General features: G+C 48.8%; 1 protein-coding gene and 1 pseudogene across 1 annotated transcript; both read right to left on the minus strand.

The window, feature by feature from the left end:
* Window positions 1-11,520: 11,520 nt before the first annotated feature.
* On the minus strand, window positions 11,521-57,127 carry RBP5 (retinol binding protein 5). The gene is made up of 4 exons (XM_088456025.1): window positions 56,932-57,127; window positions 50,837-51,015; window positions 18,087-18,188; window positions 11,521-11,651 (listed from the first exon to the last, which is right to left on the minus strand). Exons 1-4 carry the CDS (start codon window positions 57,002-57,004, stop codon window positions 11,598-11,600), a joined length of 408 nt encoding a protein of 135 aa, XP_088312151.1. The 5' UTR covers window positions 57,005-57,127; the 3' UTR covers window positions 11,521-11,597.
* On the minus strand, window positions 51,385-52,065 carry LOC148477878 (uncharacterized; annotated as a pseudogene).
* Window positions 57,128-72,089: the final 14,962 nt, after the last annotated feature.

Raw genomic sequence — 72,089 nt, forward strand, 5'->3', positions numbered from 1 at the left:
TAGGGTCCCCCTCCTATACCCCGCCCATGAGCCAAGGCATCTCAGTTAGTTACCAAGCCATAGGCCAGAGGAGGAGAAGGAAGAGAGAGAAAAAAAGATCTGGACACACACAAGAATCACTTTCTCACCAGAGGGAGACGGAAAAACCGGTGACCAGAGTAAAGCCCATCTGCAGCACAGGTGCGACAGGGCGGGAGTCCTGTGGAACCCTATGGACTTCGTAGAAATAGAGATAACAAAGGTAAGTTCTTACCATATCTCATATTTTCTACTTCAGGGTCCATAGGGTATCCACAGGATACCTTGGGGATGTCCCAAAGCAGTATCCTTTAAGGGTGGGGACGCTCCTGTGCTGAAAGGAGAATCCGACGCCCGAAGGAAGCATCCTGAGAGGCGAAGGTGTCAAACCTGTAATACCTCACGAAGGTATGGACAGAGGACCACGTAGCACCCTTGCAGATCTGGACTGCAGAGGCACCACGTCGAGCTGCCCACGAAGGACCCACAGACCTAGTGGAATGAGCCTTCACAGAAGGAGGAACCGGCAGGCCTTCATGAAGATAAGCTTCAGAAATTGCCATACGGATCCAGGCTGCCAAAGTTTGCTTTGAAGCAGGCCAACCCTTTTTACGGAAGCCATAGAGGACAAACAAGGCGTCCGACTTCCTAAACGAAGAAGTGCGGTCAACATAAGTCCTTAAGGCCCGCACAACATCCAAAGTGGCCTCACCCACTGAAAGACCAGGTGAGTTAAAAGCCGGAACAACTATTTCCTCATTAACATGAAACTGGGAAACAACTTTGGGAAGAAATTCAGGACGAGTGCGTAGCACTGCCCTGTTCCCATGAAAAATCAAGAAAGGGGGTCTACAAGAGAGAGCCCCTAAATCAGAAACACGTCTGGCCGAAGCTATGGCCAGAAGGAAAACAGTCTTAGCTGTTAGCCATTTAAGATCCACTGAGCCCAGAGGTTCAAACGGCGGTCCTTGGAGAGCCCTCAGGACCACAGTCAAGTCCCAAGGCGCAACAGGTGGAACAAAAGGCGGCTGAATACGCAGAACACCCTGCATAAAGGTGCGCACATCAGGAAATGTAGCAATCCTACGGTGAAACCAGACAGACAGGGCCGAAACCTGCACCTTCAAAGAAGCAAGGCGAAGCCCATGGTCTAGTCCCGCTTGTAGGAAGGCGAGTACCCGAGACAGACGAAACTCTCGCGGTGCATAACCTCTCGGTCGACACCACTGGAAGAACGTATGCCACACGCGATGGTATATTCTCGCGGAAGACGGTTTCCGAGCTCTTAGCATGGTACGTACTACAGAGCTTGAAAACCACCTGGACCTTAACATGGTCGTCTCAACAGCCATGCCGTCAAAGACAGCCGAGTCAAGTCCGGGTGAAGACAAGGACCCTGTGACAGAAGGTCCGGTCGGAGCGGTAACCGCAGAGGACTGTCCACGGACAGACCCTGAAGGTCTGAGAACCAGTGCTGTCTGGGCCATGCGGGAGCTATCAACAGGAGTGTTCCTCTTTCCTGTTTGAATTTCCGGATTACCCGTGGAAGAAGGGAAACCGGAGGAAAGAGATAAGCAAACCGGAACGTCCAACGGACGGACAGAGCATCCACCAGAGACGCCTCTTCGTCTCTTGTGCGAGACCCATACACCGGCAACTTGTTGTTGTGCCGGGACACCATGAGGTCGATCTCTGGAAGACCCCACCTGTCCACCAGCAGTTGAAAAACATCCGGGTGCAGGGACCATTCCCCCGGATGAACGTCCTGGCGACTTAGAAAGTCCGCCTCCCAGTTTAGCACTCCCGGAATGAAGACAGCTGATATGGCCGGAAGATTGCGATCCGCCCATACCAGGATCCGAGACACCTCTACGAGAGCTGCCCGACTTCGGGTTCCTCCTTGCCGGTTTATGTAGGCCACGGTGGTAGCGTTGTCCGACTGGACCTGACTGGGTGACCTTGGAGAACCTGACGTGCCTGCTGGAGAGCATTGAAAACCGCTCGGAGTTCCAAGATGTTTATTGGAAGCTCTGCTTCTGCTGGAGTCCACCTGCCCTGGAACAAGTGTGGACCCGAAACTGCTCCCCAGCCCTGAAGACTGGCGTCCGTTGTCAACAGGACCCAATTCACCACCCAGAACGGACGACCCCTGTTGAGATGGGTCGTCTGCAACCACCAGGCAAGGGTCAGGCGAACCTCCGGAGTGAGCACTATCGTCTGGGATTTTAGAGACTGAGGCAGTCCATTCCACTTGGACAGAATCAGGTGCTGCAGAGGTCTGGAGTGAAACTGGGCATATTCCACTATGTCGAATACCGACACCATGGAGCCCAGTAACCTCATCGCCGAGTGTAGAGACACCCGATGGCTCTGCAGACAACTGCGCACCCTCGACTGTAAGGCAGAGATCTTTTCTCCCGTCACAAAGATCCTTTGCTGTCCCGAGTCCAATAAGGCTCCAAGGTGCAGAATCCGCTGAGATGAGATCAGGGTGGACTTCTGCCAGTTTATCAACCAGCCGTGCCGTTGCAGTAGTGCAATGGTCAGGTCCAAGTGGCGCAGAAGGAGCTCCGGAGATCCTGCCACTAAGAGAAGGTCGTCCAAGTACGGCAACATGCGGACTCCCTGCAGCCGCAGGGAAGCCGCCATGACCGCCATCACCTTGGTGAAAACACGTGGTGCTGTCGCCAGGCCAAAAGGTAATGCCCGGAACTGAAAGTGGTCGCTGTGGATTGCAAACCTGAGGAACTGCTGATGGCGCAAAAGAATAGGGACATGCAGGTAAGCGTCCTGTATGTCCAATGACACTATGTAGTCCCCAGGTTCCAGCGCCAGAATGATGGACCGCAGGGTCTCCATCCGAAACTTCGGTACCCGCAAAGACTTGTTGAGAGCTTTGAGGCTGAGAATCGGACGAAACGACCCATTGGGTTATAGAAACCCTGGCCCCTCTGGGAGAATGGAACAGGCACTATAACTCCAGCCTGGAGCATAGTGTGCAAGACCTTCCGCAGCTCCGTGGCTTTGTTCCGGTCTGATGATAGACCCGTGGTGAAGAATCGAGCCGGGGGTCTGTGCCGGAAGGAGAGGGCATACCCGTGTGAGACCACCTCGAGGACCCAAGTGTCTGTCGTGGTGACCGACCAACACTGGGCGAACTGCAGCAGGCGGCCTCCCACTTTGGGATCCCCCAAAGGGAGGCCCGGACCGTCAGGCTGCAGGCTTGTCATCTGGCTTAGGGGCCGGACGTCTGGTACTCCAGGCCTGCTTCCGAGGCTTGGCCGATTTCTTGGGGCCAGCCTGACGGGGAAAAGACTGTGCTTTAGGCCTACCCTGGGCCCTGTAAGACCGAAAGGACGATGTACCTGAACCAGAAGGAACAGCAGCCGACGGGAGACATGCTGATTTAGCTGCCGCCAGCGTGGCTATAATCTTGTCCAGGTCCGAACCGAAGAGAACCTCTCCGTTAAAAGGCAATGCCTCCAAACCCTTTTAGGAATCAGCGTCCGCCTTCCAGGATCGCAACCACAAGGTGCGACGAGCAGCCACCCCTGCCCGAAGAAATTCGAGACGCCAGGGTACTAATATCTAAGGCCGCTTCGTTGATATAAGTGGCCGAATCCCGGAGATTGCCGATCAACTCCGTCTGCTCAGCCGAACAGTCGGGATCGAAGGACGCTTCCAATGTATCAGCCCAGCGCTCCATAGCTCTGGCAACCCAGCAAATGGCCATAGCTGGCCGTGCTGCCCCCCCCCTGCAAGGGAATAGACGGACTTCAGGCAGATCTCTACCTTACGGTCCGTAGGATCCTTAAGGGAGGACATGGATGGCATGGGCAATGTGGCACTACGGACAAGGTGTGTCACATGAGAATCCACCTGTGGAGGGGATTCCCACTTGGCACAATAATTGTCCGCAAACGGATACGCCACTGCTATACGCCTTTGAGGCTGATATCGTTTGCCTGGCTGTTTCCACACTTCCTCTAGGTGGTCAAGAGGAAACACTGTGGCATCTCCTTTAACATTCTTGAAAAAGACGTATTTGGACTTTGATACCGGAGGTTCCTCATCCTCAATAACTAAAGCAGTGCGGACTGCACGAATAAGGCCAGGTATATACACCTTAGACTTAGCGTCCGACTCTTTAGGGCGGGGAGGTTCCTGGTCAGAAAAATCCAGAATCTCCCCATCATCGGATGTCCCGTCGTCATCCTCATAAGGAGCGGACTGAGACGCCACCGGCTGCTTGTGACACCGCATCACAGACTCCCCCTGCAACACGTCTGACAACTGCTGTACAGAGCTTGTTAACGAATTAACCCACGCAGGCTCATGAGAGACCTGAGGAGGGGAAATAGGGAGACCGTGGGGTACCATTAGTTGTCTCGGGAAACCCTGCATGGGTGACGACACCACTGACTGCTGGGACAATCCCATCTGTGAGAACGGAGGCTGCGGAGCTAACTGGCCCACGAGGGTTGTAAGCGCCTTGGCGAAACAAGCCCAGGGCGGCTCCTGTACCGGTGCTGTGACTGTAATAGGCCGCGCCAATAATTAACACGGTTGGCATAGCCCTTCCGCGCTACCCTCCCCCTCCGCTATAGGTGCCTTGCACGTAGTACACCGAAGCTGTAGAGGGAAGTCACTCTCAGACATGATGGTAAATATGTGACCCCTCTCAACAATACTTGTCCGTATAGTGAGAGACCACCCTGCAGCACCGCACCACAAGGGCTTTAGCAGAAAGACAGGGACAGTAATAAGGCTGACAGTTAAGAAGTAAAGTACAGGCAGCAGCGCTAGCACAGTCACATACAATGCAAAGAAAAATCAATTCCTGCACTATCAGCGCTGATTCTCAACTACCCAGACACAGAGTCTGGGAGGACACAGCGCTGCATACACAGACCTGACCCAAATCGGAGGAGAGGTATGCGGGGGGACCCAGACCACGATGCCTCTGATTCCAGGCTTCCAGCAGCGTTCACCATGCGGTTGTAAGATGGCCGCCGAGGAGCTTAGAGGAGGCTGGCCTGGGGGAGGAGCGCTGTTACAGAGCCAGTCAGCGTTGCAGAGAGGACTGTGCAGCGGGGGAGGCGCCAGATGTGACAGGGAAGGCGCGCTCCCCTGGCATGCATTTAACCCCCGGGATGCCGCAGCGCTACCGCTCTGCTGCGGTCCGCTGTCCCAGGGGGGTAGTGGAAGCGCAGGTTAGATACCTGGCTCCACGTTGCAGCCAGTCCCCAGGGAGCCCCCTGCCTGGGGACTCTGGACCATGTGTTCAGCGGGGACCCACCGCAGGACCCTGCTGCTTACCTTGCTGTCCCCCTTGAATCCGGCCATGGTCCCAAACATCTGGGGTCACCGCTAGCTGTGACCCCAGATGCTCACCAGCATCCCCGGATCGGTACCGGCGTTCTGGTACCAGCGGGGGTGTAGGGAAGACAGCATGGACGTCAGTACTGACTGTCCATGCTGTACTTCCAGATGTGCAGCCACAGCTGCTTGAAGAAAACTTCAGGGGCTCTTCTTAGCCCCCACTCCAACAGGTGCATCCGACTCCGGCCCGGGCACCAAACTAAACTGAGATGCCTCGGCTCGGGGGCGGGGTATAGGAGGGGGACCCTAGTGCATCCTGGGAGGACTGAAAACTTAACTCTATGGTGCCCGATGCCTGACGTCACACCTATACCCCAAGGTATCCTGTGGATACCCTATGGACCTTGAAGTAGAAATATATATATATATCAGACCCACATAAAAATACACTAAAGAGGCCGGATCCACATACAAAGCCAGAAGGAAAGGTAAGTGTAGAAGTGTACGGCACAGGGCAGGGAAGGGCTGGCTGGACAAGGGAAAGGAACAAGGCATGGAATGCCGGTGGGACAAGAAAGGCTGGCTGAACTAGGGGGGAGGCACAGGGTAGAGAAGGCTGACTGGACTGGGGGGGACTGGGCAGGGAAGGCTGGCTTTACTGGGGGGGTGGACAGGGAAGGCTGGCTGTATTGGGGAGGTGGACAGGGAAGGCTGGATGAACTACGGGGGGAGGTACAGGGCAGAGAAGGCTGTAACAGGAAAGGGGCAGTGCAGAGAAGGCTGACTGGACAAGGGGGGAGGCATAGGGCACAGGAACAGGTGGGTGGACAGGGAAGGGTGGCTGAACTAGGGAGGGTAGCAAGTCAAGGTCAAGGTGTACCTGCTCAGCGGTGCGTTCAGCTGGCTGCGCTGGTGCTGCCAGCCAGGTAGAATCCACCCTGTTGCATAAGTATGGAGAGAGAGGGGGGCCCGGCGGGTGGCATCGGTGCTGCAGCGGCAGCCAGGACGGCAGAGAGAGAATAGGAAGCCGACATTTGCGGAACCAATCACAGCTCGTGGACCGGGCAATCTGATTGGCTGCCGTTCCGCGATCTCAGGCTGGCTTGCGGCCACCCTGCTTGTATATTCCTCCATGCTGTCACTTGCTGCAGCGGCGCTGCTACCCGCCAGGCCCCCCTCTCTGTCCCCTTCCTGCGGGCCCGGGACTCGAGGCCCGGCGGGCCCCCCCTGATGGCGGCCCTGCTGCCCAGCAGAGCACATGACAGATTAGAAAAAAAAACCTTTTTTTTTGTCTAAACTTTCTTGTGCTCTGCTGGGGAGCACACATGTCCGACCAGCCTCCGGAGCCTGAGGACGGAGCAGAGCGCCGGAGGGACTCGTCGGGGGACCTGCACATGCGGATACAGGTAAGTTTCACCTGCTATTCGCCACCTCACAGTGGCGAATAGTAACTGCATCAAATTCCGAAAATTTATAATTTTCGGAATTTGATGAATACCACAATTTCCACATCCCCATACTATTGTATGGGGAGTGTGGAAATTAACGCAGGGGAACTTAGCAAGGAGATATCTGTGATATCTCCTGTGCTAAGTGGCTACATGAATACCAAAATAACGTTATTTAAGGAAAATGTCCTTAAAAACGTTATTTTAGTGTTGATGAATAGGCCCCTTATTCCAAAATGGAAAAATTCTACACACAATACCCCATAATGACAACGTATCAAAAGTTGTTTTTTTTTTGTTTTTTTTAGATATTTGCAAATGACATTTAAAAAAAACCCTAAGAAGTCACATGTACATAAGTATTCACAGCCTTTGCTCAATACTTTGTTGATGCACCTTTGGCAGCAATTACAGCCTCAAGTCTGTTTGAATATGATGCAACAAGCTTGGCACACCTATCTTTGGGCAGTTTGGCCTAGTCCTCTTTGTAGCACCTCTCAAGCGCCATCAGGTTGGATGGGAAGCGTCGGTGCACAGCCATTTTCAGATCTCTCCAGAGATGTTCAATCGAATTCAAGTCTGGGCTCGGGCTGGGCCACTCAAGGACATTCACAGAGTTGTCCTGAAGCCACCTGATATCTTGGCTGTGTGCTTAGGGTCGTTGTCCTGCTGAAAGATGAACCGTCGCCCCAGTCTGCGGTCAAGAGCGCTCTGGAGCAGGTCACAGTCATTTGCACCAATTCCCGTCCTGTCTGACTGTTTTCATCCATATTAATAGCATATTACATCAACAGCCAGGTCTGTGACCTGCATACCAGGTACAATGAAGTCCAAACCTCCTAATTAATATTACTGAATCCAGAAATCACTGGAGTAATACAGGGCTATATTTTCGATGCCTCAGTGACATGCCTCCATCCTCTGTCTACTGTATATTGTTATTCCCCCTTCTTAGGAGAATTGAGCCTATTCATTTGACATGAATGTTTGTTACAATTTCTCCAAATACTGCAGTGTTCCCAAAGCTAGTTTGGAGCTTATATTACCCATGTGACATCCTGTGTTTGAAACTCATCGCTGGTTGGTAGCACCAGGAATCGCGTCATCAGCCACCTGGATAGCAGGTGGCGCAGGGCAGGCACTGCAGCCTCAGGGAGACTTGAATGGTCTTCTGGGCGGCTGGGAGCAACACCCCAGATTCGGGAGCATTCGGCCGTTCTGGGAGAACATTCAAGTCTAGAAAAAGAAGGAGGATTTAACCCCCTATTGTACCTCAGCACACTGAATAATACCTGCAACAATATATGAAGACTATATGGTCATAGAAATTCAGAGATATTAGTTGCATGCATTTGCAAATACATGGGAGGCTGCTGGGCCACGTCACGGCTTCTCTGTTACCAGCAGTCCCTAACACCAAGGGGTTCACGTCGGGGCGCAGTGCACCCCAAAAAACGTCCAGCCCAGAACCCCCCCAGGGCATCACACGAAAATGGAAAAAGAGTGACAGTGCAGTGTAAAGTATAGCTGTGTGTGAGTAATCATTAAGTGTGGAATGAGAGGTTAAAATATATGTGAAAAAATACATGAATAATAAACAAACATAAAAGGTGATGTGAAAAGCAACTATGTGTATTAAGTGGTGATGCCCTGAGGAGGCCCAGCCAGACCAGTCCCGGGGGCCCTACGCCCAAACACTCACCCCAAATGTAAAATATACCAATTATAAGGCCTCATGATAAAGGCACATATATAATTTTGGCAAATGTAAGGCCTCATGATAAAGGCACATACATAAATGCATCCAAATTGAGAGCCAGCTTACCTGGGAGTCACCCCTGGGAACTCCAACTAGCACTACTAGAACCAGCATGCCCTACTAATGCTGGCTCCTTCATGCAACTCATAACAAACAAACAAAAATGGCAGCTGCTCAATCAATCTAGCAGTACTAATCAGGTGCATGAAAGGGAGGGGTCACACTAAGTAGAAAAAGAAGGAGGATTTAACCCCCTATTGTACCTCAGCACACTGAATAATACCTGCAACAATATATGAAGACTATATGGTCATAGAAATTCAGAGATATTAGTTGCATGCATTTGCAAATACATGGGAGGCTGCTGGGCCACGTCACGGCTTCTCTGTTACCAGCAGTCCCTAACACCAAGGGGTTCACGTCGGGGCGCAGTGCACCCCAAAAAACGTCCAGCCCAGAACCCCCCCAGGGCATCACACGAAAATGGAAAAAGAGTGACAGTGCAGTGTAAAGTATAGCTGTGTGTGAGTAATCATTAAGTGTGGAATGAGAGGTTAAAATATATGTGAAAAAATACATGAATAATAAACAAACATAAAAGGTGATGTGAAAAGCAACTATGTGTATTAAGTGGTGATGCCCTGAGGAGGCCCAGCCAGACCAGTCCCGGGGGCCCTACGCCCAAACACTCACCCCAAATGTAAAATATACCAATTATAAGGCCTCATGATAAAGGCACATATATAATTTTGGCAAATGTAAGGCCTCATGATAAAGGCACATACATAAATGCATCCAAATTGAGAGCCAGCTTACCTGGGAGTCACCCCTGGGAACTCCAACTAGCACTACTAGAACCAGCATGCCCTACTAATGCTGGCTCCTTCATGCAACTCATAACAAACAAACAAAAATGGCAGCTGCTCAATCAATCTAGCAGTACTAATCAGGTGCATGAAAGGGAGGGGTCACACTAAGTAGAAAAAGAAGGAGGATTTAACCCCCTATTGTACCTCAGCACACTGAATAATACCTGCAACAATATATGAAGACTATATGGTCATAGAAATTCAGAGATATTAGTTGCATGCATTTGCAAATACATGGGAGGCTGCTGGGCCACGTCACGGCTTCTCTGTTACCAGCAGTCCCTAACACCAAGGGGTTCACGTCGGGGCGCAGTGCACCCCAAAAAACGTCCAGCCCAGAACCCCCCCAGGGCATCACACGAAAATGGAAAAAGAGTGACAGTGCAGTGTAAAGTATAGCTGTGTGTGAGTAATCATTAAGTGTGGAATGAGAGGTTAAAATATATGTGAAAAAATACATGAATAATAAACAAACATAAAAGGTGATGTGAAAAGCAACTATGTGTATTAAGTGGTGATGCCCTGAGGAGGCCCAGCCAGACCAGTCCCGGGGGCCCTACGCCCAAACACTCACCCCAAATGTAAAATATACCAATTATAAGGCCTCATGATAAAGGCACATATATAATTTTGGCAAATGTAAGGCCTCATGATAAAGGCACATACATAAATGCATCCAAATTAATTTGGATGCATTTATGTATGTGCCTTTATCATGAGGCCTTACATTTGCCAAAATTATATATGTGCCTTTATCATGAGGCCTTATAATTGGTATATTTTACATTTGGGGTGAGTGTTTGGGCGTAGGGCCCCCGGGACTGGTCTGGCTGGGCCTCCTCAGGGCATCACCACTTAATACACATAGTTGCTTTTCACATCACCTTTTATGTTTGTTTATTATTCATGTATTTTTTCACATATATTTTAACCTCTCATTCCACACTTAATGATTACTCACACACAGCTATACTTTACACTGCACTGTCACTCTTTTTCCATTTTCGTGTGATGCCCTGGGGGGGTTCTGGGCTGGACGTTTTTTGGGGTGCACTGCGCCCCGACGTGAACCCCTTGGTGTTAGGGACTGCTGGTAACAGAGAAGCCGTGACGTGGCCCAGCAGCCTCCCATGTATTTGCAAATGCATGCAACTAATATCTCTGAATTTCTATGACCATATAGTCTTCATATATTGTTGCAGGTATTATTCAGTGTGCTGAGGTACAATAGGGGGTTAAATCCTCCTTCTTTTTCTACTTAGTGTGACCCCTCCCTTTCATGCACCTGATTAGTACTGCTAGATTGATTGAGCAGCTGCCATTTTTGTTTGTTTGTTAGAACATTCAAGTCTGCCTAGTATGCCTAAATTCTTGCTCAGAATTGTTCCACAGCATTCAGCATACCTGCATACTTCAACCAGTGCTATCCTGAACTCTTGCTCAGAATTGTTCCACAGTATACATACCTGCATATTTTAAGGGTATTTACCAAGTGTTTTCTGCTACTATTTCAAGTCTCCTGTAGACCTGCATTTTCCAGGTGACTTTGAACTCCCAATGAGTATCCTATGTTATGTTCCTGGGTAGTTTCCTGTCTGATGTGCCTGTGTCTACTGTTGCTCTCTACCTTAGCTCCGGAATCCATTTGTCTGTATCCTGTTCATGAAGTATGCTGCATGCTGGGATTTTTGCTTATCTGCCTGCCCACTGCTGAGTCACGTCAGTATATAGTTTCTGAATTTCTCTGCCCTCATGCCATTGAATATGCTTTGTATTTATTTGTGTACCCTTCGGCCTTCAAGGGCTCCGCATACCTTGCCTTCATGTGTGCTCTGTATCATAAACATTTTCTTCACCTGCAACCATTTCTAGAATATGTCATTTGATTTTATTTTTAAACGCTGAATAATATAACCCTGTTCGCCCTTCTCAATAAAGGGGCCCTGTTCTTTACATATCCTCTCTAATGGCTAATTCCCTATGTGGTGGCTGGCCAAACCCTTTAAGCTTGGACCCTTACCATTGCATTCCCCGGGGGGTTCTTCATGCCCCTGTCTGACACTGGATATTGTGAGGAAGAGTAAAATGAACACTGACATCAATGTAGATAGTTTAAAATATTTTTATATTGGACATTTGGACTAATAGAGCTACGAAAACAGAGATTTGCATTTGTTGTCCTCACGAGACCCTGCGGAAGGTTTGCTTGCTGATTGCATTCCTGGCCGTAAGCTCCTGGGGAGAGAAGGGAAAGTGAGAATAAATTGTAGTGATAGAGGAATAAAGGTTTTTGGATAGTGGATGTAGGGATAAAGGTGAATGAAGGTGATAATACAGAATGGAGTTAATGCCAAATTATCATGTTTAAAATTACAATTAAACCCATGTAATTTAGTAAGTTAGGGCCCGTATTAGGTAAGAATCATAAGTACTGTATCTACATTAGGGTTGGACAGAATTTGCACCTAAGCCGCCTGCTTTCCCCTTTAAAATGGAAATATTCTTAATTGCTGCCAAACTATTGCTAGAAATTATTGTCATCATCAGTTTACATTTTGCACCAGGTTTGGAGTGCCCGTCTGTGGCTGCGCCACTGACATAAAACGCAATTGCGTGAAAAAGTCAAAATCATTTTCCGAGCCCCTATGCATGTATCTTTTTTGTTCATTATACATGCTCAGCTTTAGAATATTTAAAGATATATAGGGCCCCATTTACAAACGAAGGGAAATACCAGCGGGAATTTTCGTTTAGTATCACTGTGATACAAATGAAAATTCCACTGGTATTTAGTAATACTTACCCCTCCGGCGAGGTCCCGCGAAGTCGAAGTCCTCAGCGAGATTCTCAGCTGGGTTGCTGGTAGCCTAACGCTGCCTGCGACGGGCTCCAGTGTCATGCGCATGCGCGACGGTCCGTCTGCGCATGTGCATGACAGGGAGACCCGGCAGTGCCTGGAAGGCTTCGTTGAAGCCGGAAAGGCACCGCCGGGTCTCCATTGCCGGCAATGGGGCCCGCATCGCTCTCGCCATCTTTTAGATGGCGAGAGCGATGCTGTACAAACAGTGGTAATCTAAGATTACCGCTGTTTACTAAATACAGGAAGATGGTATAACCCCTTTAGCGAGCGCTAAAGGGGTTATATTTCGTTTGTAAATGGGGCCCATATTCTTTCTACAGCTGCCCCTTGTCCAAAAAAAATCTGAAAAAATAAAAATAGGCCTGCATTAAAAATAAAATATTTATTCAACCCATAATTATTACTTTTTTATTTAATTTATTTTATCCTCTTTCTGTGAACACTATACCGAGATGGTGTTAATAGAGCAGGGATAGTAGAGGTCCTTGTACTCCCCAATACTTTATGCAAGGGTGCATATTTATTAAATTAATTTTGCGGGAAATCCCCCGAAAACAGACATAAAATGTAAGCATCCCCTGGATGTATGACGGGGGGTTCTGTAGCAGACATTAGCTACCTAATGCTAACACTTACCCCTACCACTAAATCTCCCTCCCCGATGCCTAAACCTAACCTCTCCCCATAGAGCCTAAACCTAACTTCACCCTCCCCTCCCCTCCCCACGCCCTAACCCTAACCCTGCCCCTTTAGTGCCTAACCCTAACCCAGCCCCTTTAGTGCCTAACCCTAACCCTCCCCCTAGTGCCTGACCCTAAACCTAACCCCCAGCACTTACCTTCGGGATGCCAGTGGTAGGGATACTGGAGCCGGGTTCCCGGCACTGTCAGGATTCTGGCGCCGGTATTTTGACCGTCGGCATCCTGTAGGTTTCTATAGTGTGAAGTTCACCATCATGGAGTTTGGCCCTGGTAGATAACGCCCTCTTAGGTAGGCAACAGATAAAATTGACTCCATACGTCAGGACATCATATCCCACCAGTCCCCCTGCCATCCACCTCCTCTCTTCCCAAATCACCCCTCTCCTTCAATTTTACCAACTCTAACTTTTTTCTCCCCTGTATCTGGAGAGGAAGTCATGTCCCTCATCCAGTCCTCCCCCCCTTCCACCTCCCCCTTGACCCTATCCCTTCACGTCTCCTCCGCTACCTCTCTCCTTCTACCTGCTCCCATCTTGCCCACCTCCTTAATCTCTCTCTATCATCAGGCACTGTCCCGTCTGCATTTAAACATGCCCTTGTCTCCCCCATACTAAAAAAAACAACCCTTGATTCCAACACTCTCTCCAACTACCGTCCCATCTCTCTCCTCCCTTTTACTTCCAAGCTCCTTGAGCGTGCTGTTTTCATGCGCCTTACCACCTTTCTTTCCTCTCATTCCCTCCTTGACCCTTTTCAGTCTGGCTTCCGTTCTCTCCACTCCACTGAATCTGCCCTCACAAAAGCCAGCAATGACCTCCTTGCTGCTAAATCCAAGAGCCACTACTCTCTGCTTGTTCTCCTTGACCTTTCTGATGCTTTTGACACTGTGGACCACCCTCTCCTTCTGCAAATCCTTCACTCCCTTGGTCTGCGTGACACTGCCCTCTCCTGGCTATCCTCCTACCACTCTGACCGATCCTTCTCTGTCTCCTCTCATGACTCCTTTTCTCCCCCACTGCCTCTTACAGTGGGTGTTCCCCAAGGTTCTGTTCTTGGACCTCTCCTTTTCTCACTCTATACATCCTCACTAGGTGAACTCATCAGCTCTTTTGACCTCCAATATCATCTCTGTGCTGATGATACTCAGATCTACCTTTCCTCCCCTGACCTCTCTCCCTCTCTCCTCACTCGTGTCTCCAACTGTCTCTCTGCCATTTCTTCCTGGATGTCCCAGCGATTTCTTAAACTTAATATGTCTAAGACTGAGCTAATCATCTTCCCTCCCCCCTACATAACCACACTTACCACCAGTTCTTTATCAATTGATGGCACAACTATCTCCTCTAGCCCCAAAGTGCGCTGTCTTGGAGTTATCCTGGACTCCACCCTCTCCTTCAAACCACATATCCAGAATCTCTCACAGTCCTGTTGCTTTCATCTTAAAAATATTTCCAAGATTAGACCCTTTCTCACCCAGGATGCCACTAAAACCCTCATACACTCATTGGTCATCTCCAGATTGGACTACTGTAACCTTCTCCTATCTGGCCTCCCCAAATCCCATCTCTCTCCTCTCCAGTCTATCCTTAATGCTGCTGCTCGGCTCATCTTCCTCTCAAAATGCTCTGCATCTGCCTCCCTTCTCCTACAAGCCCTCCACTGGCTCCCCTTCCCCTTTAGAACCCAATTTAAGGTTCTCACGCTCACTTACAAAGCCCTCAGCCATTCCTCTCCCATTTACATCTCTGATCTCATCTCCCTTCACTCTCCTGTCCGCCCTCTTCGTTCAGCAAATGCACGCCTCCTTTCATGCCAGCTGATTACTTCCTCCCACTCCCGCCTCCAAGATTTTGCCCGTGCTGCTCCCCACCTTTGGAACTCTCTACCGCTTCCCATCAGACTCTCCACCTCTCTACAATCCTTCAAACGGGCTCTCAAGACCCACTATTTCATCAAAGCCTTCCAGCTCTCATCTTAACTTGCTGCTACATACTCCTCTCTCCCTGCCTACCCCATTTGTTTCACCCCTGTTTGTCTGTCCCTCCCCCTTAGAATGTAAGCTCCTATGAGCAGGGCCCTCTACCCTCTTGTGCATCTCCTTACTATACCTTCATCTACTTCTTACTCTCTACCAGGGCACCGAACACTTGATTGCTTTGCATTGTTGCTTATCTGGGTGTTATGGTCGTGAATGTAGCAATGTACATTATCCATGTCCTGTAATGTATTGTATTGTACTGTACTGTAAGTCACTGTATATCAATCTATTTGTTTATGTACTTTGTAAGGCACTGCGGAAAACTTGTGGCGCCATATAAATAAATGATAATAATAATAATACATTTTACCAGGAGAGGATAGGATCAGCAATCACTTCACTTTACACATGTTTCCCTGGATGTAATTCCTCATACATCCGGGAGGAACATCATTTCTTATTGCTGCGAATAACGGCAGTAAGACATATGGGGCCAAATGTAATAGGGTGAGAGTCTAGGAAATGTGAGAGTTTTCTCACACTTTTTAAACTCGGCCAAAGTCATAGAGTCCGAGAACAAAGAGCAAGTTCCCATGGTTTTCAGACTAAAAAAACTCTCACGATTTAACCTCTCATCCAGATGGTTTCCCATTTTGGAAATACAACACGACCAATGTAATAGCGTGAGAGGTTACTGCTAATCTCTCACATTTTCTAAACTCTCCCCCTATTACATTATAAGGGGTGTAAAACCTCATAAAATATGCCCCATAGGTTTCCCTCCCTACTCAGTAGCTATAAATTACAGAAGTTGAAGGGGGAAGCTGCAATTTCATTACTTAAAAAAATAATCAGTGTTGGCTCAAGTCACCAATTAAATCCAAGGACAGGGTTTGAAGACAGGAAGGAGCTGTACAGCGAAGCGAAGAGAGGCCAATTGGGAGACTTCATTTAATTTCCACCCAGTGTATGTTCTTGTATCGCCGCGCCAGGCTGTAGGTGCTGCAAAGATTTAGGGGCCTATTCATCAACACTAAAATAAAGTTTTTAAGGGCATTTTCCTTAATTACCATTATTTTAGTATTTATGAAGACATTTAACACAGGAGATATCACTGATATCTCCTGGTTAAGTCCGCCTGCGTTAATTTCCACACTCCCCATACATTAGTACATTAGTATGGGGGGATATGGAAATTATGCTATTTAGCAAATTCCGAAAATTATGTATGAGTTACTATCCGCCACTGTGAGGTGGCGTATAGCAGGTGACGCTTACCTGTGTCGGCATGGGCAGGTCCTCCTCCGCTCCCTCCGGTGCTCCCTGGTCACTCCTCCGGCTTCGGTGGCTGCTCTGACACTGTGTTTTGTTTTTTTTCTGAACTTTACTGTGTTCTGCCTGGAGAACACAGTGTCAGCACAGCAGAAGGAGTCGGAGGCGGCTGCAGCGGGCAGGTAAGTGGGGGACAGGCGGGAGGTGAGCGCAGGGGGGAGGGGGGACAGAATTACTGCAGCTGTAGGCAGTGCTGCGCATGCGCTGCTTTTACGGATGTAACGGCGCATCCGCAGCACTGATTACAGCTGCGGTAAGGTAGAGTAAATAGGGAAAAGTATTTTCCGGAAAAGCTGTCATCGCCATAATGACAGCTATTTGAAATAGATAGTTATGGAGAGGAGGAATGATGAATTCCTCCGGTAATTAGGTAGAACTCCATGCCAGTTCTACCTAATTACCTCCAGAGAAATTTTAGCTATAATGAATAGGCCCCATAGACATGAAATGAAACTCCTGATGTTTAGGGATGGTATTGGAGCTGCAGTTTCACTGAAACAAAGGGTTTTATAGATTGCATAACTATATCATCTAGTCCCAAAGTGCGCTGTCTTGGAGTCATCCTGGACTCTTCCTTCTCCTTCAACCCACACATTCAGAACCTCTCACAGTCCTGTCGTTTCCATCTCAAGAATATTTCCAGGATCAGACCCTTTCTCACCCAGGATGCTACCAAAACCCTCCAACATTCACTGGTCATGTCCAGATTGGACTACTGTAACCTCTTCCTATCTGACCTCCCCAACTCCCATCTCTCTCTTCTCCAGTCTGTGCTCAATGCTGCTGCTCGGCTCATCTTCCTCTCCAAAACGCTCTACATCCCTTTTGCAAGCCCTCTACTGGCTCCCCTTCCCTTTCAGAACCCAATTCAAGGTTCTCACACTCACTTACAAAGCCCTCACCCATTCCTCTCCCATTTACATCTCTGATCTCATCTCCCTTCACTCATCTGTCCGCTCTCTTCATTCACTTAATACACAACGCCGTTCATGCCAACTGATTACTTCCTCCCACTGCCGCCTCCAAGATTTTGCCCGTGCTGCTCCTCACCTTTACAATTCCCTCCCTCTCCCCGTCAGACTCTGCACCTCTCTACAATCTTTCAAACGAGCTCTTAAGACAGGCTACTTCATTAAAGCCTTCCAGCTCTCATCCTAACTTGCTCCTACATCTTCCTTTCTCCCCGCCTACCCCATCTGTGTCACTCCTGTTCATCTGCCCCTCCCTTAAAGAATGTAAGCTTTTTCGAGCAGGGCCCTCTACCCTCTTGTGCTTCTCCCTACTGTAATTTAATTTATCTTACTCCCCACTAGGGCAACTAACACTCGGCTGCTCATGTGGGCGTAAAGGTCGCTAATATAGCTATGTATATCATCCATATCCTGTATTGTATTGTATTATATTGTATTGTATTGTAAGTCACTGGTTACTTATTTATCTATGTACTTTGTAAGGCACTGCGGAACACTTGTGGCGCCATATAAATAAATGATAATAATAATATTCTAATATCAGCACTGGATTTGAAAATATACCCCTACTTATTCATGATCAAGTTTTACTATGATTAGAATATTATTACATCATGGCGGGTATGCCGCACCATACAGGTAGGGAACCACTGACCTAATGGGAAAGTTACAAGGCCACATTTTCTTAGAAGAAATAAGGGGAAAGACACAATACGTGTATATGGACATGGCGAGGTTGGAGGAGATGGTGTCTGTAATGTAAGGGTAATGGAGCAGCGTGAAGAGGTGATTTATATACTGGAGGTGTTAGTAAAGTTACTATCTCACCACTTGTAGCAGGTCTCCCTCCAGCCATTGTTTCCAGCCTCGGTTTGGCACCTCGCCTCTCTGCACGCAGACCAGCTTGTTACCCTCCCATGTCACAGTTGTCTGTTAGACAGAAACATTGTAATAAACAGGGTTAGGAGACAGAAATGAGCCATGGTGACTTTCATTTGTTGGAGGGATAATAGATGTTCAGTGGGATGGGGGCGGTCAGAATCCCAACCAGGTTACAGTGCCGATGCCCCAGGTAAGTAAACCTAACCTAACCCCTAACTCTACCCCTAAGCCTCCTTCCCTCCTTCCCTGCAGTCTAAACCTAACCTCCCCCTGTAGTATCTAAACCTAACCCGCCCTTCCCGCAGCCTAAACCTAACCCTCGCCCTAGTGCCTAACCCCTTACCCTAACGCCAGAACTTACCTTCAGGATTCCAGTGGTCGGCATCCCGACACTGGCATTCTGACAAGTGTCGGGATTCCGGGGCCGGTATTGTTGGGATTCCGTCATCGGCATTCTGACCCCTGGAATTTCCGCAGTTGGAATTCTAACCGCATCCCGTGTTCAGCAACTTTCTAGTTGACTAATCTATGTATAAATACATCTCAGACCCACAAGTATGTCATACTTTTCAGAGTTAAGGTATAAAGGGGGAAGGGGCATCTAGATGGAGCAAATGCCCAAATTTATCCTATAAAGCTTAAACATTTAAGTTCAGACTAGCTACATTTTCTCATTTATTTTAACAGTTATGTTTGAGATTTGAGCCCCCAATCGAGCCATGACAGCAAGCCCAAATCAAGCTGGTCTACAACTCACAACAGTTAGAGACCCCAGACTGGTCAAATTCAATCCAATTTATGACCGGCTTCAGTCATTTGAGCATTTCAAGAGTCAGGTGTGTCAGGTTTGGTTGGTGCAATTGAGGAAACAGGAATGGGGGGCTGGGGAAGGCGAAATGTGGTCAACAGTGATAAGGCTTAGTTTTGGACATGTTCAGATGTAAGGACCACTGAGAACATACATGTGAGTGCAGATATCAGAGGTGCAGTTGGTCACACGAGATAAAAGGAGAAGGAGAGATGAAAGGGGTGGAGAGGAAAGTTTGATGCATTCAGTGCTGAAGGTAAGCTGAGCCAGAAGGAAAGGCTTTTGTGGTCTGGGAGGAGGAAAGAGGAGAAGAAGCTACTGACGAAACAGAGACTGGAGAGCATGAGGTCCAGGGAGTGTCCATTGTAACCAGTGGAAGACAAAGTCCATCGGCAGAGTCCAAAGCATGAAGTAGGTGAGAAGTTTAGTGCTGTCGGTTTCGGTAAAGTTGGTGACAGAGATGTTGTGTTCCCTGAGAATTTAAGTTTAAGCGAATAGGTACCAGCTAAATGTAAGAAATTACACATGCAGGGAAAGGGGCTCTGAAAGGAATCCGTCCCTGCTATGTTTTCGGAATGAAGTGACCATTGCCTGGGAGGGCTCCTCCGTAACGCTCTCCTGGTTAGTTTTGCGATGTGTAGCCTGTGGGCTACATCTTCACAACACCATCTTTAGATGGCGCTAGCTGTGGTGGACCAGCTCCGGAATGCTTCGTTTTATGGAGCTTGGTTAATCTAACAGAATAGCAGCCCCCATAGAAACCTATGGGTTTTGCAGTTGCAGTCGGAGATGGAGGGTCTCTCCATAATACATCTGGGGGATACTAAATATTTGTGTACTATACCACAAATAGTAAATGGACCCCTATATGAGAGAGTTGCAGAGGAAGCAGTGTTGGGAGGGGGGGACCAAGTTTCGGTAACAGTACAGAAGCAGAAGGACACGGGAAGATGTAGCAAGCCATCGAGAGAGACAAAGTGGAGAATTTGCCCAAAGCAACCAGTCAACTTTTTAACTGTCATTTATCTAGCACAGTCTTTGAAATTACAGTTAGAAGCTGTGTGGTTGCTTTAGGCAACTACTCTACTTTAACTCTTTCTGAGGCTTGATACATCCCGCCCTTAGAGAGGAATAGGTCATGTATTCTGTAGTTTGTTGCAGACAGACATAGCATTCCAGAGGATGTGAAGATATTTCAGGGTGGAATGGAGGAGGGTGATTGCATAATGGTGATTGCATGGGATTGGGGAAGATGTCACCAGCATTTGGAGGAGAAAGGTAATAAAGAGAACCAGAGAAGGTGATATGTGCTTGAGGGATGTTTCAGGTGGTGTAGACTGTAGAGGGAGGAGGGAGCAGGCCGACAAGAAGGGGGTGGTATGAGTAAACAATGCAGAAACGTGTTTTACTGAGATGTTGGAGAGGAAACATTAGGGTGGTGGATTAAATATTAATGGAGTTGAGGTGAGTACTGTAGAGACAGATTGGGAATGTAAGCTGTCCTTGAAAAACCTATGACAGTGGCCTATAGACAGAGCCAGCACAAAAATAAGAAGGGTTAATATAAATTGCCTCTAGCAGTGTAAAATAAAAAAAAATGATCACATTGCTTCTACCTACCTATACCCAAAATGTAATGCAACCTAGTGATAAACAGTATAGTGCATCCTAGTGATCAAAACAGAGAGCATCCTAGTGACAGCCATATAACACAAGGAGCATATTTGTGACTGGCATACATTACAGAGAGCATCCTAGTGATCAATATATAATACAGAGAACATCAGAGTGATTATCATACAATACAAAGACCATCCTTGTGACAGAAATACAATATAGAGAGCATCCTAGTAACTGTAATACAATACAGAGAGCAAAATAACTTCAGCCATACAGACAGAGAGCATTCTAGTGACTGATATACTATACAAAAAGCATTCTTGTGACCACAATACAAAGAACATCCTAGTGACAGTCATGCAATACAGAGAGCACCCTATTAACAGCCATACATTACAGAAAACATTCTAATGACCAATATACAATACAAAGAGTATTCCAGTAACCACCATAACAATATAGAAAGCATACAAGTGAACACTCTACATAATACAGAATATCTTAATAACTGCACATTTTATACACCAAGCATCTTGATGACCAATATACAATACAGAGAGCAACCCAGTGACCGCCATAAAATACAAAAGACATTTTTGTGACAATTATATAATATCATCCCCTTCATCATTAATTACCCCAACCTCAAAATCATTAACTCATTCGGCCTCACTATAACAACTGCATCAACATTACAAACCCTATCATAATAATCATTATTAGTGCCTCCTTATCAACTATTTTCATTCAGATTCATCACGCCTCCTTGTCATCTCCCTCGGTCTCAATAAAATGACTGTAATCTGTGCCCGAAATGCCTGTCCCTGTACATGTGTGACCAGTGTTCTTATCCCTGCACATGTATGTGCAGCTTCCTGTACACTCAAATGCCAGCGGCAGCACTTGCGGCCAGCAGATGGGGATATAGAGCTAATTGATTCTTCCAATGCTGATTGATGAGACCCTGGCAGGTATTTAAACATAAATTAAAATGTGTTTAAGGTAGTGCTATATGTTTACATTACATAAATTCAGAGTGTAGATTTACCCACTTGAAAATGCAACGCATTTCCTGGATGAACTGTCCACTTCCTCAACCGAGTCAAAACATTTGCAAAAAACTACAAGTCTCAGCATGCCCTGCCTGCCTGAGTATGCTGTGTATACACCACTGCATGTGGCATTTACTTCCATACGCTGTGGAAAAAAAGTTGTTTTACATAGGACTATTCATAAATTGCTTGTTTGTGGTGCTGTAAAGAGAAGCTTCTGGTGATATTTCTTCAAATTCAGGATATTTTTCTTACACTGTGTGTCACCACTAGGTGTCAGTCTAGTTCACATCAGACTGTGATGTTATCTTCAGTAAACATCTGATTTACTATTACAGCAGAGTACATATCTTGAATGCTTAGACAATGGAGAGGCTGAATATGGTTAGATTGCGATAGCATAAAGCTCTGCAGTAGCAAATAGAGGCAGGCCAGGGCCCAGGGCTGCTATCACAGTAGGAACCGCACAGGATAGACACCCAGGACGGTAGGCTCAAGGCCACTGGACGCCAACTAAATCCTTGAAGGGACGTTATGTTACTCTGCACGGGAATGGAAGGTTTATTAATAAGAAAAGTAAACCAATGATATGAATTGAATAATTGTCAAAGATATTATGTTATGTACTAATATTCAGGTGTTGGTGGTGCTCCCCAGGATTAATTTGTATATGAAATACTGGAAATTGTTCCATTGTGCAAGGGAAGGGAAAGGAAAAAACCCTTTGTGGGGGCAATTTCTTAATGGAGTAAATAATTTTATTAAAACAATAACTTTTAAATGTTTAATTAAAAGGATATCTGTTGAGCAATCCAAACGACATACACATAAATCATACTTGCCGACTCTCCCGCAATAACCGGGAGGCTGCCAAAAAATTGAGTGGCGCTCCCGGCCGCCCACAAGAGAGGACAAGTCTCCCAGACTGGCCACCGCACACACCCTCCACCCCTCCCCTTACTTGGTGACAGCGGCCGGCGGTCTGGAGGGGGGCCGATGGCGCAATTCACGCTGAATCGCATTATCGTAGCTCCGTCCCCTGCTTTACAATGCCGGAAATCTCTGCATTGTATAGCAGGGGGCAGGGCAGCTATAACGCTCCTGCTCCGCCCACCATTGCCGCCACTATGCCCCTTGCAGCGCAGACCTGGCTGCCCCCACCCGCTGAAGCTGGAAAGGCACCGCCGGGTCTCCATTGCCGGCAATGGGGACTGCATCGAAAGCGAAGCTGTGAAAACAGCGGTAATCTTAAATTACCGCTGTTTATTAAATGCAGAGAGGTGGCATAACCCCTGTAGCCAGTACTAAAGGGGTTCTGCTTCGTTAGTAAATGGAGCCCTTAATAACAGACAATTTTTTTTTTTAATTAGTAAGTGTGAAACACAACATCGATCTTGATATTTTTTGCTCGATTTTGATCGATTTTAAATTGATCGATAAAAAGCGTCCTTTAGTAAATATATCCCCCTCTCCGCCAGGGGCTTTGGAGAACTGCCACCAGAGATACCACATAAATAGCCAACAAAATATTTGACTGCCTAGAGATAAGTAATAGTAAATGTAATAATATCAATGTTAAGCACAGTCCCACACACTCCTGTTATTCATTAGGTGATTTCTGAATAGGTTATCTTATTGTAGGCTGTAAGCTTGGCACTTTTGCTGCCCAAAAGATAGATTATTATTATTATTATTACATTTTATTTATAGGGCGCTACAAGTGGTCTGCAGTGCAGTACATACAGTAAAGGGTACACAGAACATTACATTACATTACAGTAACCAACTTATAAATAGAGCACAAGTAACAATTAGCAACACAATTCTCCATACACAATACAGCTGGGAAGGTGAAGGCTGTCATAGAAGTGCTAGAGAAGAAGGCTGTGAGACAGTGGGGAGGAGGACCCTGCTCCTAGGAGCTTACAATCTAGGGGAGAGGGGAGACTGACAGATGACATGAGGCAAGAGTGTGTAGAGGGGGACCTGAGTGTAGGAAGTAGGCGAGGTAGAGATGGCTGAGGCAGGAGGGACAGAGACCTGGTAACATGGTTATGTGGTGGAAGGGTATGCTTTGATGAACAGGTGGGTTTTCAGTGCACGTTTGAAGCTCTGCAAGGTCGGGGAGAGCCTAATCGAGCAAGGGAGCTCATTCCAGTGAAGGGGGGCCGCACGAGCAAAATCTTGGATACGTGCATGAGATGAAGTAACCAGTGTGGAGGAGAGGTAACAGTCATTGGCAGACCGAAGTGAGCGGGAGGGAGTATGTAAGGAGATGAGGTTGGAGATGTAGGGAGCAGTAGAGTTAGAGAGGGTCTTGTATGTGAAGGTGAGGAGTTTGAAGAGGATTCTGTAGGGGAATGGGAGCCAGTGCAGGTTTTGGCAGAGGGGAGCAGCAGAAGTGGAACAGCGGGAGAGGAATATAAGTCTAGCTGCAGCATTGAGAACAGACTGGAGGGGAGCAAGATGGCAACGTGGGAGGCCAGTAAGGAGAAGGTTTCAGTAGTCAAGCCGAGAAATGATTAGTGAATGAATAATCAGTTTGGTAGCATTCTGGGAGAGGAAAGGCCTAATACGAGCGATGTTGCGTAGCTGGAGCCGACAGGATTGAGCCAGAGATTGAATGTGGGGTGTGAAGGAGAGGGTGGAGTCAAGGGTGACACCCAAGCAGCGAAGTTGGGGGACAAGGGAGATGATTGTGTTGTCAACAGTGATAGCGAGATTGGTTGGAGTGGAGACTCTATTAGGGGGAAAGATGATGAGTTCGGTTTTGTCCATGTTGAGCTTCAGAGAGTGCTTGGACATCCAGGAAGAGATGGTGGAGAGGCAACTGGTTACCTGAGAGAGGATAGAAGGGGAGAGTTCAGGAGAGGAGAGGTATAGTTGTGTGTCATCGGCATAGAGGTGGTATTGGAGGCCAAAGGAGCTGATGAGTTCTCCTAGTTTAGAAGTGTACAGGGAGAAGAGCAGTGGGCCCAGGACAGAACCCTGTGGGACACCAACGGGAAGGGGGGGAGGTGGAGCCGGAGGAAGACACAGAGAAGGAGCGGTTGGTGAGGTAAGAAGTGAACCAGGCATGGACGGTGTTAGAGATCCCAAAGGTCTGAAGGGTGCGAAGGAGGAGAGTATGATCCACGGTGTCAAAGGCTGCTGAGAGGTCCAGGAGGATGAGCAGAGAGAAGTGGCCCCTGGATTTGGCTGCAAGCAGGTCATTGGTGACTTTGGCCAGGGCAGTTTCAGTGGAGTGACGTTGGCAAAAGCCAGATTGGAGAGGATCAAGGATGGAGTTGTCAGAGAGATAGCTGGTGATGCGCTATAGACAAGCCTCTCAAGTAGTTTGGAGGCACAAGGGAGAAGAGAAATAGGGCGGTAATTGGCAGGTGAGGATGGGTCGAGGTTGGGTTTTTTAAGAATAGGTGTGACAAGAGCATGTTTGAACGATGAGGGAAAGATGCCGGTGGAGAGAGATAAGTTGAAAAGGTGAGCAAGGTGGGAGCAGGCAGTGGAGGAGAGGGAGCGTAGAAGGCAAGAAGGGATGGGGTCAAGGGGGCAAGTGGAAGGGGAGAGGACAAGATGAGGGAGTGGACCTCATCACCCGTGGTGGGGATGAAGGAGTACAAGATGGGGTGGCCGGGAGGTGCAGATGGTGGGGGAGGTGGGTTTGCAGCAGGGAGATTGGAGGATATACTGTGACGAATTGCCTCAATTTTGGAAGAGAAGAAGGAGGCAAAGTCAAATGCAGTGAAGGAGGATGGAAGTGGTGGAGGTGGGGGGCGGAGGAGGGTGTTGAAAGTACCAAAGAGGCGGCGGGGATTGGAGGACTGAGAGGAGATGAGCGACTGGAAGAAGGATTGCTTGGCGAGGGAGAGGGCCGAGCTGTAGGAAGAGAGGACAAACTTGAAGTGAAGGAAGTCCGCCAAAGAGCGAGATTTCCTCCAGAGGCGCTCGGATTGTAAATGATTGTAAAAGATATGAGAAAAATTGACGTTTCATAAATAGAGACAATTTTGCAGTGATAGTAAAGGAGTAGAGCCAACCAGACCTTACAACTGACTTTGTTTTACAGCTATGATGGGGGAAAAGAGAAAGAAAACTCTCTTTTTGGGGGGCACTCTAATATAAATTGTGTGTATCAAAAAAGGACGAACTCAAGCAGATCCAATAGAAACTCTTTGAAGTCATCCATCCCCTCCATTCGTGGAAAATATCTGATAGCTGCAATCCCAATATCATGTGGATACTAGTATATAGAGATTCTACGTCTAGTGATCTTCATCAAGTTGTATGTCTGAGGACATCTCTTGTGTCCTGGACATACGATGTTAACGTATCAACATGATGTCGTAATTGTTGGTCCAGGAAGATACTAGCTTGCTCAGACAGTCCCCCAATTCCCGAGACAATTGGTCGTCCAGGACGGTTATTGATATTCTTGTGGACTTTGGGTAACATATAAAACGTGGGTGGTTTGGGTTTGTCCACAAGTAGAAAGGCATGTTCCTGTTTGGTGATGACACCTTTTTTAAAAGCTCCATTGACGAGTTTATGATATAATAATTTGAAGAGTTCCATAGGGTTGAAAATCATTTGTTTATAACAAGTTTTTTCATACAATTGCCTATAGGCTTCTTTCAAATACATATCCTTAGGCCAAAGGACTATGTTTCCCCCTTTGTCTGACGGTTTAATAAGCACACCATCCCATTTGTTCATTTCATTGAGTGCCCGTCTTTCATCCTGACTCAGGTTATCGCCTAAAAAGTGAGTGCCTTTGGGGGAGATGTATCATCTGCGAAAATGCGGTAAAACCCCCGAAAATGCAGTTTTCGGGGGTGTTACCGCATTCCCCATCTGTATTATGTATCGGCGATATTGCTGATGTATCGGCGATATTGCTGTTAATACATCTCCCCCTTTGTCTTTCTGTGCTTTGTCCATGTCACGGGAAATAAGGTCTAGGAAAATCTTAACCTCTGGACATATAATCTCAGATGGTGTTTTTCAGGCGACTTATGGATGATCTATGCCTTTGGGTATTTATACATACTAATATATTTGAGGGATGTTTAAATTGATTGTGTACATTTCCTTTGTTATGCATAATCCTTGCTTGTGTGAATACTGAGATAAAGGTGGTACCGCATACTTTTTATACTTATATCTATAATTAACACACAGGCCCTCATTCAGAGCCATACGCTCTGAGCAGAGCGCACGCTCTGAATGAGGGCCGGCCTCCATGAAAATGGAGCGTCCTTCTGGACGCTCGTATAGCTGTGGGTCACCACCCACAGGCTATACGAGCGTGCATTTTGATGGCCGCGATGGTCGAGACCATCGCGACCATCGAAATTGCGAGCCGGAGCCTGCGGTTGAGGTTTTCAACCGCACGCTCCGGAGTGATTTTGGCTCTATCAGAGCCAAAATCACTCCCACTGACATCACTAGTGATGTCAGTGGGCCGGCTTTTGACGGGAGGCGTTCCTGTGGGAACGCCCCCATCAGGGAGGCATGCCCCCGGCACGCCTACCAAAGGGGGCGTGCTGTCAATCAACATTGACAGCACGCCCCCTTTGATCGGACACAACGAGCGAAGGACTTTCCTTCGCTCGTCGCGTCTGGCGCATGCGCACGACGGAGCTCCCTCCGTCGTGCGCATGCTCAGTCCAGAACATCGACCCACTTGCTAGCGGACAGCCGCTCGCGAGTGGGTCTGAATCAGGCCCACAGTCAACATAGCTGACCCAAATGTTCTTTTTGTGCCTGTTACATTTTTTCTTAACTATTATGCCACACGGTAATAATATTTAAGGATGTTATTATTTATTTTTTACAGATCTTCTTTATGCTATGTGCAATCTCTGTTTATGTGAATACTGCAATTATTCTCTATTGGTACTCCATACCCTTTTATAAAACAACATGCAAAACAATAGAGCTGATTAATGTTTCTGTGCTTGCTGCATTCTGATTAGCCATTGTGTTGCTACAATATATACTTTTTGAATAAGATAATTAGATATCTAGGTGGACATATTTACCACCACAGCTATATGATCTTGTAATACTACTTATTAATATTTCACTTAGCATCTTCAGATTTGAGATATTGCTTTTTACTATATGTTTATGTTCTTGTGTTCTCTGTTCATATACGTTGGCAGGTTTGGACCTGCTAATGTATTTTAATGTATACTTAATAAAGGTTAATTATTAATATTATTTTTTTTTTTTATACATACAATTTATATTAGAGTGCCCCCCAAAAAGAGAGTTTTCTTTCTCTCTTCACCCATCATGTCTATATATTTATAATCTCAGGGGGAGCACCTCCACACTTGATATACTTTTTGTAATCCATTTCAGGGAATTACCTACATTATTGTGGATTGATTATTGCAGTACGAATTGTTTACTATTTGTAATATCAAGATCCTGTGCTCAAATTACATTTCCCCATTCCCCTTTCCTTCTGTTTTTTGTGATTTGTTTTACAGCTGTCTGCATATGCATTAAACACATAGCCGTGCGCAGAAGCTGGCACAGGGGTTGATGCTTCAGCACTTCCCCCTCCACCAGGTCATGGACTACCCATGAACCCCATTTGGAGAGCAAGGTGCTGGAGCTGTCACTCTGAATGTAGTGCTGGAGCTGTCACTCTGAATGTAGTGCTGGAGCTGTCACTCTGAATGTAGTGCTGGAGCTGTCAGCCTGAATGTAGTGCTGGAGCTATCAGCCTGAATGTAGTGCTGGAGCTGTCAGCCTGAATGTAGTGCCGGACCTGTCACTCTGAATGTAGTGCCGGAGCTGTCTGCCTGAATGTAGTGCCGAAGCTGTCTGCCTGAATGTAGTGCCGGAGCTGTCAGCCTGAATGTAGTGCCGGAGCTGTCTGCCTGAATGTAGTGCCGGAGCTGTCTGCCTGAAAGTAGTCCCGGAGCTGTCTGCCTGAATGTAGTGCTGGAGCTCTCTGCCTGAATGTAGTGCCGGAGTTGTCTGCCTGAATGTAGTGCCGGAGCTGTCATCCTGAATGTAGTGCTGGAGCTGTCAGCCTGAATGTAGTGCTGGAGCTGTCATCCTGAATGTAGTGCTGGAGCTGCCAGCCTGAATGCAGTGCTGGAGCTGCCAGCCTGAATGTAATGCTGGAGCTGTCAGCCTGAATGTAATGCTGGAGCTGTTATCCTGAATGCAGTGCTGGAGCTGTAATCCTGAATGTAGTGCTGGAGCTGTTATCCTGAATGTAGTGCCGGGGCTGTCAGGCTGAATGTAGTGCTGGAGCTGTCAGCCTGAATGTAGTGCCGGGGCTGTCAGGCTGAATGTAGTGCTGGAGCTGTCAGGCTGAATGAAGTGCCGGAGCTGGTATCCTGAATGCAGTGCCGGAGCTGTCAGCCTGAATGCAGTGCCGGAGCTGTCAGCCTGAATGCAGTGCCGGAGCTGTCAGCCTGAATGCAGTGCCGGAGCTGTCAGCCTGAATGCAGTGCCGGAGCTGTCAGCCTGAATGCAGTGCCGGAGCTGTCAGCCTGAATGCAGTGCCGGAGCTGTCAGCCTGAATGCAGTGCCGGAGCTGTCAGCCTGAATGCAGTGCCGGAGCTGTCAGCCTGAATGCAGTGCCGGAGCTGTCAGCCTGAATGCAGTGCCGGAGCTGTCAGCCTGAATGTAGTGCCGGAGCTGTCTGCCTGAATGTAGTGCCGGAGCTGTCTGCCTGAATGTAGTGCCGGAGCTGTCTGCCTGAATGTAGTGCCGGAGCTGTCTGCCTGAATGTAGTGCCGGAGCTGTCTGCCTGAATGTAGTGCCGAAGCTGTCAGCCTGAATGTAGTGCCGAAGCTGTCAGCCTGAATGTAGTGCCGGAGCTGTCAGCCTGAATGTACTGCCGGAGCTGTCATCCTGAATGTAGTGCCGGAGCTGTTATCCTGAATGTAGTGCTGGAGCTGTCATCCTGAATGTAGTGCTGGAGCTGTCATCCTGAATGTAGTGCTGGAGCTGTCAGCCTGAATGCAGTGCTGGAGCTGTCAGCCTGAATGTAATGCTGGAGCTGTCATCCTGAATGTAGTGCTGGAGCTGTCATCCTGAATGTAGTGCTGGAGCTGTCATCCTGAATGTAGTGCTGGAGCTGTCACTCTGAATGTAGTGCTGGAGCTGTCAGCCTGAATGTAGTGCTGGAGCTGTCAGCCTGAATGCAGTGCTGGAGCTGTCAGCCTGAATGTAATGCTGGAGCTGTCAGCCTGAATGTAGTGCTGGAGCTGTCAGCCTGAATGTAGTGCTGGAGCTTTCGGGCTGAATGGAGTGCTGGAGCTGGTATCCTGAATGTAGTGCTGGAGCTGTCAGCCTGAAAGTAGTGCCGGAGCTGTCAGCCTGAATGTACTGCTGGAGCTTTCAGGCTGAATGTAGTGCTGGAGCTGGTATCCTGAATGTAGTGCCGGAGCTGTCAGCCTGAATGTAGTGCCGGAGCTGTGAGACTGAATGTAGTGCCGGAGCTGTCAGCCTGAATGTAGTGCCGGAGCTGTCAGCCTGAATGTAGTGCCGGAGCTGTCAGCCTGAATGTAGTGCCGGAGTTGTCATCCTGAATGTAGTGCCGGAGCTGTCATCCTGAATGTAGTGCCGGAGCTGTCATCCTGAATGTAGTGCCGGAGCTGTCATCCTGAATGTAGTGCCGGAGCTGTCATCCTGAATGTAGTGCTGGAGCTGTCTTCCTGAATGTAGTGCTGGAGCTGTCATCCTGAATGTAGTGCTGGAGCTGTTATCCGGAATGTAGTGCTGGGGCGGTCAGCCTGAATGCAGTGCTGGAGCTGTAAGCCTGAATGTAGTGCTGGAGCTGTAAGCCTGAATGTAGTGCTGGAGCTGTCAGGCTGAATGTAGTGCTGGAGCTGTCAGGCTGCATGTAGTGCTGGAGCTGGTATCCTGAATGCAGTTCCGGAGCTGTCAGCCTGAATGCAGTGTCGGAGCTGTCAGCCTGAATGCAGTGCCAGAGTTGTCAGCCTGAATGCAGTGCCGGAGCTGTCTGCCTGAATGTAGTGCCGAAGCTGTCTGCCTGAATGTAGTGCTGAAGCTGTCTGCCTGAATGTAGTGCTGAAGCTGTCTGCCTGAATGTAGTGCTGGAGCTGTCAGCCTGAATGTGGTGCTGGAGCTGTCTGCCTGAATGTAGTGCTGGAGCTGTCTGCCTGAATGTAGTGCTGGAGCTGGAGCTGTCATCCTGAATGTAGTGCTGTACCTGTCATCCTGAATGTAGTGCTGGAGCTGTTATCCTGAATGTAGTGCTGGAGCTGTTATCCTGAATGTAGTGCTGGAGCTGTTATCCTGAATGTAGTGCTGGAGCTGTCTTCCTGAATGTAGTGCTGGAGCTGTCATCCTGAATGTAGTGCTGGAGCTGTCATCCTGAATGTAGTGCTGGAGCTGTCAGCCTGAATGTAGTGCTGGAGCTGTCTGCCTGAATGTAGTGCTGGAGCTGTCAGCCTGAATGTAGTGTTGGAGCTGTCAGCCTGAATGTAGTGTTGGAGCTGTCTGCCTGAATGTAGTGCTGGAGCTGTCTGCCTGAATGTAGTGCTGGAGCTGGAGCTGTCTGCCTGAATGTAGTGCTGGAGCTGGAGCTGTCTGCCTGAATGTAGTGCTGGAGCTGTCATCCTGAATGTAGTGCTGGAGCTGTCATCCTGAATGCAGTGCCGGAGCAGTCAGCCTGAATGCAGTGCCGGAGCTGTCTGCCTGAATGTAGTGCAGGAGCTGTCTGCCTGAATGTAGTGCCGGAGCTGTCAGCCTGAATGCAGTGCCGAAGCTGTCATCCTGAATGTAGTGCCGGAGCTGTCATCCTGAATGTAGTGCCGGAGCTGTCATCCTGAATGTACTGCCGGAGCTGTCATCCAGAATGTAGTGCCGGAGCTGTCATCCAGAATGTAGTGCCGGAGCTGTCACTCTGAATGTAGTGCTGGAGCTGTCAGCCTGAATGTAGTGCTGGAGCTGTCAGCCTGAATGTAATGCTGGAGCTGTCAGCCTGAATGCAGTGCTGGAGCTGTCAGACTGAATGTAATGCTGGAGCTGTCAGCCTGAATGTAGTGCTGGAGCTGTCAGCCTGAATGTAGTGCTGGAGCTTTCGGGCTGAATGGAGTGCTGGAGCTGGTATCCTGAATGTAGTGCTGGAGCTGTCAGCCTGAAAGTAGTGCCGGAGCTGTCAGCCTGAATGTACTGCTGGAGCTTTCAGGCTGAATGTAGTGCTGGAGCTGGTATCCTGAATGTAGTGCCGGAGCTGTCAGCCTGAATGTAGTGCCGGAGCTGTCATCCTGAATGTAGTGCCGGAGCTGTCATCCTGAATGTAGTGCTGGAGCTGTCTTCCTGAATGTAGTGCTGGAGCTGTCATCCTGAATGTAGTGCTGGAGCTGTTATCCGGAATGTAGTGCTGGGGCGGTCAGCCTGAATGCAGTGCTGGAGCTGTAAGCCTGAATGTAGTGCTGGAGCTGTAAGCCTGAATGTAGTGCTGGAGCTGTCAGGCTGAATGTAGTGCTGGAGCTGTCAGGCTGCATGTAGTGCTGGAGCTGGTATCCTGAATGCAGTTCCGGAGCTGTCAGCCTGAATGCAGTGTCGGAGCTGTCAGCCTGAATGCAGTGCCAGAGTTGTCAGCCTGAATGCAGTGCCGGAGCTGTCTGCCTGAATGTAGTGCCGAAGCTGTCTGCCTGAATGTAGTGCTGAAGCTGTCTGCCTGAATGTAGTGCTGAAGCTGTCTGCCTGAATGTAGTGCTGGAGCTGTCAGCCTGAATGTGGTGCTGGAGCTGTCTGCCTGAATGTAGTGCTGGAGCTGTCTGCCTGAATGTAGTGCTGGAGCTGGAGCTGTCATCCTGAATGTAGTGCTGTACCTGTCATCCTGAATGTAGTGCTGGAGCTGTTATCCTGAATGTAGTGCTGGAGCTGTTATCCTGAATGTAGTGCTGGAGCTGTTATCCTGAATGTAGTGCTGGAGCTGTCTTCCTGAATGTAGTGCTGGAGCTGTCATCCTGAATGTAGTGCTGGAGCTGTCATCCTGAATGTAGTGCTGGAGCTGTCAGCCTGAATGTAGTGCTGGAGCTGTCTGCCTGAATGTAGTGCTGGAGCTGTCAGCCTGAATGTAGTGTTGGAGCTGTCAGCCTGAATGTAGTGTTGGAGCTGTCTGCCTGAATGTAGTGCTGGAGCTGTCTGCCTGAATGTAGTGCTGGAGCTGGAGCTGTCTGCCTGAATGTAGTGCTGGAGCTGGAGCTGTCTGCCTGAATGTAGTGCTGGAGCTGTCATCCTGAATGTAGTGCTGGAGCTGTCATCCTGAATGCAGTGCCGGAGCAGTCAGCCTGAATGCAGTGCCGGAGCTGTCTGCCTGAATGTAGTGCAGGAGCTGTCTGCCTGAATGTAGTGCCGGAGCTGTCAGCCTGAATGTAGTGCTGGAGCTGTCAGCCTGAATGTAGTGCTGGAGCTGTCTGCCTGAATGTAGTGCTGGAGCTGTCAGCCTGAATGTAGTGTTGGAGCTGTCAGCCTGAATGTAGTGTTGGAGCTGTCTGCCTGAATGTAGTGCTGGAGCTGTCTGCCTGAATGTAGTGCTGGAGCTGGAGCTGTCTGCCTGAATGTAGTGCTGGAGCTGGAGCTGTCTGCCTGAATGTAGTGCTGGAGCTGTCATCCTGAATGTAGTGCTGGAGCTGTCATCCTGAATGCAGTGCCGGAGCAGTCAGCCTGAATGCAGTGCCGGAGCTGTCTGCCTGAATGTAGTGCAGGAGCTGTCTGCCTGAATGTAGTGCCGGAGCTGTCAGCCTGAATGCAGTGCCGAAGCTGTCATCCTGAATGTAGTGCCGGAGCTGTCATCCTGAATGTAGTGCCGGAGCTGTCATCCTGAATGTACTGCCGGAGCTGTCATCCAGAATGTAGTGCCGGAGCTGTCATCCAGAATGTAGTGCCGGAGCTGTCACTCTGAATGTAGTGCTGGAGCTGTCAGCCTGAATGTAGTGCTGGAGCTGTCAGCCTGAATGTAATGCTGGAGCTGTCAGCCTGAATGCAGTGCTGGAGCTGTCAGACTGAATGTAATGCTGGAGCTGTCAGCCTGAATGTAGTGCTGGAGCTGTCAGCCTGAATGTAGTGCTGGAGCTTTCGGGCTGAATGGAGTGCTGGAGCTGGTATCCTGAATGTAGTGCTGGAGCTGTCAGCCTGAAAGTAGTGCCGGAGCTGTCAGCCTGAATGTACTGCTGGAGCTTTCAGGCTGAATGTAGTGCTGGAGCTGGTATCCTGAATGTAGTGCCGGAGCTGTCAGCCTGAATGTAGTGCTGGAACTGTCTGCCTGAATGTAGTGCCGGAGCTGTCAGCCTGAATGTAGTGCCGGAGTTGTCATCCTGAATGTAGTGCCGGAGCTGTCATCCTGAATGTAGTGCTGGAGCTGTCATCCTGAATGTAGTGCTGGAGCTGTCTTCCTGAATGTAGTGCTGGAGCTGTCATCCTGAATGTAGTGCTGGAGCTGTTATCCGGAATGTAGTGCTGGGGCGGTCAGCCTGAATGCAGTGCTGGAGCTGTCAGCCTGAATGTAGTGCTGGAGCTGTCAGGCTGAATGTAGTGCTGGAGCTGTCAGGCTGCATGTAGTGCTGGAGCTGGTATCCTGAATGCAGTTCCGGAGCTGTCAGTCTGAATGCAGTGTCGGAGCTGTCAGCCTGAATGCAGTGTCGGAGCTGTCAGCCTGAATGCAGTGCCGGAGCTGTCAGCCTGAATGCAGTGCCGGAGCTGTCAGCCTGAATGCAGTGCCGGAGCTGTCAGCCTGAATGCAGTGCCGGAGCTGTCAGCCTGAATGCAGTGCCGGAGCTGTCAGCCTGAATGCAGTGCCGGAGCTGTCTGCCTGAATGTAGTGCCGGAGCTGTCTGCCTGAATGTAGTGCCGGAGCTGTCAGCCTGAATGTAGTGCTGAAGCTGTCTGCCTGAATGTAGTGCTGGAGCTGTCAGCCTGAATGTGGTGCTGGAGCTGTCTGCCTGAATGTAGTGCTGGAGCTGTCTGCCTGAATGTAGTGCTGGAGCTGTCTGCCTGAATGTAGTGCTGGAGCTGGAGCTGTCATCCTGAATGTAGTGCTGTAGCTGTCATCCTGAATGTAGTGCTGGAGCTGTTATCCTGAATGTAGTGCTGGAGCTGTTATCCTGAATGTAGTGCTGGAGCTGTCTGCCTGAATGTAGTGCCGGAGCTGTCAGCCTGAATGTAGTGCTGAAGCTGTCTGCCTGAATGTAGTGCTGGAGCTGTCAGCCTGAATGTGGTGCTGGAGCTGTCTGCCTGAATGTAGTGCTGGAGCTGTCTGCCTGAATGTAGTGCTGGAGCTGGAGCTGTCATCCTGAATGTAGTGCTGTAGCTGTCATCCTGAATGTAGTGCTGGAGCTGTTATCCTGAATGTAGTGCTGGAGCTGTCATCCTGAATGTAGTGCTGGAGCTGTCTTCCTGAATGTAGTGCTGGAGCTGTCATCCTGAATGTAGTGCTGGAGCTGTCATCCTGAATGTAGTGCTGGAGCTGTCATCCTGAATGTAGTGCTGGAGCTGTCAGCCTGAATGTAGTGCTGGAGCTGTCTGCCTGAATGTAGTGCTGGAGCTGTCTGCCTGAATGTAGTGCTGGAGCTGTCTGCCTGAATGTAGTGCTGGAGCTGGAGCTGTCATCCTGAATGTAGTGCTGGAGCTGTCATCCTGAATGTAGTGCCGGAGCTGTCATCCTGAATGTAGTGCCGGAGCTGTCATCCTGAATGTAGTGCTGGAGCTGTCATCCTGAATGTAGTGCTGGAGCTGTCTTCCTGAATGTAGTGCTGGAGCTGTCATCCTGAATGTAGTGCTGGAGCTGTTATCCGGAATGTAGTGCTGGGGCGGTCAGCCTGAATGCAGTGCTGGAGCTGTCAGCCTGAATGTAGTGCTGGAGCTGTCAGGCTGAATGTAGTGCTGGAGCTGTCAGGCTGCATGTAGTGCTGGAGCTGGTATCCTGAATGCAGTTCCGGAGCTGTCAGTCTGAATGCAGTGTCGGAGCTGTCAGCCTGAATGCAGTGTCGGAGCTGTCAGCCTGAATGCAGTGCCGGAGCTGTCAGCCTGAATGCAGTGCCGGAGCTGTCAGCCTGAATGCAGTGCCGGAGCTGTCAGCCTGAATGCAGTGCCGGAGCTGTCAGCCTGAATGCAGTGCCGGAGCTGTCAGCCTGAATGCAGTGCCGGAGCTGTCTGCCTGAATGTAGTGCCGGAGCTGTCTGCCTGAATGTAGTGCCGGAGCTGTCAGCCTGAATGTAGTGCTGAAGCTGTCTGCCTGAATGTAGTGCTGGAGCTGTCAGCCTGAATGTGGTGCTGGAGCTGTCTGCCTGAATGTAGTGCTGGAGCTGTCTGCCTGAATGTAGTGCTGGAGCTGGAGCTGTCATCCTGAATGTAGTGCTGTAGCTGTCATCCTGAATGTAGTGCTGGAGCTGTTATCCTGAATGTAGTGCTGGAGCTGTTATCCTGAATGTAGTGCTGGAGCTGTCTGCCTGAATGTAGTGCCGGAGCTGTCAGCCTGAATGTAGTGCTGAAGCTGTCTGCCTGAATGTAGTGCTGGAGCTGTCAGCCTGAATGTGGTGCTGGAGCTGTCTGCCTGAATGTAGTGCTGGAGCTGTCTGCCTGAATGTAGTGCTGGAGCTGGAGCTGTCATCCTGAATGTAGTGCTGTAGCTGTCATCCTGAATGTAGTGCTGGAGCTGTTATCCTGAATGTAGTGCTGGAGCTGTCATCCTGAATGTAGTGCTGGAGCTGTCTTCCTGAATGTAGTGCTGGAGCTGTCATCCTGAATGTAGTGCTGGAGCTGTCATCCTGAATGTAGTGCTGGAGCTGTCATCCTGAATGTAGTGCTGGAGCTGTCAGCCTGAATGTAGTGCTGGAGCTGTCTGCCTGAATGTAGTGCTGGAGCTGTCTGCCTGAATGTAGTGCTGGAGCTGTCTGCCTGAATGTAGTGCTGGAGCTGGAGCTGTCATCCTGAATGTAGTGCTGGAGCTGTCATCCTGAATGTAGTGCCGGAGCTGTCATCCTGAATGTAGTGCCGGAGCTGTCATCCTGAATGTAGTGCCGGAGCTGTCTTCCTGAATGTAGTGCCAGAGCTGTCATCCTGAATGTAGTGCCGGAGCTGTCTTCCTGAATGTAGTGCCGGAGCTGTCATCCTGAATGTAGTGCCGGAGCTGTCAGCCTGAATGTAGTGCCGGAGCTGTCTGCCTGAATGCAGTGCCGGAGCTGTCATCCTGAATGCAGTGCCGGAGCTGTCATCCTGAATGCAGTGCCGGAGCTGTCAGGCTGAATGTAGTGCTGGAGCTGTCAGGCTGAATGTAGTGTTGGAGCTGTCAGGCTGAATGTAGTGCTGGAGCTGGTATCCTGAATGCAGTTCCGAAGCTATCAGCCTGAATGTAGTGCCGGAGCTGTCATCCTGAATGTAGTGCTGGAGCTGTCTTCCTGAATGTAGTGCTGGAGCTGTCATCCTGAATGTAGTGCTGGAGCTGTCATCCTGAATGTAGTGCTGGAGCTGTCATCCTGAATGTAGTGCTGGGGCTGTCAGCCTGAATGCAGTGCTGGAGCTGTAAGCCTGAATGTAGTGCTGGAGCTGTCAGGCTGAATGTAGTGCTGGAGCTGTCAGCCTGAATGTAGTGCTGGAGCTGGTATCCTGAAAGCAGTTCCGGAGCTGTCAGCCTGCCTGAATGTAGTGCCGGAGCTGTCAGCCTGAATGTAGTGCCGGAGCTGTCTGCCTGGATGTAGTGCTGGAGCTGTCAGCCTGAATGTACTGCCGGAGCTGTCTGCCTGAATGTACTGCCGGAGATGTCATCCTGAATGTAGTGCCGGAGCTGTCATCCTGAATGTAGTGCTGGAGCTGTCATCCTGAATGCAGTGCTGGGGCTGTCAGCCTGAATGCAGTGCTGGAGCTGTAAGCCTGAATGTAGTGCTGGAGCTGTCAGGCAGAATGTAGTGCTGGAGCTGTCAGCCTGAATGTAGTGCTGGAGCTGGTATCCTGAAAGCAGTTCCGGAGCTGTCAGCCTGAAAGCTGTTCCGGAGATGTCAGCCTGAATGCAGTGTCGGAGCTGTCAGCCTGAATGCAGTGCCGGAGCTGTCAGCCTGAATGTAGTGCCGGAGCTGTCTGCCTGAATGTAGTGCCGGAGCTGTCTGCCTGAATGTAGTGCCGGAGCTGTCTGCCTGAATGTACTGCCGGAGCTGTCTGCCTGAATGTACTGCCGGAGCTGTCATCCAGAATGTAGTGCCGGAGCTGTCATCCTGAATGTAGTGCTGGAGCTGTCATCCTGAATGTAGTGCTGGAGCGTAATGCCGGAGCTGTCAGCCTGAATGTAATGCCGGAGCTGTCAGCCTGAATGTAATGCCGGAGCTGTCAGCCTGAATGTAGTGCCGGAGCTGTCAGCCTGAATGTAGTCCTGGAGCTGTCATCCTGAATGTAGTGCTGGAGCTGTCATCCTGAATGTAGTGCTGGAGCTGTCATCCTGAATGTAGTGCTGGAGCTGTCATCCTGAATGCAGTGCTGGGGCTGTCAGCCTGAATGCAGTGCTGGAGCTGTCAGGCTGAATGTAGTGCTGGAGCTGTCAGGCTGAATGCAGTGCCGGAGCTGTCAGGCTGAATGTAGTGCCGGAGCTGTCAGCCTGAATGTAGTGCCGGAGCTGTCAGCCTGAATGTAGTGCCGGAGCTGTCAGCCTGAATGTAGTGCCGGAGCTGTCTGCCTGAATGTAGTGCCGGAGCTGTCAGCCTGAATGTAGTGCCGGTGCTGTCTGCCTGAATGTAATGGTGGAGCTGTCAGCCTCAATGTAATGGTGGAGCTGTCAGCCTGAATGTAGTAGTGCTGGAGCTGTGTGCCTGAATGTAGTGCTGGAGCTGTCAGCCTGAATGCAGTGCTGGAGCTGTCAACCTGAATGTAGTGCTGGAGCTGTCAGCCTGAATGTAGTGCTGGAGCTGTCAGCCTGAATGTAGTGCTGGAGCTTTCAGGCTGAATGTAGTGCTGGAGCTGGTATCCTGAATGTAGAGCCGGAGCTGTCAGCCTGAATGTAGTGCTGGAGCTGTCAGCCTGAATGTAGTGCTAGAGCTTTCAGGCTGAATGTAGTGCTGGAGCGGGTATCCTGAATGTAGTGCCGGAGCTGTCAGCCTGAATGTAGTGCTGGAGCTTTCTGGCTGAATGTAGTGCTGGAGTGGGTATCCTGAATGTAGTGCCGGAGCAGTCAGCCTGAATGTAGTGCCGGAGCTGTCAGCCTGAATGTAGTGCCGCAGCTGTCAGCCTGAATGTAGTGCCAGAGCTGTCAGCCTGAATGTAGCGCCGGAGCTGTCAGCCTGAATGTAGCGCCGGAGCTGTCATCCTGAAAGTTGCGCCGGAGCTGTCATCCTGAATGTAGCGCCGGAGCTGTCATCCTGAATGTAGCGCCGGAGCTGTCATCCTGAATGTAGCGCTGGAGCTGTCATCCTGAATGTAGTGCCGGAGCTGTCTTCCTGAATGTAGTGCTGGAGCTGTCATCCTGAATGTAGTGCTGGGGCTGTCAGCCTGAATGCAGTGCTGGGGCTGTCAGCCTGAATGCAGTGCTGGAGCTGTCTGCCTGAATGTAGTGCTGGAGCTGTCAGCCTGAATGTAATGCTGGAGATGTCAGCCTGAATGTAATGCTGGAGCTGTCAGCCTGAATGTAGTAGTGCTGGAGCTGTGTGCCTGAATGTAGTGCTGGAGCTGTCAGCCTGAATGCAGTGCTGGAGCTCTCAGCCTGAATGTAGTGCTGGAGCTCTCAGCCTGAATGTAGTGCTGGAGCTGTCAGCCTGTATGCAATGCCGGAGCTGTCAGCCTGAATGCAATGCCGGAGCTGTCAGCCTGTATGCAATGCCGGAGCTGTCAGCCTGTATGCAATGCCGGAGCTGTCAGCCTGAATGTAGTGCCGGAGCTGTCAGCCTGAATGTAGTGCCGGAGCTGTCAGGCTGAATGTAGTGCCGGAGCTGTCAGGCTGAATGTAGTGCCGGAGCTGTCAGGCTGAATGTAGTGCCGGAGCTGTCAGGCTGAATGTAGTGCCGGAGCTTTCAGGCTGAATGTAGTGCCGGAGCGGTCTGCCTGATTGTAGTGCCGGAGCTGTCTTCCTGAATGTAGTGCCGTAGCTGTCTTCCTGAATGTAGTGCCGGAGCTGTCATCCTGAATGTAGTGCCGGAGCTGTCATCCTGAATGTAGTGCCGGAGCTGTCATCCTGAATGTAGTGCCGGAGCTGTCTTCCTGAATGTAGTGCTGGAGCTGTCTTCCTGAATGTAGTGCTGGAGCTGTCTTCCTGAATGTAGTGCTGGAGCTGTCATCCTGAATGTAGTGCTGGAGCTGTCATCCTGAATGTAGTGCTGGAGCTGTCATCCTGAATGTAGTGCTGGAGCTGTCAGCCTGAATGTAGTGCTGGAGCTGTCAGCCTGAATGTAGTGCTGGAGCTGTCTGCCTGAATGTAGTGCTGGAGCTGTCTGCCTGAATGTAGTGCTGGAGCTGTCAGCCTGAATGTAGTGCTGGAGCTGGAGCTGTCATCCTGAATGTAGTGCTGGAGCTGTCATCCTGAATGTAGTGCTGGAGCTGTCATCCTGAATGTAGTGCTGGAGCTGTCATCCTGAATGTAGTGCTGGAGCTGTCATCCTGAATGTAGTGCTGGAGCTGTCATCCTGAATGTAGTGCTGGAGCTGTCATCCTGAATGTAGTGCTGGAGCTGTCAGCCTGAATGTTGTGCTGGAGCTGTCATCCTGAATGTAGTGCTGGAGCTGTCAGCCTGAATGTAGTGCTGGAGCTGTCAGCCTGAATGTAGTGCTGGAGCTGTCATCCTGAATGTAGTGCTGTAGCTGTCATCCTGAATGTAGTGCTGGAGCTGTCATCCTGAATGTAGTGCTGGAGCTGTCTTCCTGAATGTAGTGCTGGAGCTGTCATCCTGAATGTAGTGCTGGAGCTGTCATCCTGAATGTAGTGCTGGAGCTGTCATCCTGAATGTAGTGCTGGAGCTGTCATCCTGAATGTAGTGCTGGAGCTGTCATCCTGAATGTAGTGCTGGAGCTGTCAGCCTGAATGTAGTGCTGGAGCTGTCAGCCTGAATGTGGTGCTGGAGCTGTCAGCCTGAATGTAGTGCTGGAGCTGTTATCCTGAATGTAGTGCTGGAGCTGTCTTCCTGAATGTAGTGCTGGAGCTATTATCCTGAATGTAGTGCTGGAGCTGTCAGCCTGAATGTAGTGCTGGAGCTGTCAGCCTGAATGTAGTGCTGGAGCTGTCTGCCTGAATGTGGTGCTGGAGCTGTCAGCCTGAATGTAGTGCTGGAGCTGGAGCTGTCATCCTGAATTTAGTGCTGGAGCTGTCATCCTGAATGTAGTGCTGTAGCTGTCATCCTGAATGTAGTGCTGGAGCTGTTATCCTGAATGTAGTGCTGGAGCTGTCAGCCTGAATGTAGTGCCGGAGCTGTCAGCCTGAATGCAGTGCCGGAGCTTTCAGGCTGAATGTAGTGCCGGAGCTTTCAGGCTGAATGTAGTGCCGGAGCTGTCTGCCTGAATGTAGTGCCGGAGCTGTCTGCCTGATTGTAGTGCCGGAGCTGTCTGCCTGATTGTAGTGCCGGAGCTGTCTTCCTGAATGTAGTGCCGGAGCTGTCATCCTGAATGTAGTGCCGGAGCTGTCATCCTGAATGTAGTGCCGGAGCTGTTATCCTGAATGTAGTGCTGAGCTGTCTTCCTGAATGTAGTGCTGGAGCTGTCTTCCTGAATGTAGTGCTGGAGCTGTCATCCTGAATGTAGTGCTGGAGCTGTCTTCCTGAATGTAGTGCTGGAGCTGTCATCCTGAATGTAGTGCTGGAGCTGTCATCCTGAATGTAGTGCTGGAGCTGTCATCCTGAATGTAGTGCTGGAGCTGTCTGCCTGAATGTAGTGCTGGAGCTGTCATCCTGAATGTAGTGCTGGAGCTGTTATCCTGAATGTAGTGCTGGAGCTGTCTTCCTGAATGTAGTGCTGGAGCTGTCATCCTGAATGTAGTGCTGGAGCTGTCATCCTGAATGTAGTGCTGGAGCTGTCATCCTGAATGTAGTGCTGGAGCTGTCTGCCTGAATGTAGTGCTGGAGCTGTCTGCCTGAATGTAGTGCTGGAGCTGTCTGCCTGAATGTAGTGCTGGAGCTGTCAGCCTGAATGTAGTGCTGGAGCTGTCTGCCTGAATGTAGTGCTGGAGCTGTCTGCCTGAATGTAGTGCTGGAGCTGGAGCTGTCTGCCTGAATGTAGTGCTGGAGCTGTCTGCCTGAATGTAGTGCTGGAGCTGTCTGCCTGAATGTAGTGCTGGAGCTGTCTGCCTGAATGTAGTGCTGGAGCTGGAGCTGTCGTCCTGAATGTAGTGCTGGAGCTGTCATCCTGAATGTAGTGCTGTAGCTGTCATCCTGAATGTAGTGCTGGAGCTGTTATCCTGAATGTAGTGCTGGAGCTGTCTTCCTGAATGTAGTGCTGGAGCTGTTATCCTGAATGTAGAGCTGGAGCTGTCATCCTGAATGTAGTGCTGGAGCTGTCAGCCTGAATGTAGTGCTGGAGCTGTCTGCCTGAATGTGGTGCTGGAGCTGTCAGCCTGAATGTAGTGCTGGAGCTGTCATCCTGAATGTAGTGCTGGAGCTGTCTTCCTGAATGTAGTGCTGGAGCTGTTATCCTGAATGTAGTGCTGGAGCTGTCATCCTGAATGTAGTGCTGGAGCTGTCATCCTGAATGTAGTGCTGGAGCTGTCATCCTGAATGTAGTGCTGGAGCTGTCAGCCTGAATGTAGTGCTGGAGCTGTCTGCCTGAATGTGGTGCTGGAGCTGTCAGCCTGAATGTAGTGCTGGAGCTGGAGCTGTCATCCTGAATTTAGTGCTGGAGCTGTCATCCTGAATGTAGTGCTGTAGCTGTCATCCTGAATGTAGTGCTGGAGCTGTCTTCCTGAATGTAGTGCTGGAGCTGTCTTCCTGAATGTAGTGCTGGAGCTGTCTGCCTGAATGTAGTGCTGGAGCTGTCTGCCTGAATGTAGTGCTGGAGCTGGAGCTGTCATCCTGAATTTAGTGCTGGAGCTGTCATCCTGAATGTAGTGCTGTAGCTGTCATCCTGAATGTAGTGCTGGAGCTGTTATCCTGAATGTAGTGCTGGAGCTGTCTTCCTGAATGTAGTGCTGGAGCTGTTATCCTGAATGTAGTGCTGGAGCTGTCTTCCTGAATGTAGTGCTGGATCTGTCATCCTGAATGTAGTGCTGGAGCTGTCAGCCTGAATGTAGTGCTGGAGCTGTCATCCTGAATGTAGTGCTGGAGCTGTTATCCTGCTAGACTGCAACTGAACAAAACGAGAAGACAGAAAGTACATCTGGCATTGCTCACTGCTCTCACCCTGCAGTACATATTTACGTATATAGCAGGGCAGACATCATCCCCCAGTTTGCACCCACATAAATCCAAATTAAGTGACTTTAAAGGTAGGCACAATAGTACTGTCCCTATAAACCACCTCTCATTATGTGAAGATTTACTTTAATGGGTCCATGAGGAAAAGTGAATGAGAATTAACTTGTGCACCAATGATAACCTGGTCAGGTAGGACTACCAGGAGTAGTCTGAGGTTAGGGTATATTCAATTATTGAATTATAGTTGTATGTAAAGTTGTTTTTTCCATTTGTGGTATTGACAATGCAGTAGTTAAAGTAACATTAGACATACTGTACATTTAAAGTTTTGGGGACCACCTATCTCTCAAGAATGACTAGCACGGGGAGAAACCCCATCCACTACATAACCCTAACCACACACTACAGAACCCTAACCACACACTACAGAATCCTAACCACACACTACAGAACCCTAACCACACACTATGGAACCCTAACCGCATACTACAGAACCCTAACCACACACTACAGAGCCCTAACCAAACACTACAGAATCCTAACAACACACTACAGAACCCTAACCACACACTATGGAACCCTAACCGCATACTACAGAACCCTAACTGCACCCTACAGAACCCTAACCGCACCCTACAGAACCCTAACCGCACACTACAGAACCCTAACCACACACTACGGAACCCTAACCACACACTACGGAATCCTAGCCACACACTACAGAACCCTAACCACACACTACGGAACCCTAACCGCATACTACGGAACCCTAACCACACACTACATAACCCTAACCAAACACTACAGAACCCTATCCACACACTATGGAACCCTACCCACACACTATGGAACCCTAACCGCACACTACGGAACCCTAACCAAAAACTACAGAACCCTATTCACACACTACAGAACCCTAACCACACACTACAGAACCCTATCCAAAAACTACAGAAGCCTAACCACACACTACATAACCCTAACCAAACACTACAGAACCCTATCCACACACTACAGAACCCTATCCACACACTACAGAACCCTAACCACACACTACAGAACCCTATCCAAAAACTACAGAACCCTAACCACACACTACGGAACCCTAACCACACACTATGGAACCCTAACCACACACTACAGAACCCTATCCAAAAACTACAGAAGCCTAACCACACACTACATAACCCTAACCAAACACTACAGAACCCTATCCACACACTACAGAACCCTATCCACACACTACAGAACCCTAACCACACACTACAGAACCCTATCCAAAAACTACAGAACCCTAACCACACACTACAGAACCCTAACCACACACTACGGAACCCTAACCACACACTATGGAACCCTAACCAAACACTACAGAACCCTAAGCACACACTACAGAACCCTAACCACACACTACAGAACCCTAACCACACTTGGGTATTACACATACACACAGATAGCTAAATTTGCATATCTTAGTCCGTTGGCTGTCATAATGGACACAACTTCGGACATGACTGCATCATCCATGGTGATGGGTTTGTCATTTAATTCCGGAGCTGTGATGGATTCCAGTGCCAAGATTGCATGCTTGTATTCCATATGTGTTCACTCAATGGGCCGGATTCCGAGACGTACGCAATGCCAAAGTCGGGCGATTTTTTTTTTCTACTGAGCCTGCATCTCACTCGCATGGTGCACGCATCCAGAGCCCGTGCGCACAGAGGCTTGAAAATGTATTGGGAGCTCCTGGGCGGTGACTGAAAGGTGGCAATGCAGATGCATAGAGATGGGCGTGTTATGGGCGTGCAGTGGGCGTGTCCCTGAACTGGTTGTTTACACAGGGCCTGATTCACAGGTGGATGCAGTAGCACAGTAGCTGGTCTTTGGACGCAACTACTGTGCTAACATAAGCCAATGCCTATAGGAGGTGCCTGAAGGTAAAAGACGCATCCAGCCGGTATTGCACATCCGAGTGCTTCATCCAAAGATGCAGCATCGGATCAAAATCCAATGTAGCATCGGCCATCTGTGTAAAACGAAGCTTAATCAGACTGGCCGTTTTCTGTCGCTTGCGAGGCCAGTAAATCTGTGTCCTCTTACGCGGACTTTGGCCTTGACACTCCAAGAAAATGGGGGCAACGCATCACTGTTTCCAGGAACCAGGGCTATATTTCTGCCGGAATGCTTCGGAACGCCGTTCCGGAAGTTCGTGTGACAAATTACATCCCTGTACCTCTTGGTTGGAGGTGACTTGGAGGAGCGCTGAGCAATAGCAGCATGACCTGGCCAGCGAGGTGAGGGAAGAGGAAGCCGGGTCAGGGGACTACGGGGTGGTCCGGGTGTGCACTGAACCTCCCACTGAGAAGACGAGAGAGGGTGCAGGAGGGATGTGACAGCAGGACATGTGAGCTGCAGCAGGGTTTGCCAGAGACAGGAGGTCTGATTATCTATTGAAGACTGTAGCCACGGGGGTGGGTAACAGCTTAGCTTCGCATCCTCCACAGCGAGTCAGTTGATAATTTCACAGCCACGCTGGGAGCAAGGGAAAGTCTGCAAACTATCTGCCACTATACAAGTGTTTCAAACACTGTTGTTATACACTGTACAGTGGCAAGTAGTTTGAAGACTGTCCCTTGCCCCCTGCTTGACTCTGAGGCCTGGTAGATAAACAGAGAGAATGCAGAGAAGGGAGCCAGCCCAGCAGCAGTGTAACTATTATGGGTGTAATGGGCAGTGGAGGATTCAGGGAGGACCTGTGATTCTGTGGGGTAAATTTACTAAAAATGGAGTCTGGACGAGTTTGCTTTTTTTTTTAACTTGATTAACTTCGGGTTAAATGTTTGTAAAAAAAATTACGTAGGGTCCCGCCCCAGAAGCTTAACCAGCCCCGGACTTGCCAGCCAGTCCTGGTTTCTAAAATTATGAGGAACAAAATGATTAGGGTTCCACTGTAATTTAGAAACCAACACCAGGCTGCAGGGCTAGTCCTGGTTTTAATTATAGGGGGGAAAAATGCGTAGAGGTCCCCCTATAATTAAAACTAGCACAACCCTGAGACCCTATTACCAGGGCTCCGTGGCCAAACCATTATCAGCCCAAACCGCTCAGGCCAAGCTGGGGATCCCAAGAAGGGGTCCCCCCCCGAAACCCCAGGCTTGGTCTGAAGCCCGGGGCTCTTCCCCACACCCCTGGGCTGTGGGTACGGGAGTAATAAAGTAATAAATATAAGTAAACTGTTGTTTAGGGCTCTATTTATTAACATTATTTTTACTTAAATAAAGTGAAAAAGGGTGTTTTCACACCCTTTTCACATTATTTTACTATCACTTAGAGTTACTATAGGGCAATTGGAGTAGAATTCTTAAAATTCTACTCCAACCCCTAAGTATCACTTATTTTTAGTAAAGCAGATCGCATTTCCCATAACTGTAATGGGAAATGTGATCCGACCACAGTTACTAAAAATAAATGTGAAAAAAATATCGGGGAAAGCCCTGTGATAATAACGTCACCTGGAGGTGGCGTTATCCAGGGTCTCCCCTGCTTACCGGCCTCCTGCCCTGCTCTAACGGGGAGAGCAGAGCCCGGAGTCGGTCCCTGTAATTACCTGTGTGGTCTAAACCAGACCGCAAGCTGATTACTGTAAAAAAAGAAAAAAAAAAATAGTACAAAAAAATGTACTTACCTGACTCCAGGGACCGGTGATCGGGCCTCCGGTGATGACTCCCCTCCGGTCAGCTGGTCTCCCACAGTGCACTGCGGCCCGGTCATCAGGTGATCGGGCCCCAGTGCAGTATGGGAGATCACCTGACCGGAGGAATGGAGAACATCACCGGAGGCCTGGAGCATGCAGGTAAGTGCTATTAAGGGAGGGGGGGTCGCAAGGGCGGGGAGGGGGGGTCGCGGGGGTCCGCGATCGTGGGGGGCAGGGCTTAGCACCGGGGGGGGGGCTTAGCGCCGGTGCGGGGTAGCAGCGGCGACCGGTCGGCGCATGTGCGGGCACTTAATCACGGTATTTTTTGTGAAAATACCGTGATAAGGCTCCGAGGAGGATTCACAGGGACAGAGCTTTATCGCAAGCTCTGTCCCTGCAAGGGATTTGTAGTAAATCCCTGTGATATTGCCTGAATTCGCAATGCGAATTCACTCGATAATATCACACTACAATCTGCATTACCAATGCGGATTGTAGTAAATAGAGCCCATAATCATTTTATAAACATTAACCTTTTTTTTCTATTTACAGCCAGAAACATACATGGATCACAGTGATCTGTGTATGTTTCTGCCAAACTCTCAGATCACAGGCAAATTCCCGAATCCCATCTTCACTAGTGAAAAGGTTCTCGAGTTTTGCCGATGGTGAGTTGAAGAGTTGCTAACTCTCCAGTAATTTCCCGTAGCAAAGGAGATCTCTCTCCCGAGTTTGACATTAGTAAATTTGCGAGTGGAAAAAAATGCCCAAACTTTCCAGAGATAGCAAACTCTCCCAAACTCGGGGCCTCATTCAGAGGTGCTCGCAAAATGCGAGCGGTCGGTCTGAATGAGGGCGGCCACTTGGGTTTTGAAGTGCGGCCTCCTGGTCGCTAGCTAAGCTGTGGGTTACCACCCACGGCTTTAGCGACCGACCAGGTTGATGGTCGTGATGGTCAAGACCATCGCGACTATCGGGGCTTGCGACGAGACCCTAAGGTTGGGTCTCGGCAACCGCAAGCCACAGGGAGCTTCCTGCTCTGATCGAGCAGGAAGCTCCCCACTGACATCACTGCTGATGTCAGTGCGGTCGCCCACAAATCGGCAGGCGTTCCTTAAGAACGTCTCCATTTGTGAAACCACCCCCCCGCCACGCCTACAAAATGGGGCGAGCTGTCTATCAACATCGACAGCCGCCCCTTTTTGCGCACGGCCTAAACATCGACCCGCTTGCGAGCGTTCAGTGCTTGCAAGCGGGTCTGAATGAGGTCCTCGATTCTTAGTAAATTTACCCCTTGGTGTCTGTCTCTTATACCTGTAGTAACCCCAGATGTCCGCAGGGGCTAAGCATGGGTAGTGTTCTCCTCACACATTATTTCTCAGGCTGTCCGCACCTGCAAAATTCACCTATTGCCAGAGGCGGATTGGGCCGCCGGGACAGTGGGAAAGTTCCTGCTGGGCTGGTCCCATGGTCCTGCTGGCCAGGGTGGCTCACCAGAAGCTGCCATCTGCTTCTGGCCCAGGTACTTTCGGGTGCCACTAGCTAGCAGAAGCGGCATAGCATGGCTCCAGTGGGCAGGGGTGGAGGCCGGGATCAGCCGTCCCCATCTAGGGCTTGGTGAAACCTGTGACCTCCGAGGTGCGTCAGACCTGCCCACTCTAAACGCCGCAACGCAGGACTCCTTCTTTCTGACGAGTACTGCTGATTGGAGAGCCTCTCCAGCTCATCCTGCTGCCGCCCGGCTGGACTCCCTTGTGGTAGGACACCTCCAGGCCCAGGGACATACACTACGGGCCCATAGAAGTAAACTGCCCCCCATCCCCCTAGACACACCCTCCCCACCCTACCCCTGGCCCCTAGACATACAGTACCTCCCCCAGCCCAGGGACATATACTAAGCACCTTACCACCCGTCCCCTGCCCCAGGGACATACACTACCCATCCTATTTTTTTCCTGTTGGGGCAATGTTTTTCATTTTTACCTGTGGGGGACAATATGTTGTATGTTTCCTGTCATGGGCCAATGTGTTGTATCCTGTCGGGGGCCAATGTGTTTTAATATTTTCCTGTGGGGGCCAATGTGTTTGTTTTATTCCTGTCGGGGGCCAATGTGTTTTAATATTTTCCTGTGGGAGCCAATGTGGTTGATTTATTCCTGTCAGGGGCCAATGTGTTGTATTTTTCCCTGTCTGGGGCCAATGTGTTGTATTATTTCCCTGTCGGGGGCCAATGCAGTGGCGTAACTAGGGGGGATCGGGCAGGGCGTGTGCCCTGGGCGCCGTGGGACCGGCGGCGTGGGGGGGCGCCGCCGGCCATGGTCTGGCCTTCCCTAGTTAGCCACAAGTGTAGCGCCGACCGCAGTGATTGCGGTCGGCGCTACACATTTACACAGGACCGGCGCTAGGCTTCCAGCGCCGGTCCTGTGCTGCACGCCTGAGCCCGTTCCCTCCCCCTGAGCGCTTGCCCAATAGCGCCAGGAGGCGGGCTCTGGCTGTGCATAACACACACATCGCCTCCAGCGCTGGTGGCGATGCGTGTGTTAAACAGCAGCCAATGAGAGTCAGATAGACTCTCATTGACTGCAGCAGCACCCACTGCAAGAGCCGGACTTCCGTCCGGCTCCTGCAGTGGGTAATGGGACTGACGTCATGACGTCTGTCCCATAATGCTGAGCGCGCCAGCCCGGGAGGACTGGCGGGCGGTGGCGGGAGCGGCGGCGCGGACCGGAGCAGCAGGTAAGTATGTTTTTATATATATATATATATATATATGTATATATACATACATTTTTTTTTTAACCTATCTGCAGAACGGGGTAGGGGGGGTGGCTACTACTGGGAGGACCTCTACTGGGGGTGGGGGCACCATTATTGGGAGGACCTCTACTGGGGGGGGGCTACTACTGGGGGCACTTAATCAGAAGGGGGAACCACTACTGGGGACTACTACTTGGGGGGGAACTACCACTGGGGGCATTATAAAAGGGGCCTACTAGTAGAGGCACTGCACTCGGGGAACCACTACTGGGGGCAATAATAGGAAGGGCCACTACAGGGGGCACTGGATAGGGGGGATCACTACTGGGTGCCTACATAAGGGGACCACTACTGGGAAAACTGCATGGGGGGGACTACTGCTGGGGGCACTATATAAAGGGCACTGCATAGGGGGGGACTACTACTGGGGGCACCATATAAAGGGCACTGCATAAGGGGATACCGCTACTGGGCACACTGCATTATGGGGACTGCTACTGGGGGCACTGCATAAGGGGGAACACTACATGGGGCACTGCATTTGGGGGGACCACTACTGGGGATACTGTATAAGGGGCATTACTATGGGCCCGCATAAGAGGGACCACAACTCCATACTGGGGGTATTGTATAAGGGGTACTACTGGGGTTAAGGTGCATATGGATAGGAATGTTCAGTGTGAAAATAAAGGGGTGTGTCATGTTGACACGCCCCATTTTTAAGTGACCACGCTCATTTTTCGGCGCGCGCACATCAGGGGGGGGGGCTCCCTTTTCAAATTTGCCCTGGGCTCCAAATACCCTAGTTACGCCACTGGGCCAATGTGTTGTATTTTTTCCTGTCGGGGGCCAATGTGTTGTATTATTTCCCTGTCGGGGGCCAATGTGTTGTATTTTTCCCTATCGGGGGCCAATGTGTTGTATTTTTCCCTGTCGGGGGCCAATGTGTTGCATTTTTCCCTGTCGGGGGCCAATGTGTTGTATTTTTTCTTGTCATTTCTCTCTGTGTAATGGAGAAGTATGGGCTGTATGTGTGTGTTCTCTGTATATTATATGACAGATTGACATGTTATTATAACACTAACCCCAACAGCTCCGCCCACCTTTGCTCCTCCTCAAGGGTTCCTCAACCTATTTTTCTACAAAAATAGCACTGCCGGGAACACAGGCTGGTGACACCCCCTCCACGCCCACAATGGCCACAGCATATCAATCATGGTTTGGGCCACTGCGTGCTAACAAGCAGGACTCCTCCTGACCAAAGCGCAGACCCACAAAAATCGGAGAAGTACGTCAACCATCTGTATACCAGGGAAGGGCTCATAGCGGTATTTGCATTAAGTCGCAAAAAAAAATACAGGCAAACGACGCAGACACGGGTGCTGCAGCATCCAACTCAGAACCAGCCCAATGTGTGGTAGTGATTGTACCGTTCCCATTGGCCATCCCTACCTTGCAGACACGGCCATCAACGACACTAAGATCTTCTTCAAATTCCTCTCCCAGGGTGAAGTCCATGATGTAATTTCGGAAAGTGCTGAGTGTTCGGATTATCATATGGTTTCCGTCTGCCACAAACTCTTTCTCTGGGCGCAAGAGAAGAACAATCTTCCTAAGAGCGACGTTTATGTCTATGGGAGAGAAGAGACATGATAGGGAGGTGTCATTGACGGGATTGTGAGATGTGAGGGACATTATAATAAAGTGACAGATACATGAGAGTGAGATGAGAGGGACATTATAGTAAAGTGTCAGGGATATGAGAGTGAGATGTGAGGGACATTATAGTACAGTGTCAGGTACATGAGAGTGAGATGTGAGGGACATTATAGTAAAGTGTCAGGCATATGACAGTGGGATGTGAGGGACATCATAGTAAAGTGTCAGGGACATGAGGGTGAGATTTGAGGGACATTATAGTAGTGTTAGGGATATGAGAGTGAGATGTGAGGGACATTATAGTAAAGTGTCAGGTACATGAGAGTGAAATGAGAGGGACATTATAGTAAAGTGACAGATACATGAGAGTGAGATGAGAGGGACATTATAGTAGTGTTAGGGATATGAGAGTGAGATGTGAGGTACATTATAGTAAAGTGTCAGGTACATGAGAGTGAGATGTGAGGGACATTATAGTAAAGTGTCAGGGACATGAGAGTGAGATGAGAGGGACATTATAGTAAAGTGTCAGGGATATGAGGGTGAGATGTGAGGGACATTATAGTAAAGTGTCAGGGACATGAGAGTGAGATGTGAGGGACATTATAGTAAAGTGTCAGGGACATGAGAGTGAGATGTGAGGGACATTATAGTAAAGTGTCAGGGACATGAGAGTGAGATGTGAGGGACATTATAGTAAAGTGTCAGGTACATGGGAGTGAGATGTGAGGGACATTATAGTAAAGTGTCAGGGACATGAGAGTGAGATGTGAGGGACATTATAGTAAAGTGTCAGGGACATGAGAGTGAGATGTGAGGGACATTATAGTAAAGTGTCAGGTACATGAGAGTGAGATGTGAGGGACATTATAGTAAAGTGTCAGGGACATGAGAGTGAGATGTGAGGGACATTATAGTAAAGTGTCAGGTACATGAGAGTGAGATGTGAGGGACATTATAGTAAAGTGTCAGGGACATGAGAGTGAGATGTGAGGGACATTATAGTAAAGTGTCAGGGACATGAGAGTGAGATGTGAGGGACATTATAGTAAAGTGTCAGGGATATGAGGGTGAGATGTGAGGGACATTATAGTAAAGTGTCAGGGATATGAGGGTGAGATGTGAGGGACATTATAGTAAAGTGTCAGGTATATGAGGGTGAGATGAGAGGGACATTATAGCACAGTGTCAGGTACATGAGGGTGAGATGAGAGGGACATCATAGTACAGTGTCAGGTACATGAGAGTGAGATGTGAGGGACATGATAGTAATGTGTCAGGGATATGAGAGTGAGATGTGAGGGACATTATAGTACAGTGTCAGGTATATGAGAGTGAGATGTGAGGGACATTATAGTAAAGTGTCAGGTACATGAGAGTGAGATGAGAGGGACAGTATAGTAAAGTGTCAGGTACATGAGAGTGAGATGTGAGTGACATTATAGTAAAGTGTCAAGGACATGAGAGTGAGATGTGAGGGACATTATAGTAATGTGTCAGGTACATGAGAGTGAGATGAGAGTGACATTATAGTAAAGTGTCAGGTACATGAGAGTGAGATGTGAGGGACATTATAGTACAGTGTCAGGTACATGAGAGTGAGATGTGAGGGACATTATAATAAAGTGTCAGGTACATGAGAGTGAGATGTGAGGGACATTATAGTAAACATTTCACTCTGCACCATGTCATTACCCCATCACATTATACTCTGCCCCATGTCATTACCCCATCACATTATACTCTGCCCCATGTCATTATCCCATCACATTATACTCTGCCCCATGTCATTACCCCATCACATTATATTCTACCCCATGTCATTATCCCCATCACATTATACTCTGCACCATGTCATTATCCCATCACATTATACTCTACCCCATGTCATTACCCCATCACATTATACTCTACCCCATGTCATCATCCCCATCACATTATACTCTGCCCCATGTCATTACCACATCACATTACACTGTGCCCCATGTCATTACCCCATCACATTACACTCTGCCCCATGTCATTACCCCATCACATTATACTCTGCCCCATGTCATTATCCCCATCACATTACACTCTGCCCCATGTCATTATCCCCATCACATTATACTCTACTTTATGGTCATTATCCCCATCACATTATACTCTGCCCCATGTCATTATGCCATCACATTATACTCTGCCCCATGTCATTACCCCATCACATTATACTCTACCCCATGTCATTATCCCCATCACATTATACTCTGCCCCATGTCATTACCCTATCACATTACACTGTGCCCCATGTAATTACCCCATCACATTACACTCTGCACAATGTCATTACCCCATCACATTATACTCTGCACCATGTCATTACCCCATCACATTACACTCTGCCCCATGTCATTACCTCCATTACATTATACTCTACTTTATGGTCATTATCCCCATCACATTATACTCTGCCCCATGTCATTACCTCCATCACATTATACTCTACCCCATGTCATTATCCCCATCACATTATACTCTACCCATGTCATTATCCCCATCACATTACACTCTGCCCCATGTCATTATCCCCATCACATTATACTCTGCCCCATGTCATTACCCCATCACATTACACTGTACTCCATGTCATTACCTCCATCACATTACACTCTGCCCCATGTCATTATCCCCATCACATTACAATTTGCCCCATGTCATTATCCCCATCACATTATATTCTGCCCCATGTCATTACCCCATCACATTACACTCTGCCCCATGTCATTACCTCCATTACATTATACTCTACTTTATGGTCATTATTCCCATCACATTATACTCTGCCCCATGTCATTACCTCCATTACATTATACTCTACTTTATGGTCATTATTCCCATCACATTATACTCTGCCCCATGTCATTACCTCCATCACATTACACTCTGCCCCATGTCATTATCCCCATCACATTACAATTTGCCCCATGTCATTATCCCCATCACATTATACTCTGCCCCATGTCATTATCCCCATCACATTGTACTCTACCCAATGTCATTACCCCATCACATTATTCTCTGCCCCATGTCATTACCCCATCACATTATACTCTGCCCCATGTCATTACCCCATCACATTATACTCTGCCCCATGTCATTACCTCCATTACATTATACTCAACTCTATGGTCATTATCCCCATCACATTATACTCTGCCCCATGTCATTATCCCCATCACATTGTACTCTACCCCATGTCATTACCCCATCACATTATACTCTGCCCCATGTCATTATCCCCATCACATTATACTCTACCCCATGTCATTACCCCATCACATTATACTCTGCCCCATGTCATTATCCCCATCACATTACACTCTGCCCCATGTCATTACCCCATCACATTATACTCTGCCCCATGTCATTATCCCCATCACATTACACTCTGCCCCATGTCATTATCCCCATCACATTATACTCTGCCCCATGTCATTATCCCCATCACATTACACTCTGCCCCATGTCATTATCCCCATCACATTATACTCTACTTTATGGTCATTATCCCCATCACATTATACTCTGCCCCATGTCATTATGCCATCACATTATACTCTGCCCCATGTCATTATCCCCATCACATTACAATTTGCCCCATGTCATTATCCCCATCACATTATACTCTGCCCCATGTCATTATCCCCATCACATTGTACTCTACCCCATGTCATTACCCCATCACATTATACTCTGCCCCATGTCATTATCCCCATCACATTATACTCTACCCCATGTCATTACCCCATCACATTATACTCTGCCCCATGTCATTATCCCCATCACATTACACTCTGCCCCATGTCATTACCCCATCACATTATACTCTGCACCATGTCATTATCCCCATCACATTACACTCTGCCCCATGTCATTATCCCCATCACATTATACTCTGCCCCATGTCATTATCCCCATCACATTACACTCTGCCCCATGTCATTATCCCCATCACATTATACTCTACTTTATGGTCATTATCCCCATCACATTATACTCTGCCCCATGTCATTATGCCATCACATTATACTCTGCCCCATGTCATTATCCCCATCACATTACAATTTGCCCCATGTCATTATCCCCATCACATTATACTCTGCCCCATGTCATTATCCCCATCACGTTGTACTCTACCCCATGTCATTACCTCCATTACATTATACTCAACTCTATGGTCATTATCCCCATCACATTATACTCTGCCCCATGTCATTACCCCATCACATTACACTCTGCCCCATGTCATTACCCCATCACATTATACTCTGCCCCATGTCTTTACCTCCATTATATTATACTCAACTCTATGTCATTATCCCCATCACATTATACTCTGCCCCATGTCATTATCCCCATCACATTGTACTCTACCCCGTGTCATTACCCCATCACATTATACTCTACCCCATGTCATTATCCCCATCACATTATACTCTACCCCATGTCATTACCCCATCACATTATACTCTGCCCCATGTCATTATCCCCATCACATTACACTCTGCCCCATGTCATTACCCCATCACAGTATACTCTGCACCATGTCATTATCCCCATCACATTACACTCTGCCCCATGTCATTACCTCCATCACATTACACTCTGCCCCATGTCATTACCCCATCACAGTACAATTTGCCCCATGTCATTATCCCCATCACATTATACTCTACCCCATGTCATTATCCCCATCACATTACAATTTGCCCCATGTCATTATCCCCATCACATTATACTCTGCCCCATGTCATTACCCCATTACATTATACTCTGCCCCATGTCATTACCTCCATTACATTATACTCAACTCTATGGTCATTATCCCCATCACGTTATACTCTACCCCATGTCATTATCCCCATCACATTACAATTTGCCCCATGTCATTATCCCCATCACATTATACTCTGCCCCATGTCATTATCCCCATCACATTACAATTTGCCCCATGTCATTATCCCCATCACATTATACTCTGCCCCATGTCATTACCCCATTACATTATACTCTGCCCCATGTCATTACCTCCATTACATTATACTCAACTCTATGGTCATTATCCCCATCACGTTATACTCTACCCCATGTCATTATCCCCATCACATTACACTGTGCCCCATGTCATTACCCCATCACATTATACTCTATACCATGTCATTATCCCCATCACATTATACTCTACCCCATGTCATTATCCCCATCACATTATACTCTTCCCCATGTCATTATCCCCATCACATTACAATTGTCCCCATGTCATTATCCCCATCACATTATACTCTGCCCCATGTCAATACCCCGTCACATTACACTTTGCCCCATGTCATTACCCCCATCACATTATACTCTATCCAATGTCAATAACCCATCACATTACACTTTGCCCCATGTCATTACCCCCATCACATTACACTTTGCCCCATGTCATTACCCCATCACATTACACTTTGCCCCATGTCATTATCCCATCACATTATACTTTGCCCCATGTCACTATCCCCATCACATTACAATTTGCCCCTTGTCATTACCCCATCACATTATACTCTGCCCCATGTCATTACCCCATCACATTACACTTTGCCCCATGTCATTATCCCATCACATTATACTCTACCCCATGTCAATACCCCATCACATTACACTTTTCCCCTTGTCATTACCCCATCACATTACACTTTGCCCCATGTCATTATCCCCATCACATTACACTCTGCCCCATGTCATTATCCCCATCACATTACACTTTGCCTTTTGTCATTACCCCATCACAGTATCAGGGCCTGTGGCTGGACAAGTCTCCTATAGGAGATCAGGACAAATTACTATCATATTGTTTTTCTTACTTAGTGCTTTCAGATATTCCTCCAGGTTTTCCTGAGACACCAGCTCAAACTTTCCATTTAATTCCGTGGCCATCTCGTGGCTGACAGTGATTTGACTTCTTGGCTAGTGGCACTTTCTAACTCATTTTATGTGTGTCATTCCTTGCCGCTGCCTTCTGTCTGTCCTCTTCTTCTGCCTAAATCTCTCTGCGCTATGCCTGATCTGTCTCTCTTTAATGTTCAGAGTAATCCCCATTATGTCTCAGCCAGGCCCACACAGAAATATAATCTCCGCTTTTATGCCAAGCAGCAATAACAGCATTAACCTCCGGTGTGCCAGGAACACAGGCTCATATCATGCCTGGATGAATGTTATTATCATACACTCATTATGCATCCCTGTATTAGACAACCACGTTCATACTGTACATCTGTTTGTGAGAACAAAGACATAACGGGACTTTTGTGCGGCCATTATTTAATCTGCTCGGCTAAAACAAACGTAGTACACAACACAATGTGCGCCGTGTGGTCTTCCTCTTATGGAATATCTGTATCTTCTCAGATTTAAATATTTTGGTAAAAATTAACAAAAGCACCAATCTAGAGGTTCTTCTGCCGCAGTGGGTGCAACCTGACGTGTGTTGGCTTCAGGGCCCAAGGATCCATTTTGGATTAGTATTGTGGTTTATTTATTAAAATGAGCATTTATCTTAATCTCTTGTTCAAGGTCAGGGCCGGTGCTACCATTAGGCAGCTGCCTAACAGCGCCGGCTCCTGAGGGCCGCCTAGGGGCTGCATGGCTTCAGCCCCCCGCAGTAAAATCCACCACCTCAGTGTAGTCAGCGCAGTCCATGACTGCACTGGCTACACTGTGACTGGCAGTGGCTTCCTATTGGAAGCGCTACCTGCCAGTCACATATACAACAGGCAGTTTCAGTGGGAGGTGTCTCCTCCCCCCGGGACTTCCAGTCCGGGCTCCTATTAGCAGAGATCGGCTTCCAGGAGGAAGCTGCTACTCTGCCTTTCTGCCAGCTCTAACCGGCTCCTAGGGGCTGCAGACGATGCAGCCCTTTGGAAACCAGTGTCATGCGCATGCGCAGCTCCACGCCACGGGACCCGGCCAGGAGGATCGGGTGAGTGACCACGCCCTCTCGGCTTCAGTGGCTGCAGCCCCCTCATCTAAGAGGGTGAGAGACAGCAGAAGCGGATTATATAGACAGCCGCTGCACCAGTACTGTTCCCCTGCTCTTCTCTTCATGTATAACATGCCTGGCTGGTTCCGCATTGCAGGCAGGTAACAGTGTCCGTCCTCTTCTCCTCTCCACCTGATTGAAAGTACACAGGTGACCTGAGGTATTTATAAACATTTGTGGTATATTCAGCCCAAACTAGTCAGGCACTTTCTGGGGCAGCTCACACTTGGGGTGTAGTAGGGTTCAAATCCCGACAGCAGCAGCCCGACAAGTGTGAAAATCACGATCGCCCCTTAGGTAAGTATCGCTAACCTAATTCCCCCCCCTAACCCTCCCTTTGGGGTGCCAAACCTCCCCCCCAAGTGCCTAACCCTAATCCCCCCTCTAAGTGCCTAAACCAAACCCCCACTTCCCTGCCGCCTAAACCTAAGTCCCCCAGGGGGGTGTCTAACCCTAACCCCCCTTCCCCTAGCCTAACCCTAACCTCCCGGGGGGTGCCTAACCCTAAGTCCCCCCCGGAAGCCCTAAACCTAACCCTCCCCCCCCGTGGTTGTCCGCGCCCGGCATCAGTTCGATCGAGATGCCGGGCGTCGGTCTTCCGGTGTCTGGTTAATGACAGGTGTCTAGATTTAGACGCCTGTCATTAGTACCACGCCGGGATTACAACGTCTGGAAGCCGACGGTCGAGATTTAGACCGTCGGCTTCCAAACTACATCGCCACACTTGATGTGGAATAGTATTATTACAGAAGTTGCATTGAACATTGGATGGATTATAACTTCATGGTCAATCTAATATTTAGTATGAACTAGGGTGCTGAATGTACAGCTATTTCGCATATGTTGTGTGAATTTACACTGTGTACGCAGAAAATGAGCATGCGCAAAAGCGGCCATGAAGTCATGTGCACTTCGGACCCATACCGCCAAACAGGTGGAACTGGGAGTGTGGATGAGGGGTGAAGGGAAGGGGGGGCACTTAGCTGAAGCTATGCCTAGGATGCCAGGAAACCTGGCACCAGCCCCGTTCAAGATACATTTGCAGACTCCCAGCCTTTGCCTACCATGCCCTACCGGTCTGTGGAAGTGATATATCAAGCTTTGGAGAGATAGAGGGGGTCATTCAGACCCACTCGCGAGCGGCAGTACGCTCGCAAGTGGGTCGATGGTCCCCACTGCGCATGCGCACGACGGAGGGAGCTCCGTCGTGCGCATGCGCGAGACCCGGTGAGCGAAGGATTTTCCATCGCTCCGGGTCTCGCACCAAAGGGGGCGTGCTGTCGATGTTGATTGACAGCACGCCCCCTTTGGTGGGCGTGCCTGCCAGACGGAGGCGTTCCCATGGGGACGCCTACCGTCTGAAGCCGGCCCCACTGACATCACTAGTGATGTCAGTGGGAGTGATTTTCGCTCTGATAGAGCCAAAATCACTCCTGGGCTTGTGGTTGAGAAACCCGACCACAGGGTTTCACTCGCAAGTCCGATGGTCGCGATGGTCAAGACCATCGCGACCATCTTGTTGCACGCTCGTATATGCTGTGGGTGGTGACCCACAGCTATACGAGCGTCCAGGAGGACACTCCATATTAAGGGCCAGAGTGTATAAGTTTGCCAAAGCAACCAATCAGCTCCTAGCTGTCATTTATCTAGCACAGTCTTTGAAATGACAGTTCGAAACTGATTGGTTGCTCTAGGTAACTTCTGCACGATATCACTATCCAAGACTTGATACATCTCCCCAAAAGTGATAAAGTGGAGAGTGATAAACCACCAGCCAATCAGCTCCCATCTGTCATTTTTCAAACACAGCCTGTGACATGACAGTTGGGAGCTGATTGGCTGGTGGTTTATCACTCTCCACTTTATAACTTTTCAGAGCTTAGTACATCTGGTCCCAAGTCTCTCTGTCCTTCTCAGTTACCCAACGTGATGAAAAATGGGGACCATGGGCTCTATTTACTACAATACAGGCTCTCCTTTGCCTGTTAGAGCAAAGTAGGAGTCCGGTAACTGGGGGAGACCCTGGATAACGCCACCTCCGGGTGGTGTTATTATCACAGGGCTTTCCCCGATATTTTTTCACAATTTATTTGTAGTAACTTGATACAGATCACATTTCCCATTACAATTATGGGAAATGAGTTCTGCTTACTAAAAATATGTGATAATTAGGGGTTGGAGTAGAATTTTACGAATTCTACTCCAATTGCCCTTTAGTAACTGTAGATGATACTAAAATAATGTGAAAAGGGTGTGAAAACACCCTTTTTCACTTTTTTTGTAAAAATAATGTTAATAAATAGAGCCCCATATGTGTATACCCACATATTGTGCCTAATGATGCCTTTCTTTGGATTGCTGCACTTCTCATCATGTTGTTCAGTATTTTGGAGACAATTTGGGTATTTGCCCAAACTTCCAACTTTCTTTCTCTAGTGAAGTAGAAAAATAGGGACACTTCCAAGGGCGATAATTTCCAGGGACAAATCTTTAAAACCTGGGACTGTCCCTGGAAATGAGTTGGTAACTATGTATTACTGGGAGAACTGCTGGACCGCTGGGAATACAGGCTAAGCTCCTGGAGGAGCAGCCATCGGCCTGCAGAGTGGGCTGTGGTGGCACAAACTGTGCCCTACTTGGCTATTTGTGGGGCGCAGGATAACGTAACTGCAGTCACCATACGCCATGCTCCACCCACTTGGAGTCATGCCCATTCTTTCTCTGTACAATTGGCCTCCATATATTCTGGGGGCCATATATAAGAAGTAGGCAAGTATGGTATTATGACTCTGGTCGTTAAGCAGATGAGCCTCGTTAAGCCATTATCTGCCACGTGAGTTGCTGATGTAGTTAGATTATAGGCATTATCCGTGTGCTTCTCTCTATCATGTTGTTTAATAATTCAGCGGGTTCATCTCAAATTCATCGTCGACTTGAAAGTCCACTAAAAATGTATATAGGGATGTTCACTTTGCAGCTTCTATTTAATGGATCACGGCCAGCACAATGGTTTATAATTTATATGTATGATTACATTTGTATTTAAGCCGGACATAGTCGATTCTATTTTCTGTAAATAAACCTTTATACAGAATTCTCAACTTCGATTGCTGAGCGCTGCAGCTGTGGCTATTGTGTCTGTTCTCCCTCTCTCTTATGCTGGCCCACACATGGCCCAACTGGGCCCTCAAAATGAGCACAGCATCCCATTTTCCCATGGTGTACAGCAGTGGTGTCAAACTCGGGCCCTTCAGCTGCAGTGGAACTACACATCCCAGAATGCACTGCCAGAGTTTTGCTATTAGGACATGCTAAAACTGTGGCAGGGCATGCTGGGATATGTAGTCCCACAGCAGCTGGAGGGTCCGAGTTTGACACCACTGGTGTACAGGAAGTCTGGCCGAAGTGTAGGGTGGAGTGTCTCCCTCACAAAGGGGCCTATTCATCATCGATAAATAGGACGCCCTGATATTCTGCAAACTCCGAAAATGTCACGTTTTCAGAGTTTGCCCACGAGAAATGGCGCCAATTTCAGACGGCGGTTGCTCTCTTAGCCTTGCTCCTTCCTATGGGAAGGAATTCTGGGGATGTGAAGTGGAATCAGAGCGGATCCTTCCGCCGCCTTCTCACTGACTCCCGGCAGCTGTGCGCAATGCTTACATTGGGTGTACGCAGGCGTGCCAACGGGGAGGAGGTAAGTAACGCAGCTACTTCTGTAGCTGCAATACTAACCAAATGTATATGGTTGGGGTTGAGTTTTGCACAAGACACAGCTAACAGATGGGAGGGCAATTATTGTGTGTAGATTTAAGTTAACACTGCCCTAACAAGTTTGAATAATTAATAGGAAATTGACACAGTAGAAAATATAATTTGAGAGCCAACTTGTGCTATTGTAATGCCGTAATCTGGATAATAATATTTCTAGTTGGCGGTGCTCCCCAGAGTCAGAGTAACAGGATATTTAGAGGAAGAAGAAAAAGAAGACTCTTTGTTGGGGGCACTCAGAATATAGTAGAAAGATAATAAAATAAAATGTAACTTTTAATATTTCTATTTCTAAAATATAGGGTTGACATACAACATATAGTATTGACATACAACATACATGCGTTATCTGTAATATTTGACAGATATTTGCTATAAGAAAAAACTTATGAGAGATTTATGCTCATAGAATTGAGATTTGGAAATTCGGGATGATGGCGAATATTATTGAATAAGAATCAATCCGTTCATAAAGTAAATATGACCATGAATTGGTATAAATCAGAAAAAAAAAATTTTGAACAATGATTGATAAATGTGATAAACAAGTACTGATATCAAATGCCCTCCTACACGGAGGATCCCTCAATGCACCCCCTTACAATGTAATGTGTATAGATGAACACATCATATCCTAATGCCTGTTGGAAAAAGTTATGTAGTAGAATGACATGCATATATATTCCAAAACATGAACAACCAAATCTCTCATAAGTTTTTTCTTATAGCAAATATCTGTAAAATATTACAGATAACGCATGTATGTTGTATGTCAATACTATATGTTGTATGTCAACCCTATATTTTAGAAATAGAAATATTAAAAGTTACATTTTATTTTATTATCTTTCTACTATATTCTGAGTGCCCCCAACAAAGAGTCTTCTTTTTCTTCTTCCTCTAAATACTAACCGAATGAGCAGCTTTTTGGAGCAGCTGTCTCCGCACCGGAGCAATGATGAATATGGCCTCCGATGATGAATAGGCCCCTAAATCCCTGCATCACCAGTGACACCCAATGTGCCAAATATATCCCCTGCCAACCCCGAAGGAGCATGTGCCTTAAAAGTTGGGTGTGGCCTTGTGACAAACCTCCTGTTTCATCACTCTAGGGGTGTGTCCAGCACGCTCGGAGATGCCGGGTTGCTCTCAGAGACCCTCCCAGCACTGCCAGATCCTCAGCGACCAGGAGCTGGGTGTTGCACACTAACATCACAGTGCGCCACCTGGCTCCCAGTCACTGTAGAGGAGCCGCTATTTTTGTGTCACCCCCTCGAAGAGTGACACCCGGTGCGATCCGCACTGCCCTGGTGACGCCACTGCTGCAATCCTGCCTTCGCTGGACCTCATCCTGTGCTGCCAGCATAGTTTTGTACCACCCTAGGGTCCAGATTCCTAGTTGCACAAATGGTCAATGTTTTTCTACTGCCATGCATCTAAGTCGCCCCAAAATATTGCACAGCTCATGTGTCCTATGGTGTGTACGCACAGGGCCACAGATGCCATTGAAATGAAGGGTATCAAAAATATATTAGAAAAGTGCTGGGCGGTGACTGGGAGGTGGATATTGTCATTTGAACTGGTTGCAAGCTCAGATGCTTTATCGCTAACAGTGGAGGCCATACTCCAGGGCCGAAACTGGGATATCCGTCATCCGGTGCACGGCAGCAATTTTGTGCCCCCTCCCTTCCTGTACCTGGATTTTGTCCTTGCACCTCCATAAGGCAGTGCACTAGTCAAACGTCCCTGGTATAGTGACTTACATTATTCCACACACAATAATGCCCATTACACATTATGCCACCCACTGTAATGCCGATTACCAAAGTGCCACTTACATATTTGCCCGACACCATTTTATGCCCCACAGTAAGGCTTCTAATTACTTGAAATACCTGCTCATTGTCAGAGGTGTTTTATGCTCCTTGCCAGGAGGTTCCATGCTAGTTGCCAGGGGGATTCATGCTCGTTGCTATGGGGTTTATGCTCATTGCCAGGAGGTTCCATGCTAGTTGCCAGGGGGATTCATGCTCGTTGCTATGGGGTTTATGCTCATTGCCAGGGGTTACATGCTCATTGCCATGGGGTTTATGCTCGTTGCCAGGGGGTTTCACGGGAGAAGATGCAGCTTTCAGCATCTTCTCCTAGCACTTGCGCTGGCCTAACAGACACTAGAGGTCCAGTAAGGACCTCTAGCATCTGACTCCTCCTTTTTTTTTCTTTTTGAATGTATGTATTATTTCTATTTTGATAAATTCAATAAAATACAATTTGCACTAAAGACGCACTTGCAGTATTACAGCATCTACAGAAACACACAAAAAAAAAATCACAAAACGTCATCTTTCATGGACAAACATCATCTTTCATGGACTTTTGTCCATGAAAGATGACGTTTTGCCTGTTTCTGAGACCAGAAATTTGGCAGAAAAAGTCCAAACTTGGCGAGAAAATCCCAACCGATCCAAGCCTGCACATCTCTAATACAGCATAACACGAACAGGCAGAAAAGATGTCCCAGCCCAAATGTGCCGACAATGTAAGATGTGTGGGGAACTCTTGATACATAAGGTAGCAAAATAATAGCTGCTGGAGAGAAAAAAGAGATTTACCTCACACACATCTATGGGGTGAGTTAGCCACTTACATCACATATAGCAGGGACATGCAGAGCCACCCCTGTCATACTCCTGAGATTTGATAAAAAAATTATTAGAATAGAAAAAAGAGATTTATAACTTATAAACATCTTTGTTTATTGTAATAATTTTTATAGTTCACACTCATCCGCTTTGTGGAGCTCCCTGGGACTGAAGGGAGACGAGAGATGAGGCAGCAACAGCTCAGCCTCGCTTCTGTATAGTCAGACACTGCTTGCAGAGCTGGGGGTGGGGCCACACCATGGGCAGTAAGCTGCACAGAAAGAGAGCTAATAGAGGTATGCCTCTGAGAATGGGGTGAGTGCCTTGAGCACTGATGGGCAACGGATGTGTTGTGTGACCAGGAAGTTTTTAGAGATCGGAGCTCAGTCAGCAGCAGCAGTGATGCAGATAGGAGAATCAATGGACACTTAAGCTTTGTGTAGTGAGGAGAGAGTTACAATGAGTATTGGTAGTGATGTCACTGCACGTCACTGACATATAGTACATGAGGTGTATTTACTAGCAGCTCACTGTAAATGGGATTGGTACAGGATGCCGGCGCTGCCTTTTGAGACAGCCTCCCAGTGAGGAGAAATGCGTTAAGGACACAGAAGGAGCTTGCTTCATCTATACTCTTTGGACCTGGGAGTCAGTGTATCCCCTCATGTACCTTGGGCGCTCAGCACAGAGGGTGCACACTGTTTCATCTGAGGGTGAGAACACAGACGCCATACTCAGGATTCCGCTGCTCCGTATACCCTTCACCTTATTAGATCCATTGCGGACACCGCTATCAGAGGGTGTATGCTTCTACAGCTAAGTGTGAGAACCAAGACGCTGCACATAGGACACTGCTGCTCCGTTACCCTTCACTGTGATTAGATCTACCACGGACATCGCTCTCATAACTTTGTCGGAGACGCCGGGCAATTGCTGGGCAAATTAAACTGTTCTTGCAGGTGCTGCAATCTATTGCTGAATGCCGAAAATGTACCGAAATTTTTCAGGCCACGTAATCTTTAGTTTGCTCACTACCGCTTGACCACATATCTGTGGTTAAGTGGACAGTGGGTACAATGGCATTTTGTTTGCCAATAATTAGGGTTTTTTTTTAACGTCCTGGTACAGCGGAGGAATGGCTTTTCGGATAAAATGAAACAGAGATGGAATTTGGTACCGGGGACACAGGACCTCAAATAACTGTGTAAAACCCACTGCATTAATGGCGGATATTGGATGCAGATCTAATACTAGCATAGCCATCATGGCGTTAGTGATCTGCTGTGCAACTGGGTGAGAGCTGTCATACTTGCTTCCCCTTGCAAAGGATTGTTTAACAGTCAATTGTTTTGTTAAACTACTACTATTAGAATTCTTGATCCACTACTAGTATGAAGATCCACTCCCAGCAGCAGCAGGCCTAGCTCTCAAGGATTCTTCTGAGGAGTCCTGGAAAGGGGAGGAGTCACCTAGCAATAACAACTTGGATGCTGGACTACCTCTGATCATTACTGAGGATATTGAGGATGAAGGTATTGGCGGTGGAGATTGCAGGTGCTAGGATCTAGTAGAGAGAAGGGAGCTAGCTGATGCTGGACTGCTTGTTATGTTTATAGCACCAGTTTTTTATATTATCAAATACTTGTCATGAGCTCGCTGCAGATGATGTATTAGCATGGAGGTTCCTAGATGCTTAATGTTCCTACCTATACTTACTGTGGTTCTGCAAAGGCTACAGATGGCTTGACATATATTGTAAGGATTTGGGTAAAAATAATTCCACACATAAGAGATGGATTTGTTGGTCCTATGCCCAGGCATGACAATGGCCTTATTCTCATCATGGCCAAGAGCTGCTTCCACCGGTACCTGACTTACATAAACAACATCCTCATCCTCAACATCCTCATTAGTGCCAGCGTCAGCTACACAAATATCCCCCTCATCCTCTTGCAATTCCACGGTGGCATCCTCAATTTCTATGTCTTTAGCAATACTTATGCTGCTCATCCCCACAAATACAGAGGGAGCAGAAACGATGGAAGGCGGCTTCTCTGAAAGGTCAGGCTCACATAGCACTCATGGACACACTTAGACTCTCCTAAGGGTTTTTTTTTTTTTTTTTTTCATGAATGCTCAGTTTCTTCCAAAGTCTGATTGTAAAGGTCTTTCATTGTCATGAGAGGCAGAAGATGCCTCACTGACAGTTGCAGAACTACCACTCAGAAATAAAGGCCAAGGCCTGAGCCTTTCCTTGCCACTGCGTTTGGTGAATGGTATGTTGTCAATTTTCTGTTTTTCTACACTAACCTTTAGATTTGTTTTTGTCTTTACCCCTGTAAAATCTTGATTTATTTTTTATTTCTAATTCAGATACCCTGATTTTTTTAAAGTCTCTACGCCCTTGAGCATCAACCTTTAGATGATAGTGAAGGAAGGACTAGCATCGTCATCATGACTGGTTGAAGCAGCTGCAGTGCTAGCATTTTCTTGCTGATTCTGCTCTTTTCTCGGTTGGTTGTCATGATCTACAATGATGAAAACACTCAAGTTGTACAAAAACTACTTACTAGGATTATGTATTTACTAATCACCACTCACTATGGAGTCACAGTACTTGTGTGTTATGGACACACAGTGGGGTACAGCCAGCAGAGTCACAGTACTTGTATACACAGTGGGCTACGGACCAAGGAGTCATAGTGCTTGCATACACAGTGGGCTACGGACCAAGGAGTCACAGTGCTTGTATACACAGTGTGGTATGGCCAGCAGAATCACAGTACTGGTATACAGTACACAGTGGGGTACCTTTCAAAAAAAAAAGTTTTTAAACTTTTTTTTTTTATTTTTCTTGTGTTAACTTGTCACAGTACTTGTGTGCTATGAACACGCAGTGGGCTACGGCCAAAGGAGTCAAAGTGCTTGTACAGTGGGGTACGGCCAGCAGAGTCACAGTGCTTGTGTACACAGTGGGGTACTCTGGACACAGCACAGTTATATTGATATATAGCAGAGGCCCTCATTCAGAGCCGTACGCTCTGAGCAGAGCGCACGCTCTGAATGAGGGCCGGCCTCCATGAAAATGGAGCGTCCTCCTGGACGCTCGTATAGCTGTGGGTCACCACCCACAGGCTATACGAGCGTGCATTTTGATGGCCGCGATGGTCTTGACCATCGCGACCATCGAAACTGCGAGCCGGAGCCTGCGGTTGAGGTTTTCAACCGCAAGCTCCGGAGTGATTTTGGCTCTATCAGAGCCAAAATCACTCCCACTGACATCACTAGTGATGTCAGTGGGCCGGCTTCTGACGGGAGGCGCTCCCGTGGGAACGCCCCCGTCAGGGAGGCACGCCCCCGGCACGCCTACCAAAGGGGGCGTGCTGTCAATCAACATCGACAGCACGCCCCCTTTGATCAGACACAACGAGCGAAGGACTTTCCTTCGCTCGTCGCGTCTGGCGCATGCGCACGACGGAGCTCCCTCCGTCGTGCGCATGCTCAGTCCAGAACATCGACCCACTTGCGAGCGGACAGCCGCTCGCGAGTGGGTCTGAATCAGGCCCAGAGTCAGCACAGCATACAGCAGCGTGGCCCCTATACACACAATGGCTACAGAACAGCCCCTTGTGAGACTATGGACACAGCAGCACAGTTGTTAAATGTTATATATATGCAGAGTCAGCGCAGCAAACAATAGCGTGCTTCATATACACACAGCCCGCCTGAACACAGCAGAGTATGCACAACATACAGCACTGTGCCTTATATAGAGTCCAAGTCCCGCGAGAATCCGACTCTGGGAAGATGACGTTCGGCCTCGGCTAGGGATCCGAGTCTGCCGGGAACACCCAAGTTGCGGCTCGGGTAAACTCTGATTCCCGCTGTTCTGAATCCGGACTGCTCATCTCTACTTTAAATCATCGCAAACAAGGTTTTTGGATGGTTGAAAGTTCAGCCCTCCCAACGACGCGTAAAGAAATGTGTGAATAAACTGCTGACGCTGTCACTTTACTCCCAGCACATCGACCCTGTCCCTGCGGGTGCATTTTGTTACATTTGGGCTCTGTGATCGGAATCGGTATGATTTACCGCCCTAAGGTAAGTATTCACTAACCTAATTCCCTCCCCTAACCCTAACCCTCCTTAGGGGTACCTAACCCTAACCTTCCCCCCAGTGCCTAACCCTAATCCCCCCTCTAAGTGCCTAAACCTAACCCCCCCTTCCCCGCCGCCTAAACCTAAGTCCCCCGGGGGGTGCCTAATCCTCAGTGTCCCCCGGAGGCGCCTAACCCTAACTCTCCCTCCCCCTAAACCTAACCCTCCCCCCCACGGCTGTCCGCGCTCGGCGCCCGGCATCACTTCGATAAGAATGCCTGGCGCCGGTCTCCCGGCGCCGGTAGAATGACAGTCGCCTAGATTTAGACGCCTGTCATTTAACCCTCGCCGAGATAAAGCAGTCGGGAAGCCGGCTGTCGGGTTTTAGGAACGCTGGCTTCCCGAGGGCATACCTTATGATCGCATCCTGCAATGACATCATGTGCGCTAATATCAAGCCCAGATAACATTGCAAATGTGATCATCAATAAATGGGCCCCCTAGTGCGCTTCATTGAAGCAAATGAACCAGGTCACGCTGCACTAATTCCTGCCAGAAACGCAAGTGTCAACGGCCACCTGGCAACTGAGCCAAACCTGAGTTATGTATACAGTACATGTGTACACAGCATTACCCTCCATCTCTCTCCGAGTAATCCTGTGTGTGTAACTGAACGTGTTGGGCGTCTTTAGAGTGACAAATAATTTGGGATTAGGAATTTATCCCTTTTCTCTGTGTTATCCTAATCCCCTTACTACTGCCAGGATCGTGTTACTGAGAACACACAGGAATTACATAAACCCTTATGTAACCTGCCTTACCTGTGCAGAGAGAGGAGCTGAACAGTCAGAAGACATTACCGCATAGCAAGCATGGTGTATATATAACACCATATATATGGCAGACCCCTGCCGTGCCGGGACCAGACTGTAGACGCTTCATAGGTTTAGGTAATTGTTGCAGAATAGCAGGATAGCTGCTGCATTTTATAAATAAACATGAATATCCAATTATAGCTGCATTCCAACAGGAAGTTAAACAAAGCTAGAAAATGAGAATAATTATAGCAGTGAATAGAGACCTTACCGCCTGGTACCTCCCATGGTGCTAGATAACTGGGTGAATTCCTTCCTCCTGTAAAATGACAATGTGGTTTGGAGCAGAACCATCCCAAAGAAATGGTGAGACAACGGTCTAGGGTTCTGGTCTAAAGACATTAGTGCCAGGTGCTCGGACCAGAAAGGGAACAGATTCAGAGAGGCTTTAGGCTGTAAGCCTGGCCTAGCGTTTGGCTGTGAAAAGGGACAACGAGAGCTCAGACAGGCCCTGGTACTGGGGGGGGCGTGGGCAAGTACGTTGGCAATGGGCAGTTCCAGAGGGGAGGGCCCACATGTAACAGTTCTTCTCTCTACCCACTACAGCTGCGGCCGCATCCATAAAGCAGAGCAGCCGCAGCGGTAATAGATCCAGCGGCACCTCTTTAATCCTAGTAGGCAGAGCACATTAAAGGCATTGCAGTGCCGAGACAAGGCTTCGGAGCGCCCCGTGTGCAGCCCCCTAAGCGCATGATGTCGTGATGTTGAACAGATGGGGGCGGGGGCACGATTACCGGGAAGGGAAACACCGCCCGGAGCATCCTGAGGACGCTCCAAGCGGCTGTACAGATGGCAGTGTGCATGCCCAGAGTGCCAAAGGATGCTCCGGGTGGCACAGCCACAGCAATACTGGCTGCAGCCAGAAGCATGGGCCATGGGGCAGCGACGGTGCCGCCCACAGAGTCCTGAGCAGTGTACAGCGACACCAATCACACATCCCTAGTTATGGCCCGTCTTAATTGGGAGGCATTTAGAGGTGGAAGCGGTGGCAGATAGGCCGGGCAGAAGGAGTATATGTTGTGAGTGCTGACCCTGGAGCAATAGGTCAATGCTCACAATTATGATCATCAATTTTTTTGTATACAGTGGACCTCATGTAACAAAATGTTGGGTTTATTTGCAGTTATCTAATCACAGCGACTTTCTCACAATCGAACAAATCTGAGCAAGGCCGCACTGTATTGGTTATTTACTGACAGGTCTCCTGTCCTGTTAGGCACTTCAGACCTCCTGTCCTGTCAGGCGCATCTAGCCTCCCATCCTGTCAGTCGCGCCAGGCCTTCTTTCCCATCAGTCGCCAAAGGCCTCCTTACCTGACATTCGCCTTATGCCTCCTTTCCTGTCGGTCATTCAGGCCTCCTCTCCTGTTAGTCATGTCAGGCCTCCTCTCCTGTCAGTCACGTCAGGCCTCCTGTCAGTCACGTCATGCCTCCTCCTCTGTCAGTCACGTCAGGTCTCCTCTCCTGTCAGTCACGTCAGGCCTCCTCTCTTGTCAATCACATCAGGCCTCCTCCTGTCAGTCACGTCATGCATCCACTCCTGTCACTCACGTTATGCCTCCTCTCCTGTCAGTCACGTCAGGCCTCCTCTCCTGTCAGTCACGTTATGCCTCCTCTCCTGTCAGTCACGTCAGGCCTCCTCTCCTGTCAGTCACATCAGGCCTCCTCTCCTGTCAGTCACGTCAGGCCTCCTCTCCTGTCAGTCACGTCATGCCTCCTCTCCTGTCAGTCACGTCAGGCCTCCTCTCCTGTCAGTCACGTCAGGCCTCCTGTCAGGCACGTCAGGCCTCCTCTCCTGTCAGTCACGTCAGGCCTCCTCTCCTGTCAGTCACGTCATGCCTCCTCTCCTGTCACACGTCATGCCTCCTCTCCTGTCAGTCACGTTAGGCCTCCTCTCCTGTCAGTCACGTCAGGCCTCCTCTCCTGTCAGTCACGTCATGCCTCCTCCTGTCAGTCACGTCATGCCTCCTCTCCTGTCAGTCACGTCATGCCTCCTCTCCTGTCAGTCACGTCATGCCTCCTCCTGTCAGTCACGTCAGGCCTCCTCTCCTGTCAGTCACACCATGCCTCCTCTCCTGTCAGTCACGTCATGCCTCCTCTCCTGTCAGTCACATCAGGCCTCCTCTCCTTTCAGTCACGTTATGCCTCCTCTCCTGTCAGTCATGTCATGCCTCCTGTCCTGTCAGTTACGTCATGCCTCCTCTCCTATCAGTCAGTCACGTCATGCCTCCTCCTGTCAGTCACGTCAGGCCTCCTCTCCTGTCAGTCACACCATGCCTCCTCTCCTGTCAGTCACGTCAGGCCTCCTCTCCTGTCAGTTACGTCATACCTCCTCTCCTGTCAGTCATGTCATGCCTCCTCTCCTGTCAGTCACGTCATGCCTCCTCTACTGTCAGTCACGCCATGCCTCCTCTCCTGTCAGTCACGTCATACCTCCTCTCCTGTCAGTCACATCAGGCCTCCTCTCCTGTCAGTTACGTCATGCCTCCTCTCCTGTCAGTCACGTCATGCCTCCTGTCTTGTCAGTTACGTCAGGCCCCCTCTCCTGTCAGTCATGTCAGGTCTCCACAAGGAACAGGTTAAGTCATCAATGTGTATTTT

The sequence above is a fragment of the Taudactylus pleione genome, unplaced genomic scaffold (assembly GCF_031769625.1).
Source record: "Taudactylus pleione unplaced genomic scaffold, aTauple2 ptg000685l, whole genome shotgun sequence".
In the NCBI taxonomy this organism is placed as follows: Eukaryota; Metazoa; Chordata; class Amphibia; order Anura; family Myobatrachidae; genus Taudactylus; species Taudactylus pleione.

Excerpts from the sequence above, each read along its gene's own strand:
- RBP5 (XM_088456025.1), bottom strand. The coding sequence starts at position 57,004 with ATGGCCACGGAATTAAATGGAAAGTTTGAGCTGGTGTCTCAGGAAAAC. Across the intron at positions 51,016-56,931 it reads GGAATATCTGAAAGCACTAA|ACATAAACGTCGCTCTTAGG; the intron begins GTAAGAAAAACA and ends TCTCTCCCATAG. Across the intron at positions 18,189-50,836 it reads TTGATGGCCGTGTCTGCAAG|ACAACTGTGACATGGGAGGG; the intron begins GTAGGGATGGCC and ends TCTGTCTAACAG.